The sequence below is a fragment of the Plutella xylostella genome, chromosome 13 (genome assembly GCF_932276165.1).
Source record: "Plutella xylostella chromosome 13, ilPluXylo3.1, whole genome shotgun sequence".
Classification (NCBI taxonomy): Eukaryota; Metazoa; Arthropoda; class Insecta; order Lepidoptera; family Plutellidae; genus Plutella; species Plutella xylostella.
In genome coordinates, this window is record NC_063993.1 from 437,201 (window position 1) to 509,289 (window position 72,089).

General features: G+C 38.4%; 2 protein-coding genes and 1 long non-coding RNA gene across 3 annotated transcripts; 2 read left to right on the forward strand and 1 right to left on the reverse strand.

Moving 5' to 3' along the window:
* Positions 1–19,317: 19,317 nt before the first annotated feature.
* LOC105384441 lies at positions 19,318–30,238 on the reverse strand. The gene is made up of 6 exons (XM_038111997.2): positions 29,529–30,238; positions 29,139–29,376; positions 28,639–28,888; positions 28,016–28,249; positions 25,073–25,250; positions 19,318–21,223 (listed from the first exon to the last, which is right to left on the reverse strand). Exons 1-6 carry the CDS (start codon positions 30,081–30,083, stop codon positions 21,056–21,058), a joined length of 1,623 nt encoding a protein of 540 aa, XP_037967925.2. The 5' UTR covers positions 30,084–30,238; the 3' UTR covers positions 19,318–21,055.
* Positions 30,239–31,325: 1,087 nt separating this feature from the next.
* On the forward strand, positions 31,326–32,562 carry LOC105384442 (39S ribosomal protein L27, mitochondrial). The gene is made up of 3 exons (XM_038112125.2): positions 31,326–31,506; positions 31,841–32,004; positions 32,297–32,562. The coding sequence occupies exons 1-3, from the start codon at positions 31,455–31,457 to the stop codon at positions 32,498–32,500; spliced, it is 420 nt and encodes a 139-aa protein (XP_037968053.2). The 5' UTR covers positions 31,326–31,454; the 3' UTR covers positions 32,501–32,562.
* A 32,549-nt stretch (positions 32,563–65,111) lies between these two features.
* Positions 65,112–66,945, forward strand: LOC119691080. Its single transcript, XR_007266930.1, has 2 exons — positions 65,112–65,714; positions 65,986–66,945. It is a non-coding gene; the product is annotated as an uncharacterized LOC119691080 (long non-coding RNA).
* Positions 66,946–72,089: the final 5,144 nt, after the last annotated feature.

The window sequence follows — 72,089 nt, forward strand, 5'->3', positions numbered from 1 at the left end:
GCGAAATTGTGGATCATTTGTTGCGGTAGTCGAATATTCGTAATTGTTTTTGGGAATAAGTAGAATAATATTAATAAATAATATATAATGACGTATACAAAATGCATATAATATTGTATATAAATGTAGATAATAATATAATATAAGATATTACACAGTAGGCTTATATTAGCAACGTTTTTTACCAAAAGCAAAGCTGCAGAGCGGTATGTGGAAAAAAGTAGTCAAAGATTAGTTAGGCAACTTTCGTCGTAGATGTGCATACCGTTGGCACCGTCCTCCCTACGCATGTAAATTCTACCGTTGCGGGACCATATATATTTATACCCTTTAGATTTACCTTCTTTCTTTGCTAGTGCGAGTAGGTACTTAGATCTGGGAGTTAACCTTTCCGAGATATAGATAAATGACGAAGCGCTTTTATGACCAATATCAGACAGGTTCAACTTACTGCGATCTTTACACGCATTATTGAAAACTTTCGCCGACTTGATGAAATTGTTCTTCTCTTGTTGGGATTGGAATGTAGCAATGATTGGGCGAGTTTTCCCCGGTCCAGCTGCCCCTGTGCGGTAGGTCTTGACTTCAGGTATAGGAAGATTGGGGCGGATGACGGTGCAGATATTGCTTATTATATCTTGAAGTATCTCACCCTTGTTCTCAGGAACACCTCCTATTTCAACGTCACAATTAATGGCTTTTTGCTCCATATTACAGACCCGAAGCTCAAGGTCCTGGCATTTTTAGTAAGAGATGCATTTTTAGTTTCCAGCTCATTAATTTTAACTTGAACCTTTTTAATTTCTTTTAACTCCTTCATTATCCCATCATAGTGTTCTGAATATTTATTAATTGCCGTTATCATATCTTCGTATTTGGCTTTAATTTCTTCTTGATTTTTTAAGAGCTCTTCATGATTCGATTTGCCTTGGCGTGAAATTACCTCCTCGATAGCCCTGAGCAGCTCCTCGTTCTTGGTGTCTAGATGTTGTAACCCCGCTGCTACTGGAGACGCCTCCAGATCTCCTGCATGTCTGGAGCTTCTAATCGAACAATTTCCAGCACACTTCCATGTTGCCTGTTGAGTAGCACGGAAGTTGGCAAGTGCACTTTCCTTAACACCTACACATGAATAGTGATAGATGTGTTTACATCTAAGTGTAGTGCACTTAAGGAGTTCCGAGGTCTTGACAGTTTTGGCACAGATGTTGCACAGCGACATGATGGTAAGCGACGTGAACAGCACTGTCCTATCTAGTCGGTAATTGTTTAGTCTTTGATCGTGTCAACCAATCCACCGGACGAGCGCGACAGCGTCACAGTAACAACCGATCGATCGGAGGAACAGAGACGGAATGAACAATGAACGGGCTAGCGGTTCAATCAAACAGGAGATTCAACCAGATGCCTGCGACATGGCTATGTTGCAGTCCTACGGCATCCCAGAGGTGTATGCAGAGGGTCCACTAACGTCCGCCACTTCCGCCTATCTTCGGCTGAACTTTTGGCCTCGCTCCAGCTAATAGGAAAAGGTTGGAAAAGGTTCATTTGTGTCGAAGATGTTTTTTTTTACAATTGTAATTTAAGACAAAGCGATCTTAACCCGAAAGATGCGAAGTCGTAATAATTTAATTTAGACCTATGATTTAAGTTTTTAGAATAGACCACATTGCTTAGTTGGAAGTCGTTGTTGTGGTTTTATGAAATAGTCTAAGAAATATTGAGAAATAACTTTGGAGGTCACATTTTACGTTATTGTTTTAGAAAAATACGATAGTAAGGAACGTTTCGATAAAACGTAGCATAATAAATAAGTAAAAAACCAACAAAAAATAGGCCTTTACTAATACCATAATACAATGAGACAAAATTAGAACCCAAAATATAGTTCTCATAACCAAACAATACAATGGTGACCTGCTCCAGTAGATGATGGAAACGGAAGGCAGTAAATGGAGATAAATCTACGTGGCTCGATTCATCTCTGACTACCCCTTCGGTGTATATCCTGTATACCTACCATAATAAACTAGGTCATAAATAAGCTGAAGGTTTTGAAACTAGCTTCCTAGCCGACCGCAGTTGGACTGCAAAATGTAATGGCAACAGCGAACCGTAATTTACGAGGCAAGCATCTGTCGGCGGCGGCGGCGGCGGCGGCGGGGCCCGGGGGCGGCGGCGGCGACGGCGGCCTTGCACGAATATTAATGTGATAACCACGACGTTTCATTCGAATCTCATTTTCCGAATGCTCCTAAAATCCTACTATCGTCAATTAAATTAAGCTATGCTTAGCCGGTGTGTAAATCGAAAAGTGGCACATTTACATAGAACAATTAGAACATCGCGGTCTCGGAGTGCATTTTTAGTGTAAGTAAGTTTTGATAAGGCATTTAGGCCAGAATTATTTCCCTAGACCGTTTAAATGGTAGGTATGTATCCCGTTCACAACCTGTTTTGCGAGGGTGGTATGTCTTTGTAGTGAACACGTGGGTAGGCAACCGGCCGCTTCATCTTAACTCAACATTCTTTCCAAAATCTGCAAAAATAAAATGCCGCTATACTGAAGTATTCATAAGCGGAAAACTTTATTTTTTCTTTAAGTAGGTATTGTGCCTACTGCTAGGTAAATAGCTCCCTTTATTGTTCTTCCACCTAACCCTGTTATGAACGTAATTTTAATGCAAACATATTTATTATTATTTAATATATTTTTCAGTCCTGTTACAAGCCTGTTACCTGATGGAGTCTGTTTGCGCCTCGTGTCAAAGGCCAAAAGCTAGCCATCAAAGGCTGAATATCTGACATTACTCCGGAATTTCAGGAAGGGAATAAATATAGTTTATTGGATATGTGTCGACTGATACCTATTCACGATCCCACGTGAATTCTCAAGGTATTTATTCGTGCAGCCTACGCCTAAAGCCTGCATATAACGTCGGTTCTAAAGAGCAATACGGACAAGCCATAGACGCCCATAGTGCATCATATTGTTATCCTGCCGCAGAGAAGATAATACAATACTAATTAGTTCTATATTGTAGTAACAATATTATCGTCCAATAGCGAAATCATAGGAAGATAAATAAAAGGTACTTAATTGATTGTGCTTACTTTTTTGTAAATTTCAACTTAATTACGGTCCTTAAACACAATAAGTATGTAAAATCCTTTTTTTCTATTTGTATGCAACAAAGTGTTTAAACAAAGTTTTAATACAGATATAAATAAATATATTATTGCAAATAGGAGCCTTATCGCTTTGAACGCTTTTATGCTTCGTATATCTTGTGATATTTATAAATGTAAACCTACCTGTCTACATAATTTACCTATATTGAAATCCTGGCTATTGATTATCCTAAAGTTGTGTACTTACTCAAACTAAAAGGCTCCGGAAAGTTTGTAAAGTAATGACGGTAGTATATTTTAAGTCCAGTTAAAGTGTTTATTAATTCGGGTACCCAAAACTTTTGTCATGTTTCAATAAGCCGATTTAGGACTGTTTATTAATAGGTCCTTGCTTTACAAGGTGGAATTTTTTCAGTGAGCGTGGGCTGGTCAATGCCCGGTAAAAAAGAAATGCGAATTTTCAGAAGTTGTTTTTAATTAACTCCTGAGCCAATCTTTCGGCTTAGTATACCACTTTTGTAACATGACATAATGTGTACCTATGAGTAGAACAACGCTATCTAGAGTGTACCATCCTCTCTACACTCAGTCGCCACTCAATCAATCTCGGCTCAGGCCTTTGGTTTCGTACCCAATGATTTTGCTGCGAGTTGATCGTTTTGTCACACCGTTATTGGTCGAACATGACAGACCCGTGTCGTCTGATTGGTCAAAGAGTCATCAGTCTAACGCGATTTGTGAAACGGAATGAACTAGTACGGTGATGGATCAAATTCAGTGCTGTCTATAGGTAGGTACTTACTACATTCTATGAAACTTTTTGAAACAATAATAAATACTAGAACTTAAGTAGAAACATGCTGGTGGCGCCACGGATAAGAACTTGGCTCTCATTCGGGAGGCCGTGAGTACAAATCCTGATATCTACATTGTCACCACCACTCACCACCAATGAAGTATTTAGTTTAGAGAAATAACATAGTTTATTTATACCACGTGCTCTTAAGATGATGGAAAACCTCTTATAAGTATCTATAACTATATGACCTATATTCATTGACCGAGGGGGTACACCATAGAATATGACTGAACAAGTCACTATATTGCTCTTGCAAGTCGGTCGGTCGCCGCAACGCCGCGCAGTGTAGCACCTGTGTAAGAGTCTCAATTTCTCGTCTGCCATTTGTTACAGTTTCAGTGTATTGTTCCAGACTCTAGACAATAAATCTTTGTTGCCGTTAATTTGAGCCTATTCTTATTATTTTGTAAGGGTGCCTTAATTACTTGGAAATCTGAATAACAAATAAAATGTTGTAAGTTAACTTTTAATTAGATAGGTAGGCAGGCAACAACAAACATAAATGAGTATCTTAAATGTAGGAGTGTTTTTTGAATTTAACAAACAAAGTACTAACATACTTTATGCGTCTTCCGAGAGTGAACAACACCTTAGAGGAGACAAAATAACCGTGGTTGCCAGTGATGATGATGATAATAATACTTCGGCCCCATGCACGCGTTCCAAATGCCCGAGACCCCATGGTCCCGTGATGGTAACGACACAACATAATAATAATATGTAAGGACATCTCACACACGGCCATCCGACCCCAAACTAGGCAGAGCCTGTAACATGGGTATCGGACAGCTAATATGTCTACACAACGACATAGATAGATACATATGAAATATAAATATCAACACCCAAAAACCGAGTACAAATACCTGTCTTTTAACAGATATATGCCCCAGCCGGGAATCGAACCCGGGACCTTCGGCGCAGTAGTCAGAGTCACTAACCACTACACCATCGACCGTCTAATGATGATGAATTGTTCCTTTCAATAGCATCTCTGAATATTTCAAAATAATGGTGGGGTGGTGTACAGAGGAGGTTATTCTAGCAAACCAAATTCTAAGATAACCTACGATCGTTGCCCGTAGAGTGACCTTCAGTTTTTGCTTCTTCCAGACAGATTAAGATCCACAATATCTTGTGGATCTTAATCTGTCTGGAACATGACTTGGTGTTTATTTTGCAGTCGTTGTTTAGTTATATGATGAGACATTACTTTCACTCGAATGTAACTAGTTACATAATTTTTATTATAAATATCTAACACAGTGATGACTGAAATCGTAAAAATTGTAAGTATTATCGGTCGGTTCAAATGCCCAGGGTAATCCTGAGTTAATTCATTTTCCTTTCCGAGGCTCTACTTTCTACGACTTTAAAGTGTTTACAAAAGATATCTTTACTTGTAAAGGGTTTAATTGTAGAACTTCAGCCTGTCAACTCTCAAGAAAATACAACTAAAGACTTCGGTATCGCCAATTCATACATAAAGACAGCCCTTAGATCTGCTCATGGGAAAGTCTATGCCTATTTGCAAAATAACAATGTGGACACAACTAACCAGGCTACAAGTGTTGAACCGTCCTTATGATGAGGTAGAAAACCTCTAGCGTTAATATTTCACACTTATCATAATTGCTAAGTCTTATTTCGAACGCGCTAGAGCGCAATAGAAACAACCAGAAAGGGTAAGGTTTTCTCAGAACACATCTCAAGAAAATGCCGAGTCATTCCCGAACAAAGCCAGCATCTCCGGTGAAAGGCAGGAAGTAGCTGCATGCAAAACTAGGTCTTACGTCCACCGCCAGCTCGCACCAACATCTAACGTCATTTTAAACACTACTTGCGGTTATTATAGGAAACATATTAAGCTAGATAAGGTTGCGAATCGCGCGACGCTTCAAATGGGACTTGCTTTCGACTCTCACTCACTATGCGTTGCGCAATGGGTGTGCGCATTTATCGGTAATTACAATTGCCTATGTGCAAGTGTTATGTAAAGTTTAATGCGCTGAGTTTTATGTGTTTCGTTGAAGTGGACATAGGTCTTGTGACTATCAAAGCGTCATTAGTCACATACATACAATACATAATATGACGCTGGAGAATTTTGATCCAAAACTACGGATATTATGATCCCACGTGACGTTCGGTGAAGCTTTACCTCCTTATTCATAGAGAAGTTACAGAACGTTTTAGCTATTTAACTATTTTGTACTCTCTGTATTATACTGCCTCTGTGGTCTAGTGGTAGAAGCTTCGCTTCATGACCCAGAGGTCCTGGGTTCGATTCCCGGGTGGGACCATCAATTTGTGTTTCTAAATTGTGGTTCTAAGTTTGGTTAGGACATAGAAGGCTGATCACCTGATGTCCGAAACAGTGAAACGATCCATGCTGTCGGATGGGCATGTAAAGCAGTCGGTCCTGCGCCTAGCTCTCTCCAGTCGTGTCGGTCCATCCGTCCCATCGGGCTATGAGAGTGATGGAACAGAGAGTGCTCCTGTGTACTGCGCACACACTTGGGCACTATAATCTACTCCTGCGTAGATGGCTGAACTCAATTGAGATTGGCCGCCGTGGCCGAAATTCGGCTAGGAGGACATTATTATTATTATTGTACAGAAGGATGATACCAGTATTTCGCGTACCTATATTGATCTGCTAAAACGAACTGACTCTGCATGGGAATCATCAAAAGATGACACAACAAAAATGGAACAAAATTCAGGATGACTTGCTCAGTCCCCCCCTTTCGGCTTACTCTACTTAACACTTTTGTAACATCCTATATCACAAAATATCCACATCCCAAGAACATTAGTCGAGCGTTTTCAATGGCGCAGTCACGGTCTCAATTCTCGAGGCAGCAAAAAGCTAATATTTTGTTGAATTATGTCGAGTATCATGGCATTAGGTCAGTGTCGTTACATATTACTGGGAACACAACATTTACGTGAGTATGGTGTTAGGTGGTAAGTATTCATCCTCCTATCCCAGGTAGGCTCAAAAGGCTAAAACTAACTCTAATATGATCACTTATTTGTCCGTCTGTTTGTCCAGATTTTTATCTCAGGTGTCAGTTTCAGGGATGGTGATTCGACACCCTATCATCTACGAGTACCTATAGGTACTCACATTTGGCAGAGGAAGCCCGATTAGTTGTGTTGTATGGCTAGTGGTTCATCTTGAAAGGTACAAAAGGCGGTCTTTGTGCTAAAAGCTCCGGCCACACCCAAATGATACCCACATGAAGTCATCATAGTTGTTTATATTGTTACTTACTTGGCATTAAATTAAATTGATTTAAGTGATACTAAACCATACCATACATGGAAATATCCGGCAGAGTAGAATACTTAGCCCAACCTCTTCCACAAGGTTTTGTCACCGCGATGGAATGATAAGCCAACGCAGAAAACTTTTTGACCGATGCGGACAGTGGATTGGTAAAGGCTCATGATTGATGATGTAAAAGCGGAAGGCACCACGTTATGAAACATACGCAACCGACATTTGTTCGGAAATTAAATGTTTACACAAACAAGCTGAAAGTATTTACTAATGGCGCGGCCTGTCCTTAAAAAGTTACCGTCGGCTTTTTATTGAGGAAATTTCATCAGAAATAATGAATGAGCGTCATAAAATGTGAGAAAAATATTCGCAATTTAGAAAGCGAAGACGTTCCGTCTGAATTTTATTCGTGTGGGGTGCTGCTGGTGGAATTGTGGGTTTTACTTTCATACACCTAAAGTACTTTTTAAGTACTTTGTTACGTAATGGAGGTCACACAGCGGTTACTGTTACGAGGGCCCTGAGCTTCAGCCATCAATCATCGTCACAGTATGACAGAGCCAAATGTGTAAGGAAATTTCACATGCACCTTCAAACTGTGGCGGAGCTATCGTTTCTATTGTTGTAATGTTACTCTAAACCGAAAAAGAGGTAAATTCTAAGTAAGTATTTCTGTATACGTAGGTACTTACTATACTATAACATAGGAAGGAGTTTCCAAAGCAAAGGGTGTCTCAGCTCGTCCAAGTACAACTTTTATGTAAAACGATTTTTGGAAATTCATGAAAAACGCTATAGATCTGCTTTCCACAGCAAAAAGTCCCGTGTCACGTAACCAACAAAGTTTCTATGGAACGTTTGAAAAGTTTTTGTCGACATTTTAGAAAAGAAAAACAGAATTACCTCTAGATATTAAGTAGGTACTCTATATAGGGTTATTATGTGCTAAATATGATTGGCCTAATTATTATGCTCTCATATAGGTAGGTTAGGAACACTTTAGTGCGACCAAGCTGGAACGGCGCAACCCACATCGGACAAGTGACTACTTAAATAAACATAGTTTCCGATAAAGGTCATCTCAAAGCGATATTGGATATGTAGGTAGAAGACTAGCCAGTGCACTGCTAAGGTAAATAGTTTCTACGTGGATTGGAGAGATCCGATGAACTATGAATTAGGTAAGTAGTTACAAGCTTTTCCCGTGAGCCTCGGGTAAGAAGGACACGCAGCTAAATAAGTAGCCAGTTGTGAGTGGAATACGGAAGGCTGAGGACAAAACTTTGTGGCATTTAATGGCACAAAATATGAAACTTATCTATAAATAACACCCCGATTTTCGAAAGATGTTACAAATACTTCAGTAGATAGATATTGTGTTCTGTTATGACAGCAAGTGGGAAAATATGATATTTTACCTATATCGAAATAAGATATTTTCACGGAAGTCCCGTCCTAAGGGATAGTTGTAACCCGATATTGATGACTTTAGTATTGCAATATCACACTAGTTACCTTCATAAGCTCTACGTGTTGTTGTAAAATTTTAGGAACATCGTAGGTACCTAGGTATAGGTACAATAAACTTCCTAACTTTCAGATAAATATAACGGTTATTTCAGACAACTTGACCCTTGGGTGCCAATGGTACCTCGTATCACCGGTACTACCCAATATTGTGTAGTCGGTATTCAATAAACATAAACCATGAGTTAATAAAGCGAAGGAGCCGAGTTCTATTAATTGGATTGGAAGATTGGTAACGACACAATACATAATATCTAGACTCCAGTCTTTCGTCACATTACATTATGAGAGTTAAGTATAGAGCTGAGAGAAAGGTCCAGTTCCTCATATGAGCTTCACAAATCAACCAATCACAGCGCTACGTTCCATACTCAAGTTCTGGTTTACTTTATGTTCTCAGGTGTGAAACTGCAATAGTCCTAGTCATCAACAAGATGTTGAGTAGGTAAGTGGTAAGTATTTCAAAAGCATCTTCGTAAACTCTATACCTAATAATATAGTTACATCTCTATCGGAGACACATTACAGCCTGATATACAAAATTCATTCAAATATTCTATTCACACTTTTATTAAAATGCCTTGAGGGAGACGTCTCGGGCCAAAATTAGCTGTCAATCACCACCACGAGTCACAATCAAACGCCATTTAACAGCTTCGCATTTATTATAGTTACACCTACTTCTTTATAGAGACGATTCAATGGAGACGCTTCGGGCACTCCTTTCATAAACTTAATGGGCATCGTGTGTACCTATGTGTGTAATTTGAGAAGATTAAATTAAGATGTTCACAGATCTATGCTTCGTTAAATTAAAATGAATGTACCTACTTACCTAGTAGCTGCGTAGGTACTTCCGTGTTGATTTAGATGTTTTTCAGGTATAATACTTATACGATTGATCAGTATTGTTTATTTTCTGAAAAATGTAGGTACGGTGGCCTGCGCCTAAAAGTATACAGGCGGAGTTTTTAAAATAGCGATCTCAAGCAAGCTCACATGCTGCTCAAGCACATCCACATAAACACAACTGCTACACACATCACACACAACACGTCCCCGGATTTATAACAGATGTAGCTGGTCCCTTCATCATCAGGGATCGCTATTTTAAAAACTCCGCCTGTAGGTATACTTTTAGGCGCAGGCCACCGTACGTTCCTATTGAAAGTAATGAAGTTTTTGTGGTGTATTTCTGTGTAATCTATAAACTATTTTCAAAAGTACTGCTTAACAGAATGTCCGCACAGCTAGAAGCACAACAGCCAAGAGAACAAGCTGGGTTTCGAAAAGGATTCTCAACTACTGACTATATATTCACAGTCACCCAAGTTATGGAGAAATTTGTAGAGCACAACAAGATACTATACCTGGCGTTTGTGGACTACACGAAGGCATTTGACTCGATTTCACATGAATGCGTCTGGAACTGTCTAAGAGAACAAGGTATACACACAAAATATATTAACATTCTACAGACCATATACAAAGAAACGCAAGCGAAAGTCAAATTAGAGAGAGTAGGCACAACATTCCCTATAAATAGAGGTGTAAAACAAGGAGACCCAATTTCTCCTAAATTATTTACGGCTCTCCTTGAAACTATATTCAGGAATATGAACATTGAGGACCAAAGCTTCGGAATCAACATTAACGGCGAGAGACTTACACACTTGAGATTTGCAGATGACATCGTCATTTTAGCGGAAAACCACGAGGATATACAGGCAATGCTAACCAAGCTTGATACCGAAAGTCAGAAAGTAGGCCTCTACATGAACCCGACAAAAACCAAAGTAATGACAAATGGAATAACGAAGCCCATCTACATAGATAGCGGCATCATAGATTATGTACCAGATTATATATACTTAGGTCAGACTATATCATTTCAAAATCCCATGAACAAAGAAATTGACAGAAGAATAGCATCAGCGTGGAAGAGATATTGGTCAAACAAAGATGTCTTCAAAAGCAACCTGCCAATAAATCTTAAGAAAAAAATAATGGATAACACCATCCTACCCGCATTATTATACGGATGTCAGACATGGTCACTTACAAAAAACATAGTACGTAAAATTATTACATTCCAAAGGGCTACAGAGAGATCCATGCTCGGGCTAAAACTTCAAGACCGAGTCAAAAATACAGAAATACGACGCATCACCAAAATAACAGATGCAGTAGGTATGCTCTGCAGACTGAAATGGAAATGGACCGGACACGTAGCAAGGACCACTGATGGACGATGGAGCGAGCGCATTCTCCACTGGTACCCGAGAGACACGACCAGACCACCTGGGCGCCCGAAGAGACGCTGGTGCGACGACATCGTGGAGATAGCCGGCAATACCTGGACAAGACGAGCTAAGGACCGACGAGATTGGCAAACTATGGAGGAGGCCTATACCCAACTATGGGTGACCAAATAAAACATTATGTTTATTTAATTAATGCATGCACTACACCTTTAATATAAATTATCTTTCTATAATCTTTCTATAATATCTTTATTAAGTAAGTTAGATCTTAATTATTTAATCTTAATGATATTATCTGAATAAATGAATACTTATATAATTAATAAATAAAAAAATGAAATAATTAATAATAATAGTTGTAAGTTGTAAATTAAGAATTTTGTTATATATATGATGCATGTATGAAAATAACTTAATTATTTGGAAATAAATGGCTTTTGTATTTGTATTTGTATTTCTGTGTTATAACTTATAAGGGATAGTGTAGGTTTTTTTAACCGATCGAGCAGTAAAAATCAACGCTTATTTGATACATAAGTAATAATATATCCTAGGTATTTTAAGTAAGTGTCCCTAAAATAGTAAAAGTCGTACGCTGTGTCTTGCTAGTCACTTTCACCTGTAGCGCCCATTGTTCAATCAACCGAAATGACAAGAGCCAACATTTACATTTATTACTTGTTGTACAGCCAGCAAAATAGATAAGTATCGTATTCACAGATCGTTTGTACTGTCAAATAAATAGGTAACGTAAGTACACTAATACCTAGCGAGTCGTGGTGGTGTAACGGATAAGGTCTCGGCTCTCATTCGTGGGTTCGAATCCTGCCATGTACCAATGAATTCTTTAGGACAGTGTTTTTCAACCTGTGGGTCGCGACCCCCTGGGGGGTCGCGAAGCTTCTGTAGGGGGGTCGCCAAAGGGCGAAAAAACTGGGAACTTCAGTAAAAAAACAATAAATACAATCACATAGTACTTATTAATTTATTAAGAAAGACTCTTACTTTAAAAATACTTTTACTTAAAATTTTCTTAAATGCGAAGGCTGAGCTTGTTTTTTTTAAATTAAATTATCTCATCGTGGATCTGTTTTAGTACAATAGACCACATCCACACCGTAAGGCAGATTACACAGAAGACCGAAGAGTATAATCAACCTTTGTATCTAGCCTTTGTGGACTATGAAAACGCCTTCAACTCCATCGAGACATGAGCAATTTCGGATGCGTTGCAGAGATTTCAAATCGACTGGCGCTATATCGAGGAGTTGAGGAGTCCGTACGATGCTGCTGGACATGGCATTTGTATAAATGGCGAGTACATGTCACGCCACTCTGTTTCGCGGACGAAATCGTTACTATGGCAGAATCTCTGCAGGAACTCAGCTGGATGATGGAAGTGGCCTAAATGCTGCTTCCTAACGTGTAGGCTTCGGGGTATAAATTGGGACAAGACGAAAGTCATGTACATACAATGCTAACATCGAACCGGAGCCGGTGATCAAGAATATGCCTACCTCGGGCAGACTATTCGGAAGGCAGAAGCAACTTCGACAAGGAGGCTGCAAGGCGCATCCAACTGGGTTGGGTTTCATTCGGAAAACTTTGTCTGCACATATTCTTCTTGGCCACCCCTGAAAGCCTGAAGACTAAAGATTTCAACCAGTGCGTCCTGCCAGTGATGACGTATGGTGCAGAGACGTGGGGACTGACGGTTGGACTGGTCCACCGATTTAAAGTCGCTCAGCGTGATATGGAGAGAGCTATGCTTGGGGTTTCTCTGATGGATCGTATCAGAAATGTAGTTATCCGTCAGAAGACTAAGGTTACCGATATCGCTGACAAAATATGCAAGCTGAAGTGCTAGTGTGCTAGTCATATCTGCCGAAGAACCGATAACCATTGTGTAAACGAGTTCTCGAGTATAGACCACGAATAGGCAAACGCAGCGTGGGAGGCCTTCCTGCCTGGATCAAAGACAACAACCACAAGTACTTATATTTTTTTTGTAAAGCCAGGTATTTTGTCTTTTTATTTTCATGTCACCCTTGAAAATTTTTATTCAAGATACCTATCTAAATGCTCATAAAAGTAAGAAAGAAAAAGCTAATTTCAAAAAAGTAATTCTGGGTCGCAATGGCATTAGTCGTACGTACCTATGTACAATTGTACATGGCCACACGTATCCGATGTGTGTAATTGTAAAATAATGTGTTTCATCAGATTAGTATGCGTACTACTTCGAATCCCAATCATGGAGACCATAAATTACTTACAAAATATGGATTAATCCAAAATAAATTATTTATTATTATTATAAATACGTCGTATGGAATGAATATTGTGAATACTGTAACAGTGTAACATACACATACATACATGATATAAAACCGAAAGGGTCAAGGGGGTCGCGTCAATATTTTTGTATTCCAGGGGGGTCGCGTCATGAAAAAGGTTGAAAAACACTGCTTTAGGAATAAGAAATTTAAGTAAGTATACCATTATATAAGTAGGGGAACCCGGGGTAAGATGGGGTCACGGGGTAAGACGGGACCCCCCACATATATGCAAAACTATACATCTTAGGAATCTGAGTAATGAGCCAATAGAAAGGCTTAAATCAGTGATGCACAGACCGCGGCCCGCGGGCCGCATGCGGCCCGCCGGTCGAATACTGGTGGCCCGCCGACAGCATAATTAATAATACTCTCGTACATTCCAAAAATACAATACAATCATTTTCAGAATTATAATCCAACAAAACTGCGATTAATTCCAGTTATGTAGAAAAGCTGGATATTGTGATTCAATCTTTTCAAGATAGATTTACAGAGTTTAAAAAGTGAAACCTGTGATGGACATATTCAGCAATCCTTTCACGATTTCAGTTGAAAATGCGCCAGAGTCAATGCAGTTAGAAATTATCGACATTCAAAACGACCAAGACTGACTTGATGATTTTGATAAACTTTTACCGCTGCATTAATAAAAATGTGTAACTACAAAGAGTTGCGCAAATACGCTTTGAAATGTGCCAGCTTATTTGGTTCCACCTATATATGTGTCTTTTTTATGTGTTGAAAAGAAGAAGAAATAATAAAAAAGATTGTAAGCACTGTGCTGTGCCACGCTTCAAATAAATAAATTATTTTTCAATTTTAATACATTATTATCAATTCTTTATTGTCTTTAATTACCTCTACATACTGAGGTTATCCGTCAGAGGACTAAGGTTACCGACATAGCTGTCAAAATATGCAAGCTGAAGTGGCAGTGGGCTGGTCATATCTGCCGAAGAACCGATAACCGTTGGGGTAGACGAGTTCTCGAGTGGAGACCACGAACAGGCAAACGCAGCGCCCACGTCCCAACGCCCTCCTGCCCGCTGGACTGACGACCTTAGGCGGATTGCCGGTAGTGGTTGGATGAGGAAGGCCGAGGACCGAGTGTTGTGGCGCTCCTTGGGAGAGGCCTATGTCCAGCAGTGGATGATTATTGGCTGATGATGATGATGATGACCTTTACATATACTTCCGGCGGCCCGCCATCAGTTCATAATTTGCTCGAGTGGCCCCTAGTCTTAATAAGTCTGTGCATCCCTGGCTTAAATGATTGACCTTTAGTGCGCCAGTGACAGCAGGGTGAGCGCATGCGTTTTTTGTGTAAGCTCAATTGTTTGTTTTTGCGTAGTGTCCATGTTATTTTTGACCGGTAGTAACAACGTCACAACACAGTATGTAAAACAGTGGCATTTTTGGTAATTGTGTCTTTATATTTAAGGTTTGGTACGCTTCGTTTAAATATGTGCAAAATCACTTTAACATTGAAAATATTTTTTTATGAATTATTTTTATAAAAAATATAACGTGGGGCAAGACGGGGTATTTTTGGAGGGGCAAGATAGGGTACGGATCTAGCCTGGTTAAGTTTTTTATTTCTTCAACCCGATATTTGAAATTGTAGAAGGGCTCTAAAAGGGCTACAGGGAAGGTGGTTAAAAAGACAAAGCAGATACTGCCTACGAAGAAGAATAACAACGAAGATGACTGTGTCTACCTCTACTTGAGGATATCAACAGTCCTACTTTAAAACTAAGGAAAAGTGGGTCGGATTTCAAAGGTGCAGGCGTTGGGCTCACACTGCAGGTGCTGGTGTTGACGATAAAATCACAGGAGAAGTGTTGTTTGTCTATTTTGTGCCCCACATAGTATACGTACCCCATCTTACCCCGTACATGGGGCAAGATGGTTTATTTCCCATTTTTTACATTTCTTAAAATAAGTCAATTGTAATGATTACTTTTTTGGTAAAAGCTGTGCCAAAGTGTTCGTCATTAAGTTCCTAATGAGGCATAAATAATTGATAACGTTGTGGTTATGAATACCTGTCGTTTCTTTAATTTTTCCTTAGCGACCCCGTCTTACCCCGGGTTCCCCTATACCTAAAGCTACCAAGTAGGAAAAATACAGTGAAACACATTTTAACAACAATCATATTTTTATTTACTAAGCAGCGTAGTAAATACCTAAGTAGTAGGTAAATTAATCAATTTGGGGTTTCATTTTTATTATAATATCAACAGCATAAAATATATCGCCCTTATACTAACATAAATACAAGCTTTTCTTATTTGAAATACTATAATGATAACTTAGTTTTGTGTTGGGTCCAGTTCGGTCCAAACAAGATGATACTGACCTACTCCTGAAGTTGGCAGCGATTACACTTTTGTATCCCAAGGACTTTGTTTTGTACCTTGTCAAATTAACCAACCGTAAATTTTTAAAATAAATAATAGGATAATAATATCGTCGCAGTCGTAGAACAGTGACGGATCTGATTTTTTTCGATTTTCGGATTATTGCAGATTCTTCTTTAAAATTTCATTATTTACCTATACAACAAAAGTTTTTTTTAAATCTTTTATAATAAGCGAAATACAGAGTCGAACAATGACGGTTTTGATTTTTTCGCGTAGTACATGGGCGCTTGTGACGTCCCGTCGATGTTCCGCGGTGACCCTTGCCCCCCGCGACCCGCTCCCGCGCGACGGTTTGTTTGTTCTGTCAGTGTTCTCTGTAGGAGCACATGGAACACGTAATGAGTACTTTAAATGTTTTTTTGCTATAATTATTATTTAAAAAGTTCTGTTTTCCAAGTAAATATTTTTTTAATACTTCTCCCATAGAACAAAGACCGTCTCTTAAATCCGTCGTTATACTTGGAACTTTGTTTAAAAAAAATAAAAGCCCTAGTTTTCGCTAAAATCATTGAGAAGTTAGTTATAATTAGGTACGGTGTATTAAAAAAACAATTTTGTTTGTTTGTTAAATTTAGCGACGGTATTTCAAATGCGACTATGTTCTTTGTCCTAACTATTGGTGTTTTGTATATACCGTCATTGTTCTATGGATAAGTGGTAGACGTGTGTAGATAACCGTCGTTATTCTTTGGAATTATTTTAGGATACGTCGTTGTTCTTTCATAATATTACGTATTTTCAATGGAAAATAAATAAATTTATGATTTTTCAGTATATTTTTGCTAATTTATTATGTTTTTAAAACTATGTGCTAAAAAACAATGTAAAATAATGTACTTAAATACTTTTTTTGTTCATTAACTCTACTGCCAGAGGCAGGTGACGATGGGAGCACGGTACCATGCGGGTAGGTTTGGAATTATGTTTTTCCAGCCATTTGCATGAGTTACCAAACATACAAACCAAGTCAGCCGCAGAATCCACATCAAACATTAAATTTCTGTATTAACAACTACCGTTACATCAACTGCAAAGGGAAAGTCCCAGCATCAACCGAACACTGGCGACTGTCAAACAGCTGAGAAAAATGACCATCGCGAAGCAGCCCGAGAGGATCCCCACACGGCCACGGAAAAGATGACAGCAATTTCCTTCATTGATTGACCACAATCAGTAAATTCTCTAGTTCTAGGGGTGAATGGCATCGCGGGGGAGTCAACGTGATCGGACAGTAAATAATTAAGGAAACTGGTATCATCCCATCCACAGCCATGCAAGGATCATCCCGAACTGCTTGGGGACGATAACCCTCCCCAGCCGTTCCACAACCACCAGCACTCGATTGATACTGGGGCTTTTCCTCTTAAAAATAGGTGAGCCCACTTTATTCACGTATTAATTTCAGGAAAAATTCCCCGTAAATTCTGTAATTCTCACATTATACTTACTTCTCCATAAAAAGGGTGAGAAATCCAACCTCGGAAACTATAGACCCGTTAGCTTGACATCACACATGTATAAATAATTCACAATCGCATCCGTTCTCTGCTGAACTAACATCAACCACCAGAACAAGCCGGTTTCCGACCTAGTTATTCTACCACGAACCCTCTATACACGTTCCATCAGATTGAAAAGTTCATAGAGCTTAACACACCACTTTACCATGTATTTATTGACTATACAAAAGGTTTCGACAGTATCTACCATCAAGCAATACTTTCCGCCCGTTGGTACTATCTACATAAACAGCTCAGCCAACGTGAAATTGGAAAAACCTGGTACTGGTCCAACGTTTCCGATTGAAAAGGGTGTCATACAAGGCGACCCTCGCTGTACACGCTTTACAATTTTCCTCAAAGAGGTCTTCAAGAAGTTGACACAGTCCTGGGAGGACAAGGACACCAATTTCGGAAGTAAAAAATAGTCAAACCTCGGTTTTGCGAACGATATTGCCCTATTCTGCCACTCAACGCCCGAGCTCCAACAAATGTTGCGAGAGCTATCCACGGCAAGCCTTGAAGTTGGACTAAAGGTGAACCGTTCGAAGACAACAGACATGACCAACAGCACGAAACGTAGGGTTGAGGTAGATAGGCAGGAAATACAATATGTCAATGAGTAATTTATTTGGGCGAGATAGCGTCCTTCGTCGTGGGTGCTAAGACCGCCAAACTGAAGTGAGACTGGGCGGCGCACGTCTGTCGTATGCAGCCGGATAGGTAGGGTAAAAATGCTACCAAGTGGGTAGCCGATAACGGCCGCCGGCACAGGGGCAGACCCAGAAGAAGATAACCGAATGACCTAGACGTGTTTAGTAGAAACTGGAATGAGGAGGCCATGAACAGGGATAGCTGGAAGACCCAGGAAGAGACCTTTGCCCAGCAAAGGGACATAAATGTCACAATTGAGTTGGGAAACACCGTCACATATTCTCCTCGGCCATCACTGATCAGAGAAGAAGACTTTTATCATTAGAGCCTGAAGACAAAAGTCTTCTTCAACCAGTGCATCTCGCTAGTGATGACGTATGGGGCAGATAGGTGGGCACTGACGGTAGTACTGGTCCACCGATTTAAAGTCGCTCAGCGTGCTATGCTTGGGGTTTCTCTGATGGATCGTATCAGAAATGAGGGTATCCGTCAGAGGACTAAGATTACCGACATAACTGTCAAAATGTGCAAGCTGAAGTGGCAGTAGGCTGGATATATCTGCCGAAGAACCGATAACCGTTGGGGTCGACGAATTCTCGAGTCACAAATAAGGACAACCGTAGGCTGGTAGCCAGTAGTGGCTGGATGAGGAAGCCCGAGGACCGAGTGTTGTGGAGCTCCTTGGGAGAGGCCTATGTTTAGCATTGGATGATTATTGACTGATGCTTGGACACAATGGGGTCTTCAAAAAACATTTTATAATATAATTGTATTTTGTAAAAAAAAATAGGACCTAAACAAAAAATAATATAGCGCAATCAACACCCTCCTAAATAGGTAATTTAAAGATCCGTCTTTGAATTTTTCCATATATTCCCTAAAACAACGACGAAAAGTATAATACGCCATTAGTTACGTAATAAAAGTCCGTAAAAAAACGACGAATCATATAATGCGACATAGTAGGATACATAGAACAATGACCTATCTGATTTTTCAGGAAACCTAGACTTATTACAGACTAATTATACAGGCTATATTGCAAAAGTCCATTCGTATAATAATGTGACCAAATTTCAAATGAATTGCTTCAGCCGTTTTCATTTTATCGAACAAAACGTTGTTTAAAAACTTTAACTGGCTCTCCTGTAAAGTTGCTGTTTTGCAGATCCGTCATTGTTCTACGACTGCGACGATATAATAATATGTGGACACACACGGCCATCCGACCCCAAGCTAGGCAGAGCCTGTGTTATGGGTATCGGACAGCTGATATATCTACACAAAGACATAGATAGATACATATGAAATATAAATATCAACAACCAAGAACCGAGTACAAATATCTGTCTTTAAACAAATATCTGCCCCAGCCGGGAATCGAACCCGGGACCTTCGGCATAGCAGTCAGGGCCACTAACCACTACGCCATTCGACCGTCTAAATAGGATGGTCAGTTTGATAAGGTATAAAAGTGTAATATCTACTTGTTTTGACCGAACTGTACAGACCTTCCTACCTTTCTAAGTACCTGTATATCTTGATATAAATATATTAATAAATAATATAAAATAACTGTGTTCTAACGAAAAAAGATCAAATTCGGTTGCACGGGCGCTTGACACAGTTTTTGCAAATCTATAAACTATTATTCGTGTGTTAAAATGTTTATCGGGTGTCTATAGATTTAGTTAAGGCTGTTACCATAACTGCATCAGAATGCCGCGTGTTCCATAATTTTTAGTTTTGAGTTTTTTATTTAATATAAACTATCTGATGAATACAATTAACATATACCTTAATACACACACTTAAATAAAAGATACAGATGTAACTTTACATGCTGTGTTAATGGTTTTAAACGATAGGATATGTTTACTTTTGTGCAATACAATCTTAAAATTAGATTTTTAAAGCATAACAAATCTTATTTTATATAGACTTTGGGCTCTGACTAGATAATTTGATATACATATTTTACTTAAGACTCACATGTATTATTATTATTTATTACAGTAGTTTTGACTAAGTAGTAAAATTTCGATACAAATAACAAGGAATGTATAGTTTTAAATTAAAAAAAACATCTTGCCATGAGATCAGGTTAGGCGAGTTTGAGTTTTGATAAATAAAGCTACTACGATAGTGTTTTTTTTTCTTTATAAATTGTTAACAAATTATGACTGCTTTCCCGTAGGGTAACTGTTCACTCGATAAACCTATTTTAATGATATTTTATTCAAAAAACCATCACATCCCCTTAATACAGGCAGTGAAACAGTCATATCTGCTGAAGAAACGATAGCTACTGCCAACGAAACAAAATAAAAATATGAATTACATATTTTTACGTAATATTATGTATTACTTCTATGCCTTTTTAAACAATATTGTTTGGACCAACAAGTATACTTAGCGCAAAATATTTACTATAATTATACTTACATAATATGTAATATTATTATATTATTGAGAAATGTTATCTTTTTAATAATGAGGTTCAGGTAAATAGTTTTATTTCATTGGAATGTTAATAGTTTGAATTATATTTTTTACATAATACTTTCATTTGACTAGAGTTTAAATGCAATAATATTATTTCTTATTGAATACTAATTAAAGCCTGGCTAATAGAATTAAAAAGTGTTGTATTTAGTTCATTCTTATTTCAGAGATAAAAAGTAAATCTGAACTGTCTTTAGATGGCGCCACCAGCGTTTAGACCTTATTATTTAGATGGCGCCACCAGCGTTTGGACCTTATTATCTCGCATGCTATTGGTGATTTCGATGATTCCGTCTCCGATTGGCTAGATTTGCGCGAAATACATCTCGGTTTCTTTTTAAATAGGAATCTTGAATATTTTGCCATGAATACTTTTTCACACTGTTGACTTATTCATAAATCATATTTGTACTTAACTTAAAATTCTACAAGCCAGGCCTTACCTTACGCAACAACGTATTTACTACTAACTTACATCATACATCAGTCCAATTCCTTACGCCATCTTGTTTCTTGACCATAGACAAACTAGTTAGGCAAAGAGCTTAATTCCATTCAGCCTTATCATCCGATGCTTTGTAGCGAGTGCTTGAATTGCAGTAACTTGCTTAGATTCGCGTAGACCATGTCCTGAGGGTTGGATATGACGAAGTAGACCAAGCCGAGAATGGAGAGGACGGCTCGCCATATTGAGAGGTGGGTCCACGTGTGGTAGAACGACGGGATTGTGGGCTGAAACAGATAGTGTTTGATAATTGGTTAGTTTAATTTAAACAATGAAACATTGCTAGAGACGACAAAGGGCGACCTGCAATAACTTAGAGAAGGTAGGATCCTGGAGGTCATCAGCGACCTCAATGTCATCGGAATCTCCTAGGACACATCCAAGGAAAAAGCCCAGGACAGGAAGAACCATAATCATTAGTGGCGATTATAAAGGTACCAATTGTAAATTCGCCATCATTTCGTGACATTATCGACCACTACTAGCTAGGTTTCGGTCCTAGCTCGCACTTAGGTCCAAGGAGAGCCTCAACATTCTGTCCTCGGCCATCCTCATACAGTCATTAGCGTCTACCTCTCTAAGCTGCCGGTCCAGCGGTTAGAGAGGGTCCCATCAAGTCCCATGCTACAGTCGGGATAACGTGTCGGTGCCAAACACGAGTCACTTTTGTCACTGTATCGAAATAATTTGCGCCAACCTACAAGGTGTTATCTATTTTCTATACTTATACTATCGCTTATCCTACAATATTTGCGTATTGGCTTTAGCAGAAAGGCTAGCACAGGGCGCATTTAAAACGTGACAAAAGTTATCCGTCGTGAGTCGGGTCCGAGTGAGCGCCATGCAAAACTTTTGTCACTTCTTCGTAGCTGTAAGCATTGTTAAATAGCTAAAACAACACTCACAGTGGTCATATTCCCCGTCAGGTTCCCTACCGCGCTGGTGTACTGGTAGACCATGAGCTCGTCGTGCGTCCGCGCCGCGGCACAGACCAGCAGGCACGCCGTGTACAGGATCACTAGCACTATCGGCTGGAAGTGGACGCTAGCAATGCTTGGCTATTGTTTATTGTGTCGGTGACATGAGTCGCTTTTGTCACTGTGACGCAACAATAGTGACAGTCCCACTGACTGCCCAGGGTGGACCGGACGCCAACATCTAAAGTAGGGCAAAACACCCAGTAACTGACCACCTTAAGGGAGTTGTTCCAGTAATTTATCTGTAGCGGGCTCAATTCTTATCGCTTATTAAATCCGATTTTTGTTTTAGAAACTAGAATAACAGAGCTACATTCCTGAGTAAATAGCAAACATGTAGAAGTTACTCATTTTTTTAAATATTTTTGCAAACAAAAAGTAGTGATTTTCCCAGTAACTGACCACTAAAATCTAGTAACTGACCACACTCGATGCCAGTAACTGACCACCAATTTAAAATGGTTTAAAAATGCAATTATGATTAAATCTTATTATTATTTATTTATTTCTTTACTTCATGTAATAGTACCGATCCTCTGGTCTCTTTTAATGTGTGACACATCACTTTTGCTCAAGGTTTCTTAGCTGAAAAGTGCATTAAATTAATTAATCAGATTAATGCATAATTTAAATGATATCTTATCCTAATAATCAACCATTTATTTATTAAAAACACAACTTTTTGCATTTTTGTTAAATACTTAAAACAAAGGAATAAACACACATGCACATAGTGAACACGCATTTTAAATTTACAGCTTTCAGGGAGATTAAGTGGCCCCAATGTAGTACCTTCAGATAAGTCACAGAAAGGGCGATTTGGTTTGTCCGGAACAAGCCAGGATCAGTGGGACAGGCCCATGAAGCATTCAAGGTGCCAGAAACGAGCATTTTCTTAAATATAAAGTAGCGAATCCAAGCGCTAAAGCCGTTCTTTTCCATATTCGGTATCAACTGATGAGGAGGAGGAATCGTGGCGGATTGTATTGTCGGCCTGGGAAAACATAAATTCCCCGCCGGAAAAGTAGGCCCTTTCCCCGCCGGTCCTTTCAAGGATGTAGGACCAGAGCCAGATGGTTTTAATTATTGCTGAAACCCCACCCGGAGACTTTCAGTGCGGCTAAAAGAGTCATTGAGGCTAGCCATTGTAATTATGACCAAATCAGATATTGGGGGTTAGTTTTTCATGATACAAAGATGGATGCCTTGACGAACGGGATTTCAATGACTTTGTTGAGGATTCAATGGGAATATTTAGGATGCTGTTGAAACGTGCTTTCGTAGGTAAGTATTTGGCCAAAGACAGGAGTAGTCATTTCTACAAGGGGGACAGGGAATCTTTGCCTCGTTGAAGAGGCGTCACTGAAGCAGAACATCGCTGTACTTTCTGCATTTTCCGCTGCTGGACTAATGTGTCTGCCAATGATAGTATAGCGTAGCCAGTGGATTCCGGATAGTTGTGGTATCGGTTCCAAATGGCCGGGGTGTTGGTCGTGGTAACAACTTATAGAAGAATGCCCCATTTCTTGTGTGCCAATTTTACCGTTCTGTTTGAAATCCGCTGGCCGTTCATAATGCCATTGAAGGGCGTGTTGGTGCACCGGCTGAGGGTGCTAGCATTGTAGTGATGCTTTCTTTTTCCTATTTTGCTGAAGTGGCTTTGCCTGTCTTTGGAAAAATGTGCAGGCGCGTTTCGTCGGTAACGTATATTCGGGTTGGGTCATTAATAGCGTCATCGAGGTCTTGTTCGCCAAGTGCTCGGGGAACCAATTTCATCTGGTTCACAAACGTTGGCATTGGTTAGGTACGCCTTCAGCTGTTCTGAAGATAGCATTTGAGTATCTTTTCATAGAGTGAGATGGTGAAAGCCATTTGTCTCCTGGTCTTGCATTCTTGAAGGGACTGCTCCAAGGATTATCTTTAAGGAAAAATGGTGACATCTGTCTTTATCCTGGAGAATCCACATTATCCTTGGCTGATAGTATGCTCCACTAGCGTTTTTATCTTCCTCATCAGCTAATACCGAATCTGGAACAAACTTGGACTTTGTGTTTGAATTCTCTATATTTTAAAAGGTGCTTGCATGTCACCCTGAATTATTTTGGAATGTCTTGTTGATCCTAGTTTGTCTCAGACAAGTGGAATTGCCTTTTCTATACTTTTTTGCTATCTTGGCGCTTCTTTATCTCGCTGAAAGCTGTAAAAATATATCATATATAATAATACCAGTAACTGACCACCAATTTACCCAATAACTGACCACCTATGTCAGTAAATGGAAGGAGTGAAGATAGAATGCTCATATTTTGACACAAGAAAATGGCACATATGAGCTTTAATATTACGTTCTTATTTTGCTTAAATTCAGCTTCAACCAAAAATCCCAATAACCGACATAGGTGGTCAGTTATTGGAAAATCGCTGTTTTGTCGTCCAGTAACTGTCCACCCCATTTAAAACAATCAAACGGGAAATAACAAGCTGAATCTTATCAAAAACGTAATCTTTATAATTAAATCTATATGGTATAATTTTTTCTTTCAATGATTTCAATTTTTTTCATGGTAAATTTTACGATCAAAAAATTCACTTACCTTAACAAATACGTTAGTCACAACTGCAATTTACTTGGTTCGCGCGCCAACTGAACTTTTTCGATCGCTCACTATCCATCTGTTGGCGGCTGGCAAAATCTTTTGTATCAGTAATGCTCTCAATGAACCACAAAATAGACTGGATGTTCACTAGATGGCCCTGCTTGGCTATATTTCTTATTTATTGGAGTTGAAGAGGAAGGTGGTCAGTTACTGGCACATGGTCAGTTACTGGGTGTTTTGCCCTATTATCTATTTTCTATTTTATATACTTACTATCTCTTATCCTACAATAATTGCGTATTGGCTTTAGCAGAACTTTTGGCACATCTTAAATGCACCCCGTGCTAGCCTTTCTGCTAAAGCCAATACGCAATTATTGCAGGATAAGAGAGAGTCGACATCCGTCGTGAGTCGAGTCCGAGTGAGCGCCATGCAAAACTTTTGTCACTTCTTCGTAGCTGTAAGCATTTACATTTGTTAAATAGCTAAAACAAACACTCACAGTGGTCATATTCCCCGTGAGGTTCCCTACAGCGCTGGTGTACTGGTAGACCATGAGCTCGTCGTGCGTCCGCGCCGCGGCACAGACCAGCAGGCACGCCGTGTAGAGGATCACTAGCACTATCGGCTGGAAGTAGAGTTGTGGGCCGCGGGAGATGTCCAGGCTGGCCACGTCGAGGCTGGAAGGGTGTGGATGTGAGGGTTAGTTAGGTCAGGCCTGTGTCACTCCGCGCGTGGGCGGCGCAGGCGCCAGCCTGGCGCCTGCCCCATCGAGGGGGCGAATCTAGTCGGCTGCCGCAAGCGGAAGACGATACACGCGCGCGCTATTTGTTCCTATTTCGTACTAGTTTATTTTATTTATTTATAAATGTCGTATTTAGGTATTTATTAAAATTTATGAATAGAAAAATGGACATAAAAAGAAAAAAAACAGCAAAATACTGTGCCGTATTTAATGGACAACATTTCAAAAAACGATAGCTGCTATAAATCGAAAACCATTTCGAGAGTTAGCTCTAAAGGCCACAAAAAAAATGTTTTTGTATTTTTTGGATGTATTATTTTCGAGAAAATCGTAAAATAGTAAAAAAGTGCTGATGACGTCATGCATCAGGTGCGATCCCTTTTGATGATCAAAGCCTATAGATTTAAAAACAAAGTAACTGTCACTTTCATTTTTGATTGACGTTGACGTTTTATCGTGACGTTGTTGTTTATTTGGGTCATTTTCATTAATTCTGTTCTGACACTTTCTGACAATTTTTTTAATTTATTATTAAGAAATGACCTCTATATTATATGCCCCAGAGCATGCCACCGCCTACACAGCTGAAAAAATGCTTCTGCTTATTTTTTTACATGATAAGTACCTACTTTCCATCATCGGAAATATCAAGGTCATTTCATCATAAATTCAATTTTGTTTTAAAACATGACATTCTTTTTACCAAGTCAGTCCGTTGCTTAGTAAACGTTGTAGTCTGTGGTGCTGAGGCAACCCTAAGGTGGCTTCTTTTTCAATGCGTATAACCACGTATAACTTATTATGCACCGTAGTCCAGTGAAATAAGGCGCATATTCCCTCAAAAATAAATTGGTAGGTAAGTAAATAAAAACGGGTGCGGCTGGAACGCGATCTAAATTAGATCTTATTGCTTATGGGATGGAGTCATATTTCTTTGCAAGCCATTGCGAAGATGGACTTCTGTACCTGGTACTAGTTATTATTCTGTGGTTAGGTTATGGACAAGATACGACTTGTTATAAATACGTTTAGGTACTATTGCACTCAGCAACTCTGTGTTGTCTATACTGCAACTACAATAATTTTAAATATGTATGACAATCTAAACTCGATACGACGTCGCGTCGAAAAAACGTCTCTTTCCAATTTGCAGATGTTCAATGGGAGAGGGCTAGAAAGTGGTACCACGCGAAATCGTATCGTGTTTATGTGTAGGCCCTAACTTTCCATCCATCTAAAGGTATCATAAGCCCGCCTGTCCCGTGCCAGTGATATTGCTCTAATCGGAGACATCAACCAGCTACCGTACATAGACAGAGAGAACCTATTCGAACTAAGGTACAGTCGCCCAACACTGGTAGCAAACATCACCCAGGAGCTGTTGTGCTCATACAGAAACCCCATGGATGTTGCATACGCCCTAAGAGAAGTATACTCAGGCATATACGCAGCCACAACGCGTATCCAATCCCTGCAGCTGAAAAGGTTTACAGACGCAGCAATTCCAAAATCCCAAACCAACACTCTATTCCTGACGCATACACAGGAAGAAAAAGAGACCCTGACCAGCCAAGGGTTTGGAGAAGGAACGGGATCACGCGTCTTAACCATACACGAAGCACAGGGATTGACGTACGAATCCGTCATTATCATAAAAACAAAAGATAAAATAAAGTTGCACGATAGCATACCTCACGCAGTAGTGGCGCTGTCGAGGCACACCTCCGCCTGCACCTACTATGCGGATGACACCGAGGACGCTATCGGCAACCTCGCTAAAACGGCAATAACAGCACCGAAGAAACGGATCCTCGAGTACAACCTAAAGATGGCAATAAAAAATCGGGACAAAGAGGTCGTTGCCCAGCAATCAAGGCTTTTGGCAACGCAAAATGGAGCGGAATAGGAGAATTTTGATTTTAATTTTATATTGACGGCCAAACCGTATTGCATGTATTTTATAGTTTTGTTATGTATAGTATATAGCATGTATTGTATAGTTTTGATATGTAGGTATTGTATAGTATATCATGAATTAATATTATCTGTATAAGAACTAACCAATAAAATTAAGATAGTTTTAAGAACACTGTCACACATTAACACAAGGCAAAACAACAGCGATTACAAAAGGAGTGTGTGGCCACTGACAGGCGTCTGTTAAGTTCTCTGAAGACAGCTGACACTGGCCCTACCCTTCAAATGTTTGTTGCCATTATAATTGTAAGTGTGACTGTGTGAAACAAAGAAAAAAAAAAAAAAAAAAAAAAACAAGAAATGCACAACTGGGGGTTTTTAGTCGGTTAAAGGCCGACACTACCTGGGTCCCCTTCCCAGGTGTTTGTGTAGATTTTCCTCCAGGAGTGCAAAAAAAAAAAAAAAAATTATTAATAATATATAGGTATATATATATAAAAGATAAAATATATATATTATAAGCTTCCACATTGAGTAGTGAGTAGTTAAAAGATGAAGACAAAAAACAACCAAACTCTCACAATATATTGATCTCTCAAAAAGGCACGGACATAAAGTCTGTGGAGTGATAATAAAATCTTTGAAAAAAAAAAAAAAAAAAAAAGCCATCGCTTTTAGCCATTTGTACATAATTATGTTATTTACGGGTCAATTGTAACATCCGTGAGCAAACATAGTTCTATTTCATTTTGTAACATTAAAATAAACCAATTCACAACTCACCGATCCAAAACGGACAGCAAACACAGCACACAGAAGAAATAATAAGCCGCCACATAGGGCATAGTAACCACGGCATGGAACGACAGGTGGCCGGCGTCCAGACTGTCGGAGAAGCTGATGAGCAGCAGGTGCATCAGCGAGAGGCCCCCGAGCACCCCGTGGCAGGCCGGGGAACAGTTGCGCCAGGCTTTCTGGAGGGCCAGGGCTATGTCTACGGGCGTGAAGTCTGCTAGTCTGTAACGGGATAGGGGTTGGTTTTAGTTTGGGGGATATCGGGCAGAAGTTTTCAACATAGCGTCAACTGAGACATAGGTACCTAATAAGTATAAGTAATCTGATCTATATGCTTCACTACGCGAAACATTCTTGTTTTAGACATTCTTCTTATATTTATCCGAAGCTTATAAGCTTCGCTACGCGGGATTGTATGTGAGGATCAATAGATCAAATATTGTGTCTCAATTGACATAGGTTACGTAAATAATGGCTATGATAAAATTCAAAATAATTTCATTTTACCAAGTTTAATCCAATTCACACAAATATTACTAAGCATGAAACTTTCTTTCTTTCTTTCTTTCTTAAATTTTATGTAAGTATACCAAAATATACTTGATACTTACTCCTTATACTTATCATCTTCCCGAGGAGGCTGAGATTCACTAAGAATCCTGTCTCGGGACACAGCCCGAAATGTCCCGCCTCCTTGAAGGTAAATCTTCTCTGGCCTCCGTCCACTGAACGGAGTCATTCTGTCATCATTAGGGGAGGTCAAAGGGGATGGGGAGGAGAATGGATTGTCTATGCTAGTGTCATGGTAGGTTCTGGAGCCTTCTAGGGATTTCAGCATTGTTGTCAGCTCCGTTGGTCGAGCTGGAAAGAAAAAAGAAGAGAGAAGTCAAGTATGTATCAAGTTGGCGTTGATAGGGGATTATGATACAAATTATAATGTAACTAAGTAGAAATGGCTTATTAGTGTCAATGTGTAGGCACAAACACACTCAGGCACTCTGTTCTGATGCACATAATTATTGTACTATAAATGATGATAAGTACAATGTCATTTAGTAAAGGCACTTTGCCCTCAGCCAACAAAATGTCCATCAGAATAATAATTCCATACCTGGTTTAGCATTAGGTTTACTCTTCAAAGCCGCTTTGAAAACTTTTGGACTGACTCCTCTTCCATTAGCATTTGAATCCTGTCTCTCATCTCTGCCTTTCCGCCTCGTCTTCCGTGGCTTGTGACGGTGATCTTTTGAAGATCCATTATTGTTCTCTACATCATTTGGCTCTATTTCTAACTCACCACTTAGAGTCACTACTTCATCGTGATTGTATTCCTTAAGATAATCATCAACCTGGAAAACCAATGAGGATTAATAAATGACCATGTCAGTAAGAACATAGTGTAATAGAGTAAGATGCCCTAACATTTGGCATAACAGTTGTGAAACTTGGCAAAAATACACAGTGTAATCTTTGATAGTGGGTGATTATAAACACAACACACCTTCTCTAAAGCACTCAAACTAGACCCTGGTATCTCAAACTCTTGCAAATCTCTCTCTCTAGCTCTAGAAGAGTGTCTTTTCTTCTTCCTGTAAGACGGGCTTCTTTTCTCTTTGTGACCACTGGAAGGGCGGGACAGGTTCTTCAGAAACTTCTCATCCAGGCCGCTGGGGTCATGAGAATAGAAAACAAAAGACGGTTTGGCGCCAGTGCTGTCCGCCTTCTGAATCTCCTTTTCAACAAAGCCCAAAATCCCCTGTTTTATTTGGTCATGGATTGGCAGCTCTATGTCTAAAGACTCGTTTTGGTCACATTTGATCCAATTGTCGCGGGTTTTGGACTTGTCAGAGGTTTCTGCTTGTGCCTGGGCCGTGTCTGGTGCATCTCCCCCGCCGCCGCCGCTGCCGCTGTCGCCAGAGGGTCCGTTAGACATTCTTCTTGAGCCCGACCTACTTCGGGACTTCGGCTTGCTGGCCCGCTTGGGCGAGGGAGAACGGGCAGCTGTGTGCACCTCCGCAATCTCCTCTTTCACGTCCACACTCTTCATAGCTTTCATTTTGATACAAACTGAAGATTAGGTCCAACATAGATCGAAAACTATTCACTGCATCAATGCCTACTGCCAATTAACACATCATGATGATTTTTTACTACCTAGTTATCTATTTATTATTAGACTAACTTATCTGGAGTGCCTAAGTGGTTTAAAAACCAAAAATAAATAAGCTTAAGTTTCTGTTTGTTTGACAATTTTGACATTTAGGCTTGGTCCGATGAGAGAAGGACTCGACAGACTGATGCGAGCAACTACAAACAACGGGACGAGCACAAAAATAAATAAACAAAAAACAACAGTGTTCGGCATATACAAAGTCCTTGTGTTCGGCAAATATGAATTTTATGGAGTTGTTTTTTTTTAACCTAGGAAGGTACAATAGTTTTTTTTAAATATATATTACTTATGTAAATGGGTACAATTGAAATCACTACCAAAATATTTTTTTGTACCTACACTAAGGCCTAGCACCAATAAAATTAACTAAGCCCTATATTTATTAAACCTAGTAACCTACTCCAAAACCAAGATACCTAAACAAAAACTTTTACGTTCCAAAATAAATAAACACGCCTGAATTGCAATTATTTGCAATTTTACAATTTGTTGGTTACAATAGATATTCTTTTTAGTCACCAAAACGGATAAATCATGACCAAATCATGTAATTCTAAATAAATTTATAGTTGTTTTTCCTAGTTTTACTCATTTAGTGTCGGCTTTGTGCGTCATATCACGTCACTTTACCCTATCCTCTGCCATATCCTCATCAAAAACAATAATTATTTACTTAAGCTAATATTATTATGTAACGTAGATTACGCCTTTCGCCTTGTGTTCGGTTCAGTCAGTTGCAAACTCAAAAGGCTGTAGTTCACATCGAACCCAACCTACGATTCCCACGAAATGTCAAAAGGTTATTGTGACGTCAGCAAAAATATGACGTCAGCGCCATTCATTACTTTTGCGTTTACGACACCAACGCTTACGAACGTTTCGTTTATGTAGTAGGGTTAATTTATTTTTAAGTAGGGAAGCCGAGCCGTTACCCAGAAGTTGTAAGTTTGCCTCGAGATTCAGAATAACATTAGTAGGAAAGTAGAACGTAAGGCCACCCTAAGGAATCTAATAGTGTAATAAATAGTGTTGAATAAAGAAACGGAGTGTTGGAAAAAAAAAGTTAGTTCAGTTGTCAACAAATGTCATTGTCACGAGTGACATACCATACTTGACGTTGACGGTTGACGTTTGTCGTTTGTAGGACAAGAACAAGAAAAAAACATAAAATTGCCTACCGATTTGTTTTCGATCGCTAATATTCAGATACCTATTCGATACAAAACAATAAAACCTCTAAAAACTTGAGGTAAAATGGTTTTCAATTTTCTTCTAAAATGTAACCAAGCTAAATCAATCGCTGTTGGTAAGTAAACACAGATGTTCTCAAACTTTTTTAGGTTAGATAGATAGATAGATAGATAAATTATTTATTTACTTAACACAACACATACACAGGTTACACAGCAAGATTTTTAACATAAAGTTTAAGATTACATAAACACAAAACACTATTAAAAGACATGCAGATAGAAAAGCAACATGTGTATTTATCATGTTAGCAAAAGGTTAGGAACTTGCATGAGATTCTGTTCCTATCTAGCTTCTTAGTTCTTCCACCTGATTGTCCTCACTGTACCAATATATAAATAACATAGTAGTGTCATGCTATACCTTAATCCACACAATACCCTTGACAGAAACAGTCCGTCATGCCAGCAAGAAGACCGGAGGCAGTACCTCGAACACCAACTGCAAGACGAAGCCCAAGCACCGCGGCTGGAAGGTGCAGGACGGCCACCACGTCAAGCCGAGCCACATCCTCGCCACGCAGCTCACCACTAGGTTCCATCCCGGACTTAATGTGAGTAGTCATTCAGTAATTACAGCTGTATCGGAGGCCAACACTCATTAGACTTGTTAGGTTTATGAGACATATTTTTTATTATTATCAGTTAATATTAAACATGACTAACAAGTACTTATTTATTAAGGGCATTTATTGTAGTAGAAATGATTTAAGTATTACCTTTTTTATCAGTGATTTTCATTGAAGAGATAAAGTGAGATAGGTAGCATATTAATATAAATTTAATATTTCACCTTCAATACTTAATACTCTATCAAATAACCTAATAATTTTATATTATTTACAGGTGGGTCTAGGCCGCAATGGTACTCTCTTTGCGATTGAAGCCGGCAAAGTTGTAGTGACATGTGAGAAGTTTGAGCCCAACTGGGAACACTCGTGGGTGCAGCGGAACTACGCAGGAAGACACCAACAAACCATATACAAGAAATACTACAATGTCATCCCGGAACCCCAACATAGTAGATTTAAGCTTGTTGATGAAGTTTGAACTGAATGTAGACTTGTAGAGTTGTAAATAGTATAATAATATAGTTTATTTCACTAGGTGTACTTGATTCTGGTTTTATTGAGATTTTCTTCTTATTTTTTGGTTTACTGATAACACCAGTCTCAAACACTTTTAATATTTGTAAGTGGGGAGAGACCTTTGCCCAGCAGTGGGACACTAGAGGTTAAGAAAAAAAAAAAATGTGGGTAGGTAAATTTTACTTTCACAAGAAGTCCGTCGTTGTTAGCTTTCGTCTGGTCGCGATTATCGGAATAATTGTAAATTTGGGAATTATCATAAGATTTATAAATGGACAAGTGAATTATGTGTGTGAACTTCAAGATTTCTTTGGATTTATCAAGCATCGAGGGGGGCCCCCATGCCGAACCTTGGAGTTTCGACGTAAGTATGTGAGCAAAACCTATCATATTTATTATTATCTTATATCTAGCGTAAGAGTACAGTTACAGTAAAATTATAGAAGTTATAGAGGTAAGTGCACTCTATCTCGTTACAGAAGTAGGTATTACGTTCCTTGCATTCCACATTGTATTCTATAGGAACGACCAAGTATGGCTGTGGTGCACAGATTGCTTGAGGTTATGTGTTGGATAAACAGATGGCGCTAGGAGATGCGAAAATATAAAAGTGATTTAATTTTGTGAAGGGCACTGTCGATATTATTATCCCTATAATTAGCGTATGTATACAAATAAATTTAGTTTTTACCCGACTTCAAAAAAAGGAGGAGGTTCTCAATACATCTGTATGTATTTATGTTTACAATAAGGTCCGACGTTTACGTGTTGTAAGTAAGTATGTAGATCTCCGCCCGATATCCTCTGCCTCGACGGTTATTGGTTCTTTTCCTGAAATGGTCGGTCTCTGACATCCTCATACACTTAGGTACCTACATACCAACCCTAGAGAACCTAGAAATATAGTATTATTAATTTTCTACTATTTTTTTCCGCAACAGCTGTTGGTAACACGTTGCGCAAGAAGTGCCCAGGTACCGAAGAGATGACTGATTTCCCGGTCCAGAAATGACTTCCGGTTTGCCCGGAAGTTGATCCGGGCCGGGACGGACGAATCCGGCGAGGGATGAATGGGATTTTTGCGAAATTTCAGCTTTTAACAGATTCACAAGTGTGTGAAATGCACATGACAGAATATTACAAGTAATTTCATTTTCAGATGAAAATACGAAATTATTGAAATTTAAGTAAATTTTTCATGTTAATTTTGTCGTGTAGGTTAATACTTGGGTGTGGGTGGAACTTGATTTGTTTAAGTATATAGTGGTATTTAGGTATATATTTTTTTTTATGCATTTATTTCATAATAATTTTTTTTTTGGTCTGTGAACTGTCTTAACAAGCAAACCTGCTCTCCAACATTTATTTGATGTTTTGTTCAAATAGTGATATTTGTGAAAACAAACAGTGCTAAAGTGTTTATTAGTGTCTGAAAACTGTGTGATAGTGTTATCTCCACACGAAACTTAAACCTAATTAGGATTAAACCAAATTAGTGCTCACAAAATCACAATTCACATCTTAGTCACAAAAATATTCGAACTTTTTCTCCAAGTACCCTCAAATATTTTTTTACATAATGTCATTCCTCAGAACATTAACTCTTATATTCTGTGGATATGTCAGTGAAAACTAAGTGCTCTCATTGTGTTACCACACCATAATGATGCAGCATTCCCCGCCGAAAAAGACCTTACTGGTGGAAGATCATAACACCAGCAGGGAAAATGATACCAGTGCAAAAAATATTACACCAAAAATTTCTATGCCGGTTTTTAAACCATCATCTGAAAATGTACCCCCTCAAGTAGATCTGTATACCAAAGTCAACCTTGATCCAGAGAACCAAACATCAACCAACGAAAATGATTGGCAAACCATACCCATCCTCCGCAATAGATATAAGCGGAAGAAGCTCAACCAAACTCCATCTCCGGACAAGGAACTGCAGCTAGAGAATCGATATTCACCGCTTAAAAAAGATGAAAATTCTAATAAAAACACCAAGGCTAAACCCACGGTGAAGAAACCCCCACCAATTATACTTTATGGTATTCAGAACATCACAAAACTCAATGAGCTCATTGATGGAGTGTTACAAAAAACACAATACAATTATAAAATCGTCACTAAAAATCAGTTACGCATCACCTGCAGTGACATTGATTCCTACAAGAAGCTCCTAGACCTAGTTAGGGAAAAGGAACTTATAGGACACACATTCACTCAAAAAGACCAAAGACCATATCGGATTGTGATAAAAAACCTCCACCCATCTACACCAATTGAATCGATTAAAGAAGCTATCGAGAGCACTGGTAACAAAGTGAAAGGTGAAATTATCTATGCTAGATCTGGTTTAGATAAAACTCCATTATTCACATGGTTTGTAAACCTTGAGCCAAGTCCCAACAATAGTGATGTGAAGAAGCTGAAATACATCTACCATACCAGCATTACCATAGAAGACCCAATCCATAAGAAACATCATCATTATACCGCAATGTAAGCGATGTCAACAATATGGACATACAAGAAACAACTGCATGCGTCCGTATCGCTGCGTCAAGTGTGCAGAAAATCACAGTACTACAGACTGCCCAATTAAAGATAGAAACACGCCAGCTACATGCGCCCTCTGCTTTCAAGACCACCCTGCTAACTACAAGGGCTGTAAAGTATTCCTGCAAATACAACAACGCAAAACTACTGTGAAGCCACACCAAAAAAATAGTGATAAATCACACGATACCCATGCTCCAAAAATACCAGCTAGTACCTACAACATTCCAGCTCCGAGTAAGAGCGAGAAACCACGCCGCACCTACGCATCAATAGCAGCCAATAAAGATGAAGAAAACACCCCAACAAAACTAGAAGAAATTCTCTCCAAACAAGCTGAAAAGCTAGACAAACTACTGGACCAGATGGGCTCGTTGATGAGTCTACTGACCACGCTAGTTACAAAACTAATAAATTAATGGCATCTTTAATAATAGCAACTTGGAACGCAAATGGACTATCAAACAGACAACAAGAAGTAGATGTTTTGATGAAAATGCACCATTTGGATATGTACAGAGCGGTATGCAATTGTCACACTCTGTATAAGATTATTGTCAATTAGAGATGTCAGGATGTCAGGGTGTCAATGAATACATAACCGATACGTATAAAGGTCTATAATGTACTAAAGCTTAAACTTATAATAGTCGTAAATGTAATAATCGTGTATTTACACAGATGTCACGACTTCCTTAATTGAGGGCGCGCATGTACGCGCTGTCATCAAATAGTCTCATGTATGAGTGGCTCATACAGGATATATTATTAATATCTGAGTCACGCCTAACAGAAAGTTCTCGAACTGATATATCTGGTTACCATACCTACCTAACAGCTCATCCAGATGACACGGGGCATGCAGGAACTGCTATTATAGTAAGGAACAACATTAAGCATCAATTACTGCCTAAATATCGAACAGCTCAGATACAAGCTACATCTATCGCGATAGAAGATCAATGGGGGCAGCTTACGGTGTCATCTATATATTGCCCACCAAAGAAAAATAGACAACCAGATCTGTCTGACACAGACTTTGATCAGTTCTTCCGGTCGCTGGGGAACAGATATATCGTAGGCGGAGACTGGAATGCAAAACACATTCACTGGGGTTCAAGACTTACGCTAACAAGAGGAAGAAACCTAAAAAATTGTTTAGACCGAAACAAATTAACTGTTCTAACAACCTGCCAACCTACTTACTGGCCTACTGACCCGAATAAACTCCCCGTTCTTCTGGATTTCTTTGTATATAAAGGCATCTCAACCTACTACCTTAAAGTTGAAGGATGCTATGACAGCTCTTCGGATCATACACCCGTAATAACAACTATAAGCACATCTGTTATAGAAAGAGCAAAATGCCCATATTTATGCAATCACAAAACAGATTGGGATTCGTATCGCCAATACCTAGAAGATCACACCAACCTCAACATTCCTTTAAAAACCGAAGAGGATATCGAAACTGCAGCCAACTATCTGACTCAAATCATTCAAAAGTCAGCTTGGCTAAACACTCCAGGCACTAGAGATCCCATAAAAAATCACGGTCGGTACAACATACCTCAAGAAGTGAGAAAAAAAGTACTGGAAAAAAGGCGACTCCGAAGGCAATGGCAGATCAGCAGACATCCAGAGCACAAAAAGGCTTTTAACAAAGCTGCAGCTGAATTAAAGGACTTCCTAGTTGAAATAGAGAATGACACCCTCCAACAAAAACTAGAGTCCCTCAACCCAATGTGTGATAATGAATATTCCTTATGGAAAACTGTTAAAACAACACTAAAGCCTCAACTTGCTCAATACCCATTAAAAACCGAAGACGGAAGTTGGGCGAGGACAGACACAGAGAGAGCTGAAGCTTACGCGGCGTTTCTGAAAAATGTGTTTAAACCTAATGAAGACCTCACATCAGACATTGTAGATGAAGAAGTCAAAAACTATCTGGAAAGTGATCTCCAACTCAGTCCACCTTTGGCTGCCTGTACCCCTTCTGAAGTACGTAGAACAATCCAGAATCTACAATTAAAGAAGGCGCCAGGTTTTGACCTTATAACCGCTGAAGTACTAAGACAACTACCAAAGAAAGTCATAACTCTCATAACAATTATTTTCAATAGCATACTGAGAACCGGGTATTTTCCGAACATCTGGAAAGTGTCCCAAATAACAATGGTGCTCAAAGCGGGAAAACCCCCACATCTTACGTCTTCCTACCGACCAATCAGTCTGTTACCAGTGCTCTCAAAAGTCTTCGAGAAAGTACTTTCTGTGCGGCTAAAAGCTTGTATGGCAGAGAAGAAACTAACCCCAGAACATCAATTCGGATTCAGAAGCAATCATTCGACAGTGGAACAAGTACACAGAGTTTGTGAAAAAGTGAGAAACGCCCTGGAAAAAAAGCTTTATTGCTGTGGAGTATTTCTGGATGTACAACAGGCGTTTGATAAAGTCTGGCATAATGGCCTACTCTATAAAATAAAGAAGACCCTACCTCATAACATGTTCTTACTCCTGAAATCATACATTGAAAATAGGTCATTTTATGTGAAAATAAACGACTCTGTTTCCGACATGTATGATATACAAGCGGGGGTACCGCAAGGATCAGTCCTTGGGCCGACATTGTATATTATTTATACCAGTGATGTTCCTGTGTCAGAAACAGTGATGACTGCAACATTGGCAGACGATACTGCTGTACTTGCTTCAAGTGATAGTCCAGAGCAAGCATCAGCGACCTTGCAAACACACCTCAACAAGATACATGATTGGATGAAGTGTTGGAAGATCAAGGCTAGTGCAGCAAAATCCAATCATATCACTTTCACCCTAAGAAGGAAAGATTGTCCGGAGGTCAAATTTGGGAATGAGCGATTACCACATAAAGATACAGTGAAGTACCTAGGGTTTCACCTTGACCGGAGGCAAACTTGGAAAAAGCACATCCAGAAAAAACGCGATGAGCTAAACTACCGTTTTAGATCTCTCCAATGGCTGCTCGGCCCGCAGTCAAGACTGTCACTAAACAATAAAATGCTTATTTACAAATCCATTTTAAAACCCGTCTGGACTTATGGTATACAGTTGTGGGGTACGGCGAAAAACAGCAACATTGAAATACTGCAAAGATTCCAAAATAATGCACTGAGGACCATAGCAAGAGCTCCCTGGTTTACAAAAACTGATGAAATACATGCTTACCTAGAAATACCTACTGTGAAAGAGGAAGTTAAGCATCTCACAAAAGCCTACAGAGGCAGGGTAACAAATCATGAAAATGAGCTGGCGCGATGTCTAACACAGACAGAAATGACCCGTCGCCTTAAACGAAGCCACATCTGGGACAATTATTCAGTTGAATAAAACTGAATAAATTTTAATGAAGGACAGCCTATCAATGGAGAGGCCAGTTCTGCAAGTCACTCTACCGCTCAAAAGAACTGCTTATGGTCCAACGACTGATCGCAAGTTAGAACAATCAAGGAACAAAAAAAAAAAAAAAAAATTTCATAATAATCTTAACTTAGTTACAGAAATAAATAGGTACTTAGGTCTGCCAAACTGCATAACAGTTTCATGGCGGATCTATTTATTTTATGATGTAATGAAGTATATGAAATGAATGATGTATATGTAATGCTTCATAGATCTACATTATAAGTTATGTTATGAAACTTCAGCGGTCAATTAGGTAATTATTTAATGGAAACCGTCCAATGTACAGTGGGATGCAATGGAACCTGACCCCTAAACCTGGGATTCTTACTAACACGAGTTACCTACACAAGAAAAAGTGGCTGTTTTGCATTCAGGCCGTATCAGAACCTTAAGGCACGACTTTCAATACCAAATGTCAGCTTTATTTATTACCTCTCCCAAATCGAAGCTACATTTCTATTTAGGTAGGCGCCGACACTCGATCAATTTGCCACCCTAGCTACTAGGTAGGTAGGTACATAAGTACACTGTAAGAACACACCTACCTATGTCGGTGAATACAGTTAGAATAAAAACGAAAGTCGTCCAGATAAACATTTTCTAATCTCCACAAGACAACAACATGTTGACTGGTAGATAATGCTTTTAGCATTAAGTCCACCTGATTTTACATCTATACTTTGTAAATTGTGCAATAGTAAGTAAATAAATAACACAACCTATAGTACTTATAGGTATAAGTCAAGAATACTTAAATCGGTGAATATTTTTAGTAAGCTGTAAATGTAGCAATTTTACAGTGTGTATAATGTACCTAGATGTCCTTGTAGGTACTATACCTACCTACAGCAGCTCTTAGCAACCTAGTCGGGACTCCTACTTCAATCTTAACGCCTGCGAAGTACAGCTGGCTCTATAATACTAGCTGGGATTGCAGTCCATGGCATTTTTATCTGCGTAATAAAGGTCACTATATCGTGATTCGCGTTAAATAGAGGGGATGTTATTGGTAGGACATGTACTTACATTAAACGGGATTATTTACAACTTTTGGACTAACAGAAAAAACTGGCGAAATTCCACGTGCGTTAGATTTTAACCCCCTTATTTATAGAAAAGTTATAGAACGGTTTAGCTGTTGAACTGTTTTGTCCCTCTCTGTCAAAGAACAAATTGTTCTTTCATATTGAGGGACAAAACAGTTTTATAGCTAAAACGTTCTGTAACTTTTCTATGAATAAGGGGGTATGTATTTATATGCGACATCTTAACTACCTACTATGCTAGGTAACTAATGTTGCGTTCAGAAAGGTTTATTTTATTTCCCTGGCTGCATTATTGATCGTGGAGCTGCCTGTACCTAGCCGAGGCACCGCGGCCCCTCACTGCATTGGAAGGGCGCTGAGATTTCCCACTTGTAATTTTTCTTGCGAGCCCATATTGCATTGTTCGCCCAATAACACCTTCGCGCCGGCTGTAAGAAATAACTCAACAGTTAAATTGACTTTTTCCGAACAGGGAAAACGTTGTGTCATGTGCAACTTCCGCCTTGCATTTCGGAACGGAATTAATGTATTGAGTTAGAAATGTTTATGTTTAATAGTTATGTATTGATTATGAATTTTGCTTATACTCAGTAATCACATTATCATCAGATTAAGTAAACCCTTTAAGGATACATAAGTATAAGTATACCTATAGCTACTTTAATCCATCGAATGCGTCTACCGATCGGCTTAATTTATGAACATCGAATATTGCCTCTATAAAAATCCAATTAGGAAATGGATTTGCCTCCGAAAACTACTTTATTAAATCAAAGTGAAACATTTTCAGGCATCTGCTAAAAGCCCGTGACAAATACCTATGGGACAGTTCTTTACAATTCATTTTTCGCCCTCATTCCGTCTCTGAAAGCGAGCTCAGTGTTCCTCTGTATTCAGGGCGTTTTAAAAGGAAAACATTTGCATCTCCGCTCGCCATTCTACATCCGACCTTATGGACGTAATTTTAAAGCTTCAGAATAAAAATGCAGTGTTAAGAAACGATAGAGGCGGACGTTAACATATCAGAGACTTTACGGTTACGGTTTAAGTATTCAGCAGTCCGTTTTACAGGATACGTTTTATCGTATACGTTTTTATTCGGCATTGCGGAGTTCTATGAACGAGTTCTCGCAAATAACAGTAAGTAATAGTATACCTATCCAAACCGCCGAATAAAAACTGATACGACAAACGGATCCTGTAAAAATGACTGGTGTGTGAATTTAACCTTTACTCTGGAGTACTCTGGACTATGATAGCGAACCTAACAAGTTCTGTTGTTAAGCGGTAATAAGTACCTAGGTATCTAGTAGGTATTTCATATTTGCATGCTTTTTAGATAAACTCTTTGTTAAGTCAAGTTTACCACCTTCATCCTCAATGTATTGATACCAAGTGTCCGGCTTCTTGGAGTAAGTACTAAATGAAATAACTATTACTAAACGACAGCAGATACTTACAATACAATACAATACAATACAAAACACTTTATTTGCACCAAGAAAAAATAATAATTACAAAAAACAAAACTTAAAAATAAAACAGTACAAAAAGGCGGCCTTATTGCTTATAGCAATCTCTACCAGACAACCTTTACTTACCTACTTAATATATAAGACTCGACACCAACACGCAAGAATTACAACTAAGTTACTATCTAACTTCAGATTTTTCCCATCCATCCTGTCTACCCGACCCCTAGCTCTACTACAGTTTCATTCCAATTAAGGTATCCGTGCTAGGTGCCGTGTTGTTGCAGTGAAAGAGCTGACGACTGTCGCATTGTTCCACGCAGCCTCCGTCGTCTCCGGGCTACGAGTGCCTTCGAGCGCTTCTTGCCAGTTTTTAGGTCAAACGGGATCTGCGAGTTCCGGTGAATCTATCGGGGGTTTTTAGAACACACTCATTATTTGCACTAGGTACACTTATAAGTGTTGTAGTAATCCTAATCCTAACTAATATTATAAATGCGAAAGTAACTGTGTCTGTCTGTCTGTCTGTCTGTCTGTTACTCTTTCACGCCAAAACTACTGAACGGATTTGAATGAAATTTGGTATACATAAGGTCTAGACCCTGGGAAAGAACATAGGCTACTTTTTATCCCGGAATTCCCACGGGAAAACTTTTTAAGGCGAAGCGAAGCGCGCGGGAACCGCTAGTTAAACATAAAGGTAGGTCATGCTTTTACTGACGTAACATAACATTTTCGCGGATAATAATAATATCAACAATTCTTATTTTAAATCTGTACATTAATTTTGTAGTTTTTGATACCATCAACTTTATATTCAATTGTTACACACTTTGCAATGCTCACTTAGTTAGGTACGGTCAGGTGCAAAGAAACCTGACCCCCCTCTCATACTAACAATGCTTCTGAGGGGGGTCAGGTTTATCTGCACCTTACTGTACCTAATTGAGAAAGTAAAAAATAAACAGATAAATATGTAGGTAAATAACGATAGCATTAAAAATGAAGGTATGCCATTACACCTACTTACTGAAATTCATACAAGCTACAAGAGCCCGCTAGCTGGAAAATTTTAAAAGGAGAAAGAAACATTAGTCATGGAAGTCTCATAGATCTGCCCCAGAGATCCTCTTACACCCGTACCAGGGGGGTTTCTCTACATTTCACGGAATCTTTATATGTAATGCAACGACATAGATTCGTAGTTAATGTTAGCAGCGCTCCAAAACTCAATTTTGAAACCACTACGGAAAAAGATGGTTGTTATACGTTTAACGTGTCTGTGTCTGTTTGTGGTAGCCTAGCTCCCAAACGGCGAAAGCGATGTTCTTTTGGTTTTAATAGGGTCATTGGCAATGTTACCACGAGTGTTTTTCCCATAAGTATTTTATCAAAATATGCTTAGCCATTAAAAAATTATGCGTCTTTTAGGGTGTCTTGCACACAAAATTAAATCTATGACCTCTTGCTCTGATAGTATAATGTCAGAGCAAGAGAAAAACAATTGAATTTTTATTAACTTTGTTATGCAAGACGCCCTTAGGGCCAGTTTTTTGATCCGTAGTTAACTCAACTATTGGTTAAATATCGTAACTATTAGTTAGTGTTCAATGTCGGGGGTTTTTAGCGTAGATTACGTTATTCGTAACCTAGAGTGACCTCAGTCGTCTAGGAGAACGCTGCCGGCATTCCTCAAGATATTATCACATGAAATGTCTGAAAGTACCTCTTTGCGCTCGGTAAGTTATTTATTGGCTTCCCAAGATCGGATCGCGGGTTCTAGCCCCGTTGCGGTTGAAATTCAGTGGTTACCGCCTGTCGAACCTTTTAACTTTAATTAGACATGCTGTGATACGGGTTGGGTACTTTGTGACAGCGTTTTAGGAAGAATTTTATTGGAGTGTGACTTAAAATTGTTTGTCGTAATTTGGAAGAAAATATTTTCTGATTTCTAAGTAAGTACTTCAATAATGAAATGAGAAACACACACTAAATTAGGATTAAGTAACAAAATCAAACATTCTCAAAATAACCCAAGTTATTTATGCTATAATAGACCAGCTTTCATTTAAATATACTCGACAGTACTTAGGAGGTACTTAGCGAGGCATCAATATTAATTTCAGATTTCAATATTGCCTTCCACGAATTCAATCATTAGTGTAGTCGGTATTGAGGCTCTCTTTTCAGGCGTTTTTCTATAGACGAAGTCGATCTACATTACAGACTATTTCTGAAAATAAAAAATATATTTACGATCCACTTACTTATTAATTTTTGGGTATTTGTCATTAGGTATAACAATTTTTAAGGGTAATACCCGTTTTAGGTGATATCCAATGTTTTACTGTTTGGCGCGGTCCCAGTATTAGGATGTGCCGTAGTGCGATGTCTCCAACCCATCTGCTTAACCCGTAGATGATAAAACTGACTCCACCAATCCCAGCACCTCCAACGATCCAACGATGGTGTAACTAACAAGCTGTGTGAATATGTGGATGTGTGTGTCTGGGTAGCCATGTGATTTACATGATTTCCTTCGTAACTCGTCGGTCGCTGGACGTCAATATAAATCAACGTGGTACCTACCGACTGTACCCCTATCAACTGGACATTTATCTCAGGGCGGCGCGACGGATAAAAAACCTCAACATGCTGAGGGCGGCATATAAAGCAATCCGTTCTGTAAATAATTTACGATGCGATTATGTTATTACATGGCAACACCGGCCATAATTCATATCACAATATGGATTGCGGATTTTGATAAATTGTTTATTTCGGTGAATTGTACTTTTTTTTTATTCGACCGTGAGGTATCTATTGTAGGTGTGTAGCCAATGACTTTTAGTCAGGCAGAATAATTAATTAGGAATAAAAGTTATTTACCGTTTATAAAAAATACCTACTTACCTTACAGGCAGTCTAAGATTTTGTTGACTAATAATTAGCTAAAATATCAGTATCAGTTTTATAGTTACTGTTACTGCTGTAACGGTTATGGAACCTACATTTGCTTCCCAATATTTTGAACAACTTTAGTAGGTATATTCGCGCAAGAAAATAACCCTTTTATTAACACCCTGCATACAGGAAGTGCTAAAGTAGGCCACAACCCACCACCACCAGACTAACTGTTACATAATGCATAATTGCACAGTCAGCCGGATGTCGCACGGAGCAAAAAGAAAAAGCGCAACGCAATTAAACCCCGAGCAATGATGTGATATCGTATTCAATTGTTTCTATACGCTCTCAACGGATGGCTACAGCCGCGAGCGCCATTTTAATTTTCCGCCAGCCTTTAAATTTATATACGTTTCGAATGGAGAGCTGCAATTTTATGAGTTTTAATTTTATTTTGCCACGACAACAACCTGCGGCGGTGTGCTAATTGAATTTCGACTAAATAACAAAACACGGTCGATGCTAGGTCTAATTTGTATTCTATTGTTTTTATTTTGTTTGGTCTAATAGTTTTATATAACATCCTCATGGCCAATCTCAGCTTTAGCTCAGCTATATGTATATGTATGTGCGCAGTCCACAGGAGGGATGACCGACACGACTAGAGACAGTTAGGCGCAGAACCATTTCATTTTTCGGAAATCAGCCTTTTATGTACAACCAAACCACAAAACTTAGAAATAAAAAACAATATAGTAACACAAATAGATTGGGTTCAAAGTTCAAACCTCCTGTGTGTGTTTAGGCAGAGCTTGTACCACTAGACCTTCGATGTTTCAGTATAAGATTATATTTGTATTTGTACGTGATATGCACATAAAATATTGAAGCGTCGCTTGATAACCAAATCGGAGATTGCAGAAGTTGCAGAAAGAAATTCGAGAAACAATGGGCGATCACGACCATCTAGCATTACGGTGCAGACCCGGATAAAGTATCCAATATTCAGGCGAAACACATAAAATCTGAAAAGGAAAGTCCCTAAAGTCCACTAAATGCTTATCCGAACGATTTGGACCGGTATTGTACGTTTACCGAATTGAACGGGAGAAATATTTTTAAATTTGGAACAATATGGCGGACAGCGGGTTGCCATAAATCTGAAGATGGTCTGTAATGCGCGAATACACGGACGGAATTATTTATGAAGGGTTGCCAGGTTCATGTTGTAATCGTATATTTTTTGGCTAAACTTGATTTGAAAGCTTTTGTTTTGTTTAATTGGTTTATTAGTAGTTATAGGACCACAGCATTCAATTATTGGCTTTTTATAATCATACGGTAAGTATGTACCTACTATAATAACATTCAAACAACCAGTCTTTGGTAAATAAAGTAGTACTTATAAATAAGTTAGTAAATCAAGTGATTTTCACACATCCATACTCCTATTATCATGAAAGTCTCATTAGGTTTTCGAGAGGCGATACAACTTAATGGCAACAGAAGAATCGCATTACAGCATCGTTAATAGAAACGATACAAACAGTCGGCATTTCGAATCCGATTATTGCCGTACTCAGTCGAAATGGGAAAGCAATATATAGATATATATGCCTTTTTATGAAGTATGTATGAAGTTACCCTCTAAATAAATAAGGGAAAGCGTTTCTTGCCATGTGTGCAGGTATCCATGTTTGAAAATGCCACTGACATTGTATACTCGTACATGTACTTGGCAAAACTATCATTATAAAAGATTGCCGTAATCAAAATCGGTCGTACCGTTCAAATGTTATGTGGTTTATAAACCGCAACAAATCCTTTCCCGCGAAAAAATCCACAGAATTTCAGGCTTCGTTAATTATAATTCACTTTCCAACCGCAAATTTAACTAAGTATTTTTACTTCTGAAAATTATTATTCCTTTCAGTGGAAAGGCAAATTTTAATCGCCCATTTCCGCTTGCCGAGGTCGTAAGCGAGATAACGAAAGAAAATATAATCTACTCAGTTATATCCGCATCGATGCGGTGTCCAATGGAGGAGGTGATCGCAACCGGCCCGGGGGGACTTTTTAATTTTCCGCTAGCTGCAGATTTATATGTTTCCACTGAGACCGTCAATTTTCACCTCTTTTAATTTGAACGCGACGTTACCCGCCAAAACTGGCCCGAATTCTGGCCGACGGCAAAAATGGCCATATTTTTCCGTAACCGTCGCTCGTTCATCGGATTATTCGCATGTTTCGTTTGGATTTCGAGTAAGTATTTTCGATACCGATTCGAGGAACGCCATATTGAGATGCCGGCGTAGTGCAGGTTCGAAAGGCATTTTAAACAATTCCTAACGAGCCGCAAACATTCGTAGTGCGGAATTATTCGTGTTTTGCGAAGTACTCTCAGCACCACAATTACATATAAGCACCAACGATTTACGATTGTATCAACAACTTCTACGGGGGAACACCGTTGAATAGTCTATAAATTCAGGGAGGTTCTTAAACAAATATTCATTAGCTGAATTTACCGGCACTCTCGGTAACTAATCAGACATATTCGCGCAGTTTACAGCTACTTAATTTTGGAGCCGACTGTACCTCGCAACCTGCAGTGCATTACTTAATTAATTTACTTCAGTTGATTTTGCATGTAAGCGCTCTCAATTTGCTTAGTTGCGGAACCGTATGAGTAGATATCAAACAATGGCTGTCACTGTTTTCCTTGTTGAAGTGTTTTGTTGAAAACAATTAGACAAATCAAAACTGAAACACAATTCTTGGCTACGTACTGAAAAACTTTATATTCAGTGGGTAGAGCCTTAATTAGGCAAAGTGTTGCGATACGACTTGGCTCTGTATCAGTGTGATAGCTTACGCTTTGATATTGTCGATGGTCTTTATCTAAATAATCTATTTATCTCTGAAAATATCGCAAACAACACAACGCCAGGTTAGGACTAGGAATTAAGATTCCGCGACCACGCTAGCTCTAGATGCATAGAATATTTTATTTCATTCAGGAAAGCTCCCGACACAAATCTTATTTATTTTTATTTTATTTTTATTTTATTTTTATTTATTTGAGACAATAAACAGATGTACATTAAAACTTACTAAGTAGACTTAGATTAAATATAATTATGTTAATATACATCCCACAACATTGTCTACAAGTATGTTAACATAGTACTGTTATTAAAGTTCAAAATCTAGAAGTGCGATGATTGGTGATTTGATAGTGGAAGTAAAGTGATGTTTACGAGAAAAAAAAAAGAAGATATTTCTGTAATGATTTAGGAAGCAACCTGTTGCTAATATTGTGCAAATATGGTATAGTTAATGCAAATATGTAGTAATCCAAACATAATAACAAATTAATTTTAATTATCTAGTTAATTTCTGAAAACTTTGTGTATATTGTTTTTAAAATCTGCAAATTTTGAAAACATATCAATATGCTCAAAGTGCTTATTGTAGGAATCAGCGATGCGGCAGAGAGGCGCGCGCCGGCCGGCGTTCGTGTGACGCAGGCTCGTCGCGAACATGCGGTATGCGCGCGCCTCCCGCCGCACCACTGTTCTAGGTACAACATAATACAGCTTATTAGATAGGTCTGTGCAATCAAAGTGGCTATGACAAAGTCGGTACAGCGTTACGGCTTCCAAGATAAGTCGCCTTGAATCTAGTGGAATGAGGCCATATTCGTCCAATAACTCGGTGTAAGAGAGGTGGTTGCGGTTACGATGAACTCGGAAGTGTACTGAACGGAGGTACTTGCGTTGAACACTTTCAATTGCGTCACTATATTTTTTATATATGGGATTCCAGATTGGTACCGCATATTTTCGAGACTAAATTGAAAGCGGCACTAAACGAATGCCGCCCGCCGCGGTAGGGCTCCCTTGTAACTGCACCTCCGAGACTCCAGTTTCAGATTAAAATCTCCAATCGATAGATAATTGAGTCTATTTCCTTAGTTCAGCGCATAAATTGCTGAAGTAGATTCGCCTGTGTTCGCGTCTGCACGTTCACAAACCCACAGTACGCGCCCACCTGCCACGTAAAGCTATAAACCTTATACTCTACATAAATTTGGTAACCAGATTTGCAGTGCTGAGTAAATGAGGCAATTTTTCAAGCGGATTCCTTTAGTCTGTGTACAAGTCAGTAGCGTTGTCTGTAAGCTAAGATCAGAAGGCAGGGGGGAGTCTGCCGGAAAATTACAAACATAAAGTTTCTAATACGAATCTTTTATTCGAGATACAGCCCATTAGCTTTGTAATGGGGGACGTTCCGAATTTATTTTATCATCTCTTAGCGCGTGACGTCTGCTTTGTGTTCAGCGTTTCAAAATCAAGGTTGTTGGGGTCTTCGTAGAAGTTGGCAAAAGGGAAAGTAACCTGAGTTTATAGGCTTTACTGCTGACTCCTTTAGCAATTCCTGCCTACGATTCGGGTTTTTATATAATACTTTCAATTTTAAGAATATCAAAAACTATTTTAAATTACCTATAATATATAATATGTATTTTAAATATTATTTTAATAAAAAAAAAAAAAAAAAAACACGCACTCACGCCTTGTACTAATGTACTCCCTTGCGGGGTAGGCAGAGGTGCATTGCTGCACCCACTTTTCGCCAGAGTGTTATGTTAGTCCCAACGTAATAGGGGGCGGGCCTATTGCCATTTTACGGGCACATCCAAGACCCGAGAACAAATATCTGTGTTTAAACAAATATCTGCCCCAGCCGGGAATCGAACCCGGGACCATCGGCTCAGTAGTCAGGTCACTAACCACTACGCCATTCGGTCGTCATTATTTTAATGACATATCTATACAGTTTTCTGAAATATATAATTACTTAATGACCTCTGTAAGTATATTCTGGCTTTAATCAATCTTTGAGAAGTGTAGCGATGATTATGAAAAATACTTAGCTCCTTTAAATAACCCAAGACCTGGCTACTCAGCCTTAGCCCTTAAGAATTTATCTCCAATTAGTATTAAAATAATAAAATATAATTTAAACGTATACAAATACCTAGATTCCATATACGTTGCAACTATTTAATTCCTATTTGATTTACGACCTCCTTCCACTGAAGCGGAAAGATTACCCACGCACCTATTAAAAAGGAAAAGAGCACAGCAGCAATGTTTTTTCAGTTTCAGCATCATCATCATTATGACACTTGCGAGGGGCGTCCCACGTTCCACCCCAATATTACGCTGAAAAGCACCATCTGGTGTTCGCGTAAATTCGTTTCCCCCCATCACATCAACGTAAGTATAACTTTCTTGTTCACGTTACTTGCGACCAAGGTTCTTCCGGTTTTTACTAGACACGTCGGACAGGAGCTACATAGTTTTCAGTGGAACAGGTTAATTTTATAGTTGTCAGTTTTATAGGTGGGGTTGGATGAAATTTAAGTATAAATTAGTTTTTTTGGCTAAGTTCGCACGTTTTTAAGGGCTTTAAAATTACCCCTAGGAACATTGTGTTCATTATAACATTGTAATTAAGTATTTTTTATAACTCTAAAGATGGCTTGCACGGAAAAGTTGTTCTTGCAATGGCATTGGCAATGGCAAGAGAATCCGTAAATGAAACATTAAATAAAAACCATCTTATAAAAAAAGCGATGAAAGGTCCATATTACTGCACTGGTATACTGGTGTTACCACCACTGATAAAAATTTCCACTTCACTCGTAAGACTCGTAACCACATTATGCGGCCATTTACAAAGATAATACGTAGAAATTGAAAAATTATGAAAATGCCTTCTTTTGAATTCACTTGCAATTTCCGCTTGCAGGTACTGTAGGTAATGTCAGCCGAGTAAACGTGGCAATGCAGGGACATACATTAGGTGTTATGCATATTTACTAGCTATTGCCCGCAAACTCCGCTTCGCCTTGAAAAGTTTTCCATGTTATTCAGCTTTAACTAACAAAATTTCATCATTATTGCTCTAGCCGTTTTCCCGTGAAAGAGTAACAAACATTTAGTGTTTATAATATTGCTTAGGATACTTCAGTTGTTCAAGTTTGTATACTTCTTATCTTGCCGGTGACAAACACAAGGCAATCAGAGTGAGTCAGGAGGTCATCCCGAACAACTTTTGTTCAAGATGTTTTGTGTACAATTCCCTCCTGAGTCATCCCACTTTGGCTTAGTATACCCTTTTTGCAACACCTTGTACACTTTTTTTACAATACCAAACATTTTAAAAGGTACCCACGTATGTATTTGTATATAGAAGCATATTACTACTTCTTTAGCCAGCTAACGAAGACTAGCGTGCAGCCATACATACAGGGTGTCTTCAGTATCATGGATCGAGAGCTCGTACCTAATGTGGGTAATGTACGGCCCCCCCGCCGCGTCAGACGGATAAATCGCGCACGATTGCAGTTGGTAAACGACTGCGCATTACTAGGACTGAAGGACCGTTTTTAGCTTTCATTATAGTGTAGGAAGATGTGAATGTGAGACGGATTATTTTATTCCTTCTTTGGTTGTGTTTAAGGCTGTCTTGAGTTATAATATGTTGAAAAGGTGGTATTAACGGTTTCACACCCTAGTTTCAAATGTAGCTATTGTGTATTTGTCGTCAACCCGCTAAGCAGAAGAAGAAGTTACCTACTCGGTATTCCTCATCCATATATTTATGCTGTCTTCTGGGACATCCATCGTAGCGCTACAATCAATACGTCATAAAAGCAAACAATACATTTTGGCGGCATTAAAGGTGGGCAAAATAAAAAAGATAATTTTATGCAACAATAACATAAAAGAAAATAAAAGATTTTTCTCTGAAATTCAGAATGGCACTTCGGGTAGTACTAAAACAACCACAGCTCCAGCATTTAAAATTTATATGCCATTTTATTTCCCTTGGCGGTAATTCCTAATATAAAACATCATGCGGGTGCCTACTTATTATTTGTTATTTTTGTTTGCGATAAGATTATAACTATGACAAACCCGTCATTTTTTCTTATACGTAAGACATACAAAAACATCGAAGTAATCTAACATTCTAACTAGGTACGTTATTGACACTTCTGCCACCGCTAACTAAATAGTAATACGTACCTAGCGTAGCTGTGAATTGTAGACATTATTCTATTCTATTCCAACCTTTTCCCTAGTTTTAATTTTATATACCCTGCAGCTCCAAAGCTTGTACAAATTAAACCGTCTAACTAAGTTACCAACAAAAAGGTCCCGTTTAATATTAAAGCAAACAATGAAACAGTTCCGACGAGTGTGTGAAAGACTAAAAAGTTCCGAACTTGTGCCATAAATCTACCGCTTTGTTTTGTACCGGCCAGGCCTTAGATTAACAATATACGACAAGATGTAGTGTCAATGAAAAAAAAAATTCCAATAACACCATACTTCTACCACTGAGATCTTATTTCGAATTAGTTCGGTTAGCAGATCTCTGACCTTATTCATTGGAACAATGGATTTGTGACTTTATTCATTTATTTGTACACATTAGATTGAACATATAACGGTTTGATAGTAAACATTTTTTTTGCTTTGTTTTCATATAATGTGACACTACATCTGGATCGTATATTGTAAATCTAAGTGAAAACCAGTGGTTACCAACCTTGAGTTAGCGAGGCTACGGCTTTATTATCGTCTACACGACTGTGAGTAGGCTGTATCTAGTACAATGCGACTGTGAATTGCGATTTGCGAAAAATCATGGCCAAGATAAATGATTTACAGCACATTTGAGTTGTGTGATGTTTAACTTTATATTCCACTACTTAGTATATTGCCTTATTTGAACTTTTAAAGGGCAGAAATTTGGTGATTAAACGTAACATCATGTCTATCAAAGAGCCTATTATGTATTTTTCATTTCACTAATCTAAGACTTTAGAACCACCAATATTATTCAATAGTCTCAATCAAACTCTACACGAACAGACGCATGTTACAGTCGTTCTCCACAAAACCTAGCCCGCTACCGCGAAATACTGTATATAGTCGCATGTACCGTGTATCGCACCCGCGGGGAACTGTTGAAGAACCGGGATAAGACAGGATTGTCGCCGCGAGACGTGGAGGAAATCAGAAACAGTGGGGTAAAAACTCTTTGTGCTTAGAGAGTCCGCGGGTCGCTGTGTCGGGGTTTGGAGGGATTGGGAAGGTGAATAAATATCAAGTGTTGATGTCTTACTGTTGTTGTCATAAGACTTCCTATAAGTTAGGTTCATATTTTTATCATTTCCCTGTATTACAGCTACCTATCATAGCCATAGATTACAAATAATCATGGCCTACCATCATATTCGTTAGAATATTTGCGCCCAAACGTGAGGACCAAGGTTAGGAAATCATCAAAGTATTAAGCTTCTTTTAATTGTAGGATTTGTCGACAGCTAAACAACACATGCCAAAAAAAGAAAGGCATTGCAGCATTTGCAGCCTCAAAACTTAGTCGTAGGTAGTGCCAAACTGTCGAACAGTTCATCAATATATTTCATTGTGATGTGATAAATTGTCCATCGTCTGAAAAAGTAACTTTATTCTGGGTTATTGTAATAGCTCTTTTCTTGATACGGTTAATTTTGTACGGTGTTTAAAACAACGTTCTTGTAATGGTGTTTATGCAAGATACCCACCCTGGGTACTTCCACGGGTATGCGGTACGCCTAAATTATCCCTTCCCGGAAATTCATTTATTGTTTGGAATGTAAATATGGACTTCAAATATTCTAAAACGCAATTAATAATGATAATATAAATATCGTGAAATGATGAAAACATGACTTTTTTGTTTATTATTCAAACATCCTAACAAATAATAAGATACCTATTCAATTAATGATTGTTTTCGCTTTTGTTCATGCCATTGTTCTCATTTATCTTAAGTCTCTTTTCAACTAGTTTACCATAACCACTCATACAGCATACATTATTATTCTACCTCATTTGACTGGAACTTATCTACCAAACTATGAAATACTTACCCTTACTGGTGGTCCTTCTAAGCCCGTATCTTGGGACCAGTCTCATTCGAGACCTCTACTACCCCGGTCACAGCGTGGCCCACCCTGAGATCTGTCCGTCAAGAGGCACCAATCTACGCGTTATAATCCTCATAGCATCCAGAACTGAACGACTTTCAGCTCGCAAAGCCATCCGTTTGACCTGGGGCCACTACGGGGCCAGAAAAGACATAGGAATCGCCTTTCTCATCGGAAAACCTTCAAGAAAACACGCCAAAACCATCCGAGATGAAAACTATTTTCATGGCGATATAATTGTGTCGAACAATCTGGAAGATTCTAAGAATCAAACGCTACAGACGTTTTCGATGCTGGAGTGGGTTTCCACGTACTGTTTCAACGCGACCAAGTTTTTGAAGACACGTGATGATGTGTTTCTTAATATTCCGCGACTCGTGAGGTTTGTGCAAGAGAACCGGACACCCTATACTATTTGGGGAAATTTAGTATCTTATTCTGGTGTAAAATACGCCCGAGGCACAGCGTACTTGATGTCCACAGATGTTATAGATCCATTAATTCTCGAGGCGTTAAAGTCTGAAGAAAATCAGTTTGAAGACTTTTTCTTTACCGGTCTTATGGCTCAGGAACTTTCCATTAATCTGGTGAACGCTGAAGAGTTTTCCAGTAAGCCAGTGTCAGTTTTGAACGTGAAAAGTCGGATTATTATAGATAATATGAAGTACAGTGACCAATTCTTCTGGTGGATCAAACAGTTTCAACACTTGGTTGAATAAATCATATTTTTTTTATTAAAGTTTTTACAGTCTACTGAGCCATTAGACGTATACACCTTTTGGATAAGGAAATGCATCCTAGTAAGCGGCGAATTATATGTATTTCCCCAATGCTCACGTATTACGATTTATATAGATGAGTACGTTTCCTCTTAATGAAACCCCCAAGTGGGTCCTACCCTAATATGTTTCAACTAAAGCCAGCTGCAATCGGCTTAGGCTAAGTAAGATTAAATACGCCAGGTGAAAGTAGGCAATTATAGGCATTATTGGCAATCTATTTATACTGGAAAGAGGTTTAAAATCCCCCAAACGGGAGAAAGCATTAAGGGGAGAAAATGCAATAAAATATTCGTGAATCCTGTTAAGAGCATATAATTAATAATTACGTGAAATTGTATTGATTCACGAAAAATGTTAATGTTGTTCATTCAACAAAAAGATACTCAAATTAATTTACTGGCGTTCGTTTTATTTTTCTACCAACTCACATTTTATGGAATCTAACTTGCAGGTTCTTTATTTGATGTATAAGTTTGTTTTGAAAGTAATCCCATAGATCAGCAAACCATATTCGATCCTTAAGGATACTTAAGTAAACTTTTAAAACAAGATAATCAATAACAATTATTGTAAAAGTATGTCATAAGTATATATGTTTAAAGCTACATCTGTATGAAACGCTAAAAAAGATTTATTTTAAATATTTCATGCTAGTGTGCATTTAGTACTGCTTTTATCTGAACACTTCTAAAAACCGCTTAGAAACTGAACGTTTTCAAGTCGTCGGTCATAATTTTCGCTAAGTTGGTAGTTTTAGTGCACGTAATGCACAGCGAAAATCAGTGGGGAACGAGCTCGTTTCTATGCAGTTCCAACTCTGAAATACCGAAAAAAAAAACTGTTTTGTCAGAGGTCAAGTTAAATATCGAATATTCAATCATAATAGGTCTGCGTTTTTTTAAAAATATATTTTACAGTTGCTTTTATTAATAAATAAACTTAACCTAATATACTTATCAGTTTTTTGGTGTTTGCGTTTCTGTAGCAAAGTCACCGTTATTGCACTCTATCCCTGGTGGGTAACCGTCACCACTGCAGCCCCCTTCGCTGTGCCTAATGGTGGTGCGCGCCCTCCATTAGCCCGCACTAATACTTGCCCCAACTTTATCTTCACTTCGTGCTGCTAACTTATTGTTTCTCTTTTGTTCAACTGCTTGTTGAATTTACGATGTGGTGCGCTGTTGAAAAATATAGATGATGTTATCACTGGTTTTAGTTTTGTATCCCTGCGTTTGTGATTTTTTCTAATTTTAAAGGTTAACTTAGCCAAGTTTCAGCGCAATTGATTCAAGCGTTATAACTTCTATACGATTTCAATACTACACGTTTGGGTTTTTGGAAAACGTTAGCAAATAGTTTCCCAGAGAATATTTATTTATTGTTATCCTATAAGTAATGTTGGCTATAGCTCAGCGTAGAGTAGCTATGTTGGCTACGGCGCCGGCGTAGCAAAAGGTGCTACGCCGCGATTGCTACGCTGCGACGTAGCATTGCCTACGCCGCCGTAGCAAAGTTAACGCGTAGCAAAGCTTATCATACAGGCTACCAATGTTGACTATAGCATAACAATAGTGGGTACGGCACGGAGATTGCGAGATAAATAGAAAATCTATTAATATATCCACAAATTGTCCATTGATATGTACGGTGGCCTGCGCCTAAAAGTATACAGGCGGAGTTTTTAAAATAGCGATCTCAAGCTCACATGCTGCTCAAGCACATCCACATAAACACCACTGCTACACACATCACACACAACACGTCCCCGGATATATAACAGATGTAGCTGGTCTCTTCATCTTCAGGGATCGCTATTTTAAAAACTCCGCCTGTATACTTTTAGGCGCAGGCCACCGTACTAGTACTTATAAAGTAGGCTAAAATAATCAATCTATCCATGTTTTGTTTCTACCTAAACGCAATAGAGACACAACATGATAAGCATATAGGAGTTTTTTTACGATATAATGTCGAATCCTTTACCAAATCCGTTCTCTTTCAGAATATCTCCTCTCCTCTTTATTTCAGCAGTTGTAAAGTATGAGCGTTCAAGAACAAACAACACTCATTGAGGCGATATGCAAAACCAGAATACCCTAATTCCTACATTTCCTACGAAACATGCAGCACATAACACGCCGCATTATGTCCTGAAAATGTCATTTATATTTACATATGAACGTGTTTAGGATTCAACCTGTCTTATAAGAAAAATTATTGTGATAGCAAAAGTTGCGTACGTACTTTATTTTATTATGAAACGTAACCACGTAGCAACAAGATGTTACCACATTACAGAACAGGAAGAAAGGGTTTTATAGCTACAGTGTTCCAAACGTTGGTCACTGAGGTCGTCATTCCATACTTTAATATTTCTTCAAATTTTTTTCAAACCAATTATATTACTATACTTTATATGTGATGAAAATGATGACCAAAGGTTTAAGTATTAATTTTAGTACACAATTTATCAATAGCATCACTTCCACTGTCGCATATGAAAGCCTACAAAACAGACACACAACGATACACAAGCCAAACATATAACCCCACTTTACTTTATGATCTGATAACGTTGATAACCACCCGCAGGCAGTAGCTAGTGGCTACAGGCGCCCTCTCCCGGACACATAACGAAACACGGAATCTCATGTTCGCCGAGGTACTCCACGATTCACAACCGTTTTCCATTAACGAAACAACCTGTACCTGTATACCGTGTGTTTATACTTACATATAGAGGTAGAAGGTAGAATATAGTCGACGTCTTCAGTGGTCGTCACTGATTAATATGATTGATTGTTTGATTTTTTTGCGAGAACTTATCTTAAATTTATAATCGAACTGTATGATGGTTAAGTAAAAAAAAGTTCTATATAAACTTAAGAAATCGTCAAAACATCAATTTCTTTTGTTTAATTGTGTAATTTTCGATGTTTGCATTTGGATAATGATTATAAATTAGATGGAAGTGCAAGTAAGAAATAATGCTATTGCTATTTAAGGGCTACTTACGTACCTAATGTTCATTTGAATAATAAGTACATCTGGTTACCAGCTCAGTTGGAGAGTCCTAAAATCCCTGAATTGTGAACATTTTCACTAAAACGAATGGGTAATGAAACTATCCGGGATCAAAACGTCTTAGCCAAGAAACGGTACTAAATGTAAGTGGAACAGCGCACAAAGGGTAGTCCAGTCATGGCTTAGGATATATATGTGTGTAATGGCCCCGATAATAGCGGGTTGGATTTTATCACTGATCTTCCTGGCCCTGTAGCACGGGGCGCTTAAAAAGTTATCCGTCGCGCTCGCTCTTGAGGCTGCGCGATGTGAGTAAGCGCGGTGCAAAACTCTTGGCACGTCTTAAATGCGCCCCGTACTAGCCCTCCTTAAGTTAGCTCAGGTTTTTCCCAAAGGTATTGGAGCTTTTTCAATACAGTTCCATTATCTGAAATAGCGAAAATGAACATGTTTTATACTAATGATTGAATATTAAAGTCAAATTCAATGTTTTTCAGAATACCTAATGGTATCATTACACAAAACGCAGCAGTGAACGAATATCAATCATGGCTACATTAACTATAACTAGACAGTAAATTGAATGGTCCTCTCACAGGTTGTACCGAAGAATTCAGCTTCAGGCATTTATGTCCGTGCGCCGTCACACGGAATTCAACGGACATTATCGAATGAAATCCCAAACAAGGATATTACGCTATTGACAAATTTATGGGATATTGGAAAATCGAAATTTAAATTTGGAATAGAGCACGTTCAAATTGAAAATTAAGGGCGTAATTTAATGGCCACGACGTGTAGCGCCGCTACAAACGAGCTTCAGGCCCCATTAATTTTGTCATTAATTGTAATTCGTTTATCAGTTTATATTCTTCGGTTATTAAGCTATTTATCTTTTAAGTTTACAATAGTGAGTAGGTAATTTAGGATTTTGATATAGTAAAACTTACTTATTAGGTATACCGTCTGTGTAAACGCAATCCTTTTAATGAATTTATGAGTATGTTGTGGTACATAGCCAAGACAGAATATTAGCAGTTTTAATTGGTAACTACATTGTTAAAAAGAAAAGTTATTCGAAACATTTTAAACCCAAAAATAATTATATTAAGCTTATTGCTTTGCTATTGATTTGATACCATTACAATACCTAAACCTAGCCGAATATTGGTTGGTACATACCTTATCATAATACCTACTTACTATAATCATGTGCCATTTGAATAGTAATATTCGCGTACCTCCACTCACTCTCTATAGCTCCTTCACGCATCTACTTCAACAAACAAACGACCAGCACATACATACATTATGTATGTAGAGTTCTACATATATCTCAGCCTGTTAGCTCTCATATCAATTAGCGTAATTAATACGTACGTACAGTGGGACGGTGTGGATAGGTGTGTAGACACACGTGCGCCTGCTGTGTAGGAAGATGGGAGAGCGAGCAGTTTCTTAGTTTTAGAATGATGATGTAAAACTATCTTAAGTTTTGTATCAATACCAAACGAATTTACCGACCCCCAACATTTTCATTTTGATGAAAAATATCTTATGTAAGAATATTTTTTGTGTTACTTTTGTGGACGAAATCTTGGGGATGCAAGTGACGATCAACTGTAAATACAAACGATAGTCCCACACTAGTGTTTTTCAACGATAATCTCTAAAGCTGCGTACAGACCGGCCAAACGAACGCCAACGAACGGGTTTTGTTGACCTTCGTTGCTGCAATCTGCCCTGTATTATGTATGATAAATATCCATCGTTGGGCCGGTCTGTACGCAGAATAAGAAGAAGAACGCATTTACAAAGTTAGATGTAATTGGTGCAGTTTTATGAAAAGCACAAGTTATAAACTTGCATGAGAGAAGTTGGTACGCGGGACCGGGAGTGGTATTAGATGATGACAAATAGCGATCGGTTTGCTTTGAGTTGTATTTATTGTACGGTTGGTTATTTCCAGTATTCATCACCTATACCTCTATTACGTACATAGTCATTACATGATAATTAGGTACATCGTGTTATAGGTAATATTAAGAATTTAATGAATATTATATAAACGTAAGCCTCTTTGTATCCTAAAAGAACCTCTGATATTTATTTATGGAAAACCAACACATATTTTTTGGACGGATTGTCATCAATAAAAAAACACTGTCACTTATAGTTACGCAATAGGTACTCTATGAATTAATACCATTTCAAAACTATCAAGTACCTACAAACGTACCTCATAAAAAAATCCGTACTACATTGTCCGTAATACAGTAAGTACATACATAATAATTATTGAAAGTAATGAACACTGACTAAAACGTACGAAGTCCGGCTCCAGTATTGAGGCTCGCATAAATCAGGAGAGCACATCCGACCCACCAAACATTAATTGCGGTGGCTGGATGAAAAACAGACGCCCGTTTTACGCTCCTTTTTCATGTCATTCCCAATTTTTGGGCAGGTTTTTTACTGCGTTTAAGTTTTTAATACAATAATGAGTTTCAAAAATATATCTGACGGAATTTTTATTACAACTTGGTTATAATTTAGTAAAGTAAAGCAGTAAATAAAGGCAAATCCTAGATCCAAAAATTCTTTATCTATATATTGCTAAATCTTTTGCAAACGTACCCCAGACAGGAACCTCGTTACTTTCAGTTTTTCACAGATGTTTACGACTTAAATCGTAAAAATGCGTTTATGTTACAACAAGGCATTAAACTGTCATGTGAAGCTTGCAGCGCCGTAACTTTTTCATCAGGCATTAAAAAATATAAGCGTCGATAAAACTTTAACCGATACATACAAGCAAGTTCAACAACGGCACACCTCGCTCGCGCCCGATTCAGATAGCAAGAAACTTTGGTGCAAACTATCGATTTTCCTCTTAAAATTTCCGCACTCCTTTCACACCTTATATCAACAGAAACTAGTGAATTCTATCAGGCGAGTTGTCGATCGATCGCTGCTGGCAGCTGCCGGTGCGTCGCCTCGTTATGTCGCCGGCGACGTGATCGCAATCCAGATTGCCTATTTATACACACACAAGCCCGACACCACTCTCCACTTCCATCTACCACCGCCGCCAGCCTCCGCGGACCCCGCGTCTCCTCCTGTCACATGCACGCTGAAGACCAAAGAAAACTGGCCCAGACGCAGCAACAACTCCATCGAATAACTCCTAAAATGAAGCAGACTTTTTTTCGAATTTTATCAGCTAACACGAAAAAAGCAGCCTAGTTATTCGCGAACTTTACAACGCCGATAAAAAGAAACTTTCTGAATGGCCAGATCGGGATTATCTACTCTTTGGCTTTTATTTCTGCAGCGGAAATTCAATTCACTGGAATTCAAATGCATACAAAGTTGGATGCAAACAGAGCGATGCTGAAGCTTGCTTTAGTTATTTTACAGTTGTTCAAATGTTCAGGCAGGAAACACGGTATTCCTATGAAGTATTGCATCCGGGCCCCTGAACGCCAATCAAGCAATTAGTATTTGCAATAGCGACCACAGGGCGTGCCCATTAAAAAAGTCGCAGACACATCCGGTAAATAGGATCCGGGCCGGGCGAATAAAGCGCAGCGTGCGGGGTGATTTGGGTACAAAATCCCGGGCCGAAATGCACGTAGGATTAATATAATCGGCGGTGGTCAGTCGGGTTCAGACAGAAAGGCGGGCAATTGGACCTGGGCTGCATACTAATTCTGAATACCAACATTGTCTGATGCTAAATTACGAAAAAAAGGATTTGAAAGAGACGATTCGGTAGCACGCGTGGCAACCCCCGGCCCTAATATCTAATTATAATATATGTTTCAGTAAATCTGTGGAATTGAAGCGGGGAATGCCTGTGTACTGTTTCCATAAAGCTTATCTCTTGTAAGTAGCTATTAGCATGCAAATAGAAAGAAAGAAAGAAAGAAAGATACATTTATTTGACACACTGAGACAGAATAATAAGACAAAAAAAAAAAAAAAAAAAAGAAACAACAACAAAATAAAGAGAATACTTAATATAGAACAAACAAAACAAATAAAGGTTACTGTCCAGAGTGTCAAAACGGCACCAGCTCAGCATATGCTATGGACAGTGAGGCCACAGCGCTGGTTTTCAGCTGGCCCTTGTGTTGACCTCAGTCACGAACGCGAAGTTGGTATATATGTCGCAGGCATCCGGTTCAAATAATAGTTCATACAACGTACGCTGGCAGCTCTCATGGTGCGAATAGTTGTAGAGTTTTCCACGAGCTTATTTCACTCTGAGATTGTGCGGGTTAAAGTGAAGTAAATACTTGAACTTACAATAAAACCTCATTCGATAATACAGTATGAGCATAACGTTGTTAGCTTAAGTAAGTAATACGGCCGTCGGTTAAGTGATATGGATAATCAAGGAGCTAATGCCGAGCAACCTTCGCTTGCGGTAATCGGGCTCAATTTCCGTACAGCATTGTTGGAATATTTTCCGAGACAGTGATCGTAGTTTGCATGTCTTTGGGAGATTATCGTGGCATGCCCTGGGGGGCGTGACCCAGTTCCTACTAAGTGCTACGCATTCGCGTTATTGCACCATAATAGTATTGAAATTGATACTCGGTGTGGCCTATCGGGTATCGTGAGCTTTTAGCGGAGATTGCTGAAATCCGTGGCTTTTGTGTTCATTATCATCATCCCGTACATTGCGGGGTATGTATGACAGATTGAAAAGTTATGCAAATGTTAAACAACAAGCCCCGCAATGTACTAAAAAGCTACCACTCGCACTGCACACGAGTATCAGTCTGTATGTGTGCTGTACTGATACTGATGTCTGTAAGTAATTGTTTATAATTACCGGTTAATTTGCGTATTTATCACTTGGGGCTCTTCATTCAGGTGCGGTATCACTGGTGGCCGCTGATTGAAGCGGCGGTACGCGCTGATATTTTTGTAGAACTTCCTAGAAATATTGTATGGACGCAAAATTTATATTTTAAATGAGGATACATTTTGATTTGTAAGGAAATTAAACCACTACCATATTTTCATACGTAAGTACAGACTACGTACCTACATACCTTTGTATACTAGTGATTACTTACCTATATATGCATATTTGTTCAATAATGAACATATACTAAGGTAATTCGTTTATGCCTCAGCTCAAGCTAGGTATACTACCGATACATGTTTAAACTATTTAACTGGTAACTTCCTACAAAGAGAATGCCAACTACACAACTACTAGGACCCCATTGCAAACGTCTTTGCCGCCGCTATCTAAAACCTATTAAAGTTTGATAAAAGTGTAGTTTACAACAAAGAACTTTGCACTAAACGGAACGCCATTACTACAAATCCCATGACAGTTACTAGTCACATACTCGTGTCACAGACTACTCTTGCAAGCGCTTTATCCATCTACAAAGTTATCTGTGAACTGAGTTTAGTATTCATAGCTCTAATGGGTGAGGTAATAGAGTTCAGAATGCGAGTGATTAGCTGCAAGGGATGATTTGCAGCGGTGTGATACGGTCGCGTGGCGGCGCAAGAGTGTTTAATCTTCCTCCAGACCTTTGAAGTGAGGGGCCCGATGTTTGCACAAACACACCACTTTAATTACACTCTCATTACTTTTGGATTATTTGCCGAATTGTGCGAGGTCGCTGCCCGATCAAGATTGTGTCTGTGTTTTTTTCTGAAGTTACTTTTTGGGGTTCGATTTTAAAGGGTCCGATAATCTTATGTTCTTAGTGGCTCGAGCTGTGTAGTGTATCGTGAATTTAATATCCCTTTGCATTATGTGTAAAACCGAGAATCAGAAATAAACAAAATTCCACGGCTACTCAGTGTAAAGGACAACTTGAACTATAATTTCTAGCTTTTATAATAGCAAAAATCAAAACGTAGCACAATTTGCCGCCATTTCCTCTCTCCCCCAGCAAGCGCGACTCATGTCAAATAAATAATGCATCGCACTGAAAACATTAACGTGGAAAAACATCCTTTTCCACATTAACGTTTTGCGGAATAGCATTATTTTCCGCTCGTTTGAGAAACGGTTTTATTATAATTCTTCTGTGTTCATGTTTTTGTTTAAAAGATGATTGACGTTTTTGGTTATTTACGTTACATTTTAAATCATTGGGGTACTTAGGTATTGTCCGCAAACATATATAATATTTTGTAACGAAAACATATTTTACTATGAATTAGAGATATACTAACCTACCTACATAATTATTTTTATGTAAATATTAATATTGTTGTAAGATTTTTCAGTTTAACAATACACATAACGAACAACAAGGCGTTAGTCGTCCTATTGGCGGTATTTAACTTTTTGTAGGTGTTATTAAATTGGCAAGTCAGGCGCGGCGAAGTTGTCGGGCCGAAGTTCCAGCTCTTCAATTTGGCGGGTCAAAGTTGGTAAAGTCCGCTTATCGTTTTCACTCGGGACAGTACACGTGGTCGCAAAACTACCAAATTAAATTGGTTTCACAGAATAAAGCAAAACGTCAGGATGGTGTTGCCGATAGTTGACTGCTGATAACCTACTGTTAAACCGTTTGATCGCACCGACAGTTTAGATATTTTAAATATTGAAAAAATACTCACGTTTAGGCCCTTTCCACATAGTCCATAGATTGCTTTATTATGCATATTTTTTAAAAGAGGCTTATTATAAGGTTACGTGGGTATTGTGTAAAGATATATTGAAAAAAGTCATCCACAAAAAAATTACATGTATCCCGCAACCGGTGATCTAAATCAAAAAGTTGTTAGTCGCATCGTCCTGGATGGTTAAAATATCTTTCTATGTACTAGAGTTTGCAAGACTCCCCGCCATTACGCCAACAAGTCTGTTATGCAAAAACCCGCACTAAAACGCGTCTGACGCACATAATTTTATAATTTGTTCCTCGGAGACTAAACATTCTAAACAATGCTAATTCCCCAACATCTGCGTCCGCTCAGCATGCGCGAGGCGTCGTCGCAATTACTGGGATTATTGCCTCCAGTGGGCCCAGCTATGGGGTCACTCTCTGAGACGAAAAACTAAGTTTCAGCACACTGCTGCGTGAGCCAAGACTCTGTCTCGTTGTATTAAACGTGCCGATTGCACGACAGCTCTGGTTAGTTACTTTTTCGTCAGTATAGAATAACCCTTCGAGTCCCGAGTCGCGACGGGGGCCCATTAAAGCTACGTTAGAAGTAGCCGAGGGAAGTACGAAAGAGCTTGAGAATCACGGCCTCTCGTACCGCCGATATCCGGAACCGGAAACGGAGCTACCTACAGGTTATTTATTGTTTGACGTTTTATTAGCGTGAAATAAATTTGACGTTTTGTTTAGTTTCTGCAAGTCATGATCACCACGCTTGAAAATCGGGCCAGAGATATCACAAAACACAAGCATTACACCCAACACCAGATAATTCGTTCGTCATACGGTCGACCTTAAAACCTATATCACGTGAAATTTTTTGATATTAATGTGTAAGCGGAAATATGATAAAGCAATATCGCTTTTTTATCATCTGCATTTGAACCTGAAAATTTATACATTTGCCGGAAGTTCAGTTCCGACCCTCCCGCCTGCGTCCCAACTCTACCAAGAACTGTTTTCCTCTTGTAGTTTTTGTTGGCTCGGCGAGGTGTGACGCAGTCGCGTAAACGACTGCCTCAGACTGGAAGATGGGATCCAGATCGAATAAGGTTTTATGGGAATGGGCCGTTGTTTTTGCATACTCGCTTTAGGAGTAGGTGTATTATTCTGATCTTGTTTTAAATAGGTGTGGATTTGGATGAGACGGGGGAACTATATAGCTGTCTAGTTAAGGTACGTTTTTGTGACTCAAACTTCTTACATACATCAATGATACATACATAGATGTTAGATACCTAATTCAAAATTGTGCTACCAAAAAAAACTTTAAACACTGTTTAACTAGTGTTTAAAAAACGAACACTGAAAAAAATATTTTTTAGCAAAGTACCAATTTAGCTTGGTAAAAAATTATTCAGCTGCATTCAATCAAGACATATTTAAATTATGCAATTAAGCTTAGCTAATATTGTACAAGCAAGTATTGCTAAATATTCTTGGCTATTATTAACAAAGTACTCGTCTATTTCTAAATTACCAACTCGACTAAAAATTACCAAAACCATATTCGGTTGAAACTAAACAAGTTACATATTTATTACATAGTAAGTAAGTTATTTAATTTTAGTCATAATCATAGTTGGCTATAGTTTACACAGAGCTTGGTTAAAAAAAGACAAGCTTACATTATTGTTTCATAATAAGTAAGTTATTTAATTTTGGATATAATCATAGTTGGCTAAAATTTTCAGTTACGAGTTTGGTTAAAAATAGACAAGCTTACATTATTATTTAATGATAAGAAGTAATTTATTTAATTTTAGACATCAACGTAGTTAAAATTAAATAACTCACTATGATGCATGTAACCGTGCCACCTATATATTGGTAAATAAGCACAGCTCATTAATTAACAATTGAGTGGGCGAATACTATTTATATCCGAGTAACTTGATAAAAAATAAACAAGGAATCGGCTACATAGCCTGAGATTTCGGCCATTTCTCCCAAATCATAGTCGCGTGACGGACGTGTCTGTTGAAGCTCCTCCCGAGGCGCAGGTCTTCACCTCTATCTCCAAGCTTTCGTTTACCAGACGGACTAATAAGAAAGATGAAGAAGACAAACTGTTAAGGCTTCACAATTACGCTTAGGCCTTGGACAGCTGTAGAACAAAGGTGTGAAGAGACCACAGAGACAAGGATAATTGCTTCAAAAGAGTTATCCACAGCTCAATACTTCAATGAATATGCTGCTCTTAAAAACCGAAAGGATATGTCCTGGTGAGTTCAGTTTGTTTTTATTTTTTGTCTGCTTTAGTTTAAGTACTTTTGAATACGTCTATCTATTCTACCCCTACCCTACCCGACTCGTATAAAAATTCTAATACCTATGTTTTCTCATTCTTACCTATGTTTTTTACGGAATTTTGTTAAGCAGTATCTATAGTTTGAATGATTATCATAGGCAGTATCTATAGTTTAAATGATACCTATGTGATAACCAATATACAAGGGGTATAAACTAAATAATAGCTAATAATCTATATTTCAGGTTCAGAGGAGACATCAAACATAGCATGTTTGCTGTTCATACCACCGTCCACCACCCTTAAGGCTGAAGAACGCAGCAAAAAAGATTTGGCGTCCTTCAAAAGCAGAGACCACGGCCAGTATTATTCTTCATGTCAGAAGTTACTCCGATATCTGTACTATGGTAACAAGTAAGCTAACAAAATTTCTATAATATGGGCTCACTGTCACCTTTTATAATTATTGTCGGTGAATCCATTGATGCATGGATGTTTAAATTGTATTCTTAAGTTACTTCTCATCAAGCAAAATATTGTCTAATATTACTTTAATGTGTAAATTACATTAGGTACGATATATTCCTGATATGACCTACGCATCAAAGATATCGATGATCATAGATATTGACAATTTTTTAACTAAAAATCATTTCCAATTACTGAAATACTTAAAATGGCCTTGGGTTAAGACACATTTTATTTTGTCTAGTAAGTGTTTTGGGTGTGATTTTTTGACGGTTTGTAATGAAGCTCAACCAGAACATTTTATAATAGAAAACGAACAATATGTAAAGAATTTATTGCACTTTAATTTTTTTTGGTGTAAAAACTGTTTAGAGTGTAGCATTTATGATCATTTTCCCGATGATGAATGTGAATTATGTTTGATTTAGATCTATTTAAAAGTTTATATGACGGTATTATTGGGTTGTATAAAAGTTAGGTCATTACATACCTATTATCTTAGCTTATTCTATATTTATTATCTTATGTTCTGGCTAATCAACTAAAAGTATAAATTTATGTAAAGTAACTTGCTAACATTACAATAACTGTCATTTGTTTTTTTATGTAAACAATGTATTAACAAACACAGTTTCTTGATATTGTGTACTAGTTTTAAGATTAATTCTTATAACAGAGTAGTTTGTTACCTGAAATGACTGTATGGTGTACTGAATAAAGCTAATTTCGTATGTACATAATTTTCTTTCATTTTTTTTCTTAGGCGGGTTTACTGGGAAACCATAGCTAAAATACTTTGTTGCAAGTACCATTTTAAACGACCACATATCTAACTACATATTTTCAGTATGAGCTGACCTTGTATAATGGCTTTACGTAAAGTCATAGTTCAGCTTATACTGAAAATATATAGCATAATAGATATGTGTCGTTTAAAATGGTACTTGCAACAAAGTATTTTAGCTATGGTTACCCAGTAAACCCGCCTAAGAATACAAAGTAACTTGGCTAAATATACCAATCTTAATTGACTAGAAAGAACATAGTGTATTAGATTGGAAGTACCCAGTAACTTGGCTACGTATACCAATATGAATTGAGTAGAAATAACCAAGTAGATTAGCTGTCCCTACCCAATAAATTGATTATCATTATCAAGCTTCTTGTCTAGTTTTACGAAGCGACATATTTGAGCCTACTAAATTACTTTGCTAAACACAACAAAGCCCGTTGGTTGTGGCGACAGTTGTGTCCATTTCTTCAACCAAGTTAGTTGTTGCAGTTACAGATTGAATTGATTTGTAATACTAAGAAGCTTGAGTATTTTTAACAAAGTAACTCGATTTACTATAGAAAATAGGTTTGTTAAGTTTACTAAGAGAATAGATTAGAAGAAACCAATCTTGTATACGTATTTTTGAGCAACTTACTGGGTTAACATTACCAACATACGTTAACAAAGTTGACTTGTATAATTTTAGCAACAAACTTTGCAGGCTCCCTCCGAAGCAAGTTACTCGGTTGTAAATAGCAGCGGCTTGTTTATTTATAGCTGTTAATTTTTTTCAGTGAAATTTGACAGATTTTGGAGGCGTTTAACAGCGGTAAACATCTGTTAGATACTGTCTAAGTTTTTGTGGTAAGGTCCTTAAGGTTTAATTTACGCGCATTTCAACGTAAAATTATATTGTTTTTAACGACACTGCATCCAATTGACATGCACAGCGATACATTATTTACTAAAGTTCTGCTTTACTTGGCGTTCTCAGGGATGAAACATGACAGTATAAAGGTGGAGAATTACAGAATTACCCAGTAAATAAATAGGTAATACGTTATCATACCAACACGGCCGTGTCCGTTTCCACATTCCCGCAGCACGGGCCATCGAGTCACGCCCCAGATATATGAGCAGGAGCTGGCAATAAAAATAAAAACTTCTGAACTCCATGCACTATCTTAAAACTGGGACACGAAAAACACAACCGTTCTTAGGGTTCCGTGAGTAACACCAGTTATTTCGCGTATGGTGCTAAACTACTGAACAGTTTTTATAAAGGTGTTGTGAGAAAGGGGTTACCCTTTATGAGTTTTTTTTTGGCAATTTAGGGCATTAAAATTGCTGTCATATACCTAATAAAAATAAAAAGTACAACGCATACCAAAAAATTTTTATTTTTTTATTAAATTACGTTGAAGATATAACAAATCTGTAAAACGTAGAAATATTTATAAACATGTTTGAAGAAAGCATTTAAAATAATGCACTGTAAGTATAATTGTGGTGAAAATGCTTTTCCAATTTTTCTAAGTAACATCTTTACACGTCCGCTTTCGTCGCCGCGCCATTCCCCATTTAACTCTCGCTAAATGGCGGTGTGTCCCAACTGAAGTTCACAACCTGTGAGAATCAAAAGAGTTAATAAAATACACATGCGAGCAATGAAAAAGTTCCAATTTCAAAATGTAGACACCAAATGACCAATTTACGTTTATAGTTGGTAATATTCTTGCGCTGTTAAATGTAATTTATTATTACAGGCGTATGTAATTTATCATTAACCTAGTTTTTTTTCCGTTTAGGAGTAAGTATAATTTGTTGCTATTGTCACTGGAGCTTTATCATTGCTAGCGAGTGTAGATAGTTTGTTCTTGGCCAGTTTTTAAATGAAATGCAAATCCAACGAGCGAAATACCCAGCAATTGTAGTAGACGGAGCCCAGAGCCAAAGATATAATAATTTTAAGCTCATCCAAGCTTATTCCTTGTGTATTTTGTAAACGAAAATGCAATTGTCAAGACGTTTTATTTAATGTCTCGTTTAAAATGTTAAACTTTATACAAATTATTAACGGTGTACTGTATACACATATGATATAAGAATTGAACTACTGCCACTAGTGTTTATATGAACTAGGTACAGTTCAAATTAAGGCGTCCTATAAATTTTAGCTCTGACGGAATCCAAATTTTAAAAACATATTTACTTATGTTTACTGTAAATTAGTACCTGAACAATAATAATAATATAAGTTTGTATGTCGGACAGGATAAGGTGGAATCTTTGTACCAAAAAAAATATTGCTGCTCGTTAGTTTCGTTATAACGCAAGAATGGCTGAACCGATTCGACTAATTTTCATATTAAATTGTTTCTGAAAGTCTAACCCCGCCAATGATGAGCGACTCCGTGTCATAATTACGAAACTGATTTGTATGAGAAAAGCTACACGACATGATGTTGTTCGGTTCAAGGTTTTAAAACAAATCTACAATGGAAACTCTAGAATTTGTCCAAAGTCCCTCTCGTAGCCTAGTTTTATCTTTCGCAAGCAGGTGACAAAGTAAGAAAATAAAGTCGGGTGGGCGAGCCGACATTATTCATGTTTATCGCGCGCCGCCGCACGGACGCTGCAATTAGAGAATACGAAACGTTCTTTTCAAATTCTTACAGCATTTAAAATTCGAATTCAAGCGACAATGGAATTGGTTTTGTAGTTTTTACCCCTTTCACTAAGGTCAGGTTAATTCGATTTAGCTTTAATTCTCTTTTGTCCCTTAAAAATGCAGAGTAACAGAATTGCGCACGGCTGCCAAATGATAAATCTTCTTTATTTCTTTGCAGTCGGGTAAAGTATGTGCCACTTACCTCGCAGACAAGTTTATCGCGTCTTACTATCGTGAATGTGTAAATAGGGCGGAAACGGAAATATTTTTCGTTCTTTATGACGAAGCGACAGAAATTCACCAGATAACAAAGTTTGGAAGTCCTCAAGTAATACTAACAGCGCAGTAAATATAAAGTTAAAATGTTGGTGTAGCAGGTAGGTACTCGTATAAGGTTTATGGAATATTTAGTTCTCAGTGCGAGGCTATTTTTACTCTAAGTTTCTCATGTTTTATTTGTCAACATAAAAAAACGAAGGACACAGCTTTCTCAAAATTATGCAGCGACGTGTTTTAAAAGATAATTATTCGTTAATTCCTGCACTGGACAGAAATAACAGGCTATTCCAAAGGTCAAGCTAAGTGCAACACATTTGAATCCCAAATGAGAGTATTTTTAGACAGCGGACACACCGTAATCGTATTAGACCTTCATGTCCCTAACTTTATGTAGACGGCGGCGGTGCAAAGTTTAGGATGATATAGGCGCTTACATGTATAGGTTTCGGTCGCATGCATCTATTTTCCCTAGTGCTATTTTGTTAGAATTCTAACGCAATCGACAGACATGACTACTGAAAATATTCACTACTGTACCAATTAGTTTTTATGCAAATTGTCTCACAATCCAAGCTTTAAAAGTACAAAAAATATATTTTCTTTCAGCATTCAGGTGAAATAATTGCGGGTTTGAATGGCCAGTTATTGATATTTACTCGCCGACAGATCATCACCGTCAATTAGTGCGCCGGACGCCGGGCCGTCACCGGATCACCGGACCGGCCGGATCAGGTGGCGATGCTCCGGTCCGGTCGTCGCCGCCTAATTGTCTGTATGGGGATTGCTGGAACATTATTAAATTAAATTAAACAGATAAACAAAGTTTTAGTGTAAGTATATTAAAATTTAATTTAGTAAATTACTTTTCACAATGTTTCAAATCTGCCAGCATGTAATGTATGAAAAAATATCACAGTTGTAAAACATGAAATTTAATATTCGCTATAACTAAACCTTTCAAATATTTCACATTAAGCTATAAACATTTTTTAAACCATAGGGGTACTTTACGCTACGCTGTAAAGAATTTAAACCATAAGGTACTGCATTAATAATAAAGAATATACTAAAATTATAGCTGATTTATACACAAATTGTAAATCCAAAGCAGATAAAGTTTAACTTGACGTTGAACATGTTATTCACAGTCATCCACTGTCCATAATTGGCTTAGTTTGACTACGAAGACTTAGAGCTGGTGCAACTTCAGTGCCGGGACGGTAAATCAACCAGGAATCATAATACGACGGCTCCGAAACTTTCACCGTTGTTATCTTAACTGGCCGCATTATTTGCCGAAGTTTGGACAAGGTTCTAATGGCGGTCACTATCAACTTCAACTCCAACTTTAAACCTTGGAAAATTCGCAGTGAGATATAACTTTCAACGGTTGAAAATCTGAAGATAAAAGGATTAAAGCAAACTGACATGGCGGCGCCAGTTAAACCGTGTAATTTGCTAAAATCCGCTCGCTCATTCTCGATCAGCCCGACGTTTAATTAACAAGAATTAAAGTTTATATCAGTCTCGACTCGGAGCCATCAAAACGTTAAACGCAAATTGGTAAATGGAGCTCATTGAAATGTGGCAAGTTGTCGCTAATCAATGAGTAACCATCACATCGAGATTGAGTCGAGTGAGCCGCGACGCACCGCGGGGGAAAGTTCAAAGACTCAGTCGACTCGCCTCCCAACAGATAGTGCTCGGCTGGTGTGTAATCTGGCGGAAAAATACAATTTTCTTTTCGGATTTGTGTTGCCTTTTTTTGTTATTGAATAAAAAAGTTGTCTGCGAAAGTTTGTTTGATGAAGTTATCTTTCGGATGAGAATAGTGTTTTTGACATGAGCAAACAAATACTCGTTTACACAGTTAAAAGGTAAGTGTTTTATGCGGTCCAGGGTGCAATATCTTTAGACGGATAAATGTCTTCACGATAAACTCCCACAGTCGTCAGTTCTGATTACTCCCCAGTACATAATTGTTATGATCAGTCTCGATCACAGCCCAATGTCACCGAAGATTAACCTTGCTTAGCTGTCTGTATCGACATTAAGCGATTAGTGCGGGCTGAATAAAGTTACCCACTTCTTACTGAGGGGGCGCCACCTTCTACGTGTCTTTATGAAAGATTAACGATCTTCAGGTAGTGGAAAGC

What these genes read in the sequence shown, in the direction of transcription:
- LOC105384442 (XM_038112125.2), top strand. Translation starts at nt 31,455, where the DNA reads ATGGTTTTCAATTTTCTTCTAAAATGTAACCAAGCTAAATCAATCGCT. An exon ending in AGCTAAATCAATCGCTGTTG is followed by an intron (nt 31,507 to 31,840) that starts GTAAGTAAACAC and finishes TACCCTTGACAG; the next exon opens with AAACAGTCCGTCATGCCAGC. An exon ending in GGTTCCATCCCGGACTTAAT is followed by an intron (nt 32,005 to 32,296) that starts GTGAGTAGTCAT and finishes TATTATTTACAG; the next exon opens with GTGGGTCTAGGCCGCAATGG.
- LOC105384441 (XM_038111997.2), bottom strand. Translation starts at nt 30,083, where the DNA reads ATGAAAGCTATGAAGAGTGTGGACGTGAAAGAGGAGATTGCGGAGGTG. An exon ending in TAAACCTAATGCTAAACCAG is followed by an intron (nt 28,889 to 29,138) that starts GTATGGAATTAT and finishes TTTTCTTTCCAG; the next exon opens with CTCGACCAACGGAGCTGACA. An exon ending in TCACGGGGAATATGACCACT is followed by an intron (nt 21,224 to 25,072) that starts GTGAGTGTTTGT and finishes TATCTGTTTCAG; the next exon opens with CCCACAATCCCGTCGTTCTA.